The sequence below is a fragment of the Schistocerca americana genome, chromosome 2 (assembly GCF_021461395.2).
Source record: "Schistocerca americana isolate TAMUIC-IGC-003095 chromosome 2, iqSchAmer2.1, whole genome shotgun sequence".
Taxonomy (NCBI): domain Eukaryota; kingdom Metazoa; phylum Arthropoda; class Insecta; order Orthoptera; family Acrididae; genus Schistocerca; species Schistocerca americana.
Window position 1 is genome coordinate 315,264,954 of NC_060120.1, and position 72,089 is coordinate 315,337,042.

The 72,089-nt window shown below is 46.3% G+C and overlaps 1 protein-coding gene across 1 annotated transcript; it reads right to left on the minus strand.

The window, feature by feature from the left end:
- Positions 1 to 3,196: 3,196 nt before the first annotated feature.
- LOC124593986 (extensin-like) lies at positions 3,197 to 52,034 on the minus strand. The gene is made up of 5 exons (XM_047132337.1): positions 51,873 to 52,034; positions 43,729 to 43,989; positions 15,614 to 15,960; positions 10,355 to 10,459; positions 3,197 to 7,836 (listed from the first exon to the last, which is right to left on the minus strand). The coding sequence occupies exons 1-5, from the start codon at positions 52,032 to 52,034 to the stop codon at positions 7,110 to 7,112; spliced, it is 1,602 nt and encodes a 533-aa protein (XP_046988293.1). The 3' UTR covers positions 3,197 to 7,109.
- Between the last annotated feature and the right edge of the window lie 20,055 nt (positions 52,035 to 72,089).

The window sequence follows — 72,089 nt, forward strand, 5'->3', positions numbered from 1 at the left end:
GAATCGAACCCGGGAACCCGGGCGTGGGAAGCGAGAATGCTACCGCACAACCACGAGATGCGGGCTGTCTTTCAGTGTTAGCCCACTTATCGCCGAGTTCACTTGTGTGCAATGACTGTTAAGTGAGACGTTTTTTGATGCCATCTTGGGGCCAGAAAAGCAAATTTGATTTCAAACTGCAAAACCACGCTGTTAGTCGAGACCAGTAACAAACTCGCCAATGTTATTATAGGCAGCCAATCATCGCAGCCGGGAATATTGCCAGCTGCATCGCAGTGCGGCACGCAACATCTAGACAAACAGGTGGCCACCAAATACGGCTCCTGTATGTGTCTCCATCCCTCTATTAATATGGCAAACCAGAATGGTGCTTGGTTCAACAACTGTTCAAATAACCCACGTTAACCAGGTTTTTGATGTCATAAAAAATTTTACTGAGCAGCCTTGTCCGTATTTCTGACCTCCGCAATAATTGCAGAAGTATTCAAGTCACAGAACAACACTTATGTTCTCTCCAGATTCCAATTACGATTCTTCTTCAGTTTTATTTGCAAAACTGTTGGTACCTACAGCAACTAATTTGCTGAGTTGTAATTGGATTATGTGAATTGAATCATCACGCTCGCGATTAAGAGTAACAGTCCACAGTCCTAATTAATTCCTCCGCTCCAGGTACAGTTTACTGGGGACAGGCGAGTCGGAAGCACACATGCGTGCCTCCTACCAGACAAGCGATGCTATACCCTACTAAGCTTTGGAAAATGAATCCTTATGTTGCATATTTATTATTACTGTCATTTTTTCTAATATTCCTTTTTGTTGAGATTTCATAATTCAGTGTTTTACTATCCAGTTTTGATTCCTTAAAAGTTCAGGACCCTTTAATCGTGTATGCTAGGGATTTCCTTAAAAGTTCAGGACCCTTTAATCGTGTATGCTTGGGCCTAGACACATAAGTTAATTTTTTTCCTTATTTTAAATAGTTTGCTTCAGAGCTTGTCACAGTTTAAACGAGAGCACTACTTATAACGTACCCCAGAACTTCGCAGCCCTCAGTAACATCAGACTGTCGAAATTGAGATTATTATGGTGCATCGCCTTTCGTAAGTAGGATATAGTTTTCGAGTCGTAGATGATGAGTATATTCACAATCTGTTTCATTGTCAGTTTTCTTTCTTCATCAATTTAGTTACGTTTTACAACTGGCTCTAATTAGATTTCTTTCAAGCGCCCCCCCCTCCCCCCCCCCCCCCCCCCCACACACACACACACCCTTCCCTCTGCCAAAATTTGTTAAAAGCACTAGCTTGTAAGTGTTTACCGCAAGTATTTTCTTAGTCTCAGGAACATTAAACGACTTTTTTGTCCATTAGTCCCAATTTTGCAGTGCCCTGTAAATCCTTTGTAGGAGAGAATGCATTCAAGTTCTTGAGTCAACACTATAGTGGGTTTGCGTTAACGAACAGCAGTGTGGCGTTACGTCATTACATATTCTTATCTAGATCATTTTATTTTAATTACTTGTATAGTTGATTGATAATATCTTTTCGATGTCTAAATATTCAGTAGCACTATTGAAAGTACTAACGTAAACACATGTCAGGGACCATTAAAATCTATTTGTGAATAACTAATGCAAATTAGTCCTCTCAACATGAAGGTTAATTTGAACACTGTAATGCAGTCCTTAACTAGGCGTGTTGCTACTGAAGTTAGGATGCCGTTTTCTTCCCCTGACGTAGGAACTGATGTAACCATCGAGTTATACGGAGACCTACTTTCAACGCGCACTAGAAATCGCGAAGCACATTCACATTTTTCACATTAATAAATCATTGTGACAGATGATAGAAGTGTAAAAAATCCTTGGAATGACTGGAGATTAAACCACGAACCTTTGTAGTGCGACATCCACTTTCCCATGAAACTACACGGACTCATTTTATTTACTGTATAATGTGTGTGTGTGTGTGTGTGGTTCTTTTGTAGTTGGTACAGACTTCACAACATTACCTATTTTTCATTTATGCATCGTCTAATATTATACTTTCGTTTTTTTCCTTAAATATTTCTCCTTTGGGCCTGATACTTCTATATAAAGACTTCAGATGTTTTAATATCAGTTCACGAAGAAGTCACAAGTATAGGTACAAAAATTTTCAACAGCTTCAAACGATGTGAAGTATCTTGTTTGTTATTTTCAACACTCACCTTTTGCTGTGATGCTTCTTCCGCAACTGACCACATAGCTTTTATGTTATCTAGTTAAGTAAAGAACTTCTGTTGTCTCGGTGTAACGTATGGCGTCAATGTGCTTGATGCGTTATGCAGTGATTCTTAGTAGTGTTTATGGTGAAATTATAGAACAGGATTGTGGCTCTCTTTTCATTTAAGATGCAGCTTCGATTTCAATCCAGTTGATACTCTCATATCTTTAACTATCCATATGGGTTGCTTATTAGTACTGATTTATGCTTGCTGTTTGTTAATGGGAAACGAGTATCATAGAAAGTGATAAAGCTCTATAGAAACTGTCATTCATGTCTCTGTATTGAAGTCCTCCTTCCAAGTGTACCTTTTGAGAATGTCTGTAAACGTCTATATTGTAAATTGGCTTATACCTCTAAATCCTTTGTCTTTTACCTCGTAATTTGGTTCACTCTCGGTTCCTTTCGGTGAAATATAGCACATATTTTAAGAATAGATTACAGAACTGTTCTACTATCCTCTTAGACTAATTGAGAATATTTTCTAATTTGATATGCATTAAGTTTTTATCATTTTGATTATTGTACCACTTTTATATTGTTTCACAAATTAAAAGCATCCTGTTGTACTGTGTTTCAATGAGATGTACACCTCAGTTCTTTTCACATCCCAAAACCCTTCTCTGAAGATCTAAGAGACATGGTACCTACAACGTAATCAATTGCAAATGGTAAATGATGTTTATATTAATTTCATGTTACATCACTATGATCATCCCACAATTTTTCTCTCTATAGTGTAATGCGTAAATTACAATTAGTGTCTGGAAGCTGTGAATATGTTGCTGAGACTCCTGTTCACCTTTCCAATAAGATTTGTTGAGCATTCCAAGCAGTAGAGTGGCCCTTGCCTCCGACAGATTGAAGGAGCAGTATGTAGGAAATACAGGGAAGTGAGTGAAGGTTATACTTCTAAAATTAATGCAAGGTTTGTCATTTCAAGAAGGCAGCTTTATTATTGTCTGTAGTTGGCCCGGCCAAAGACCAGGACGGCAGTACACAAAAACAGTACATAGCACCCATGCCTCCCTAACAGCATAACACGTTAACACACCGATACCAAGTGAGCCATCAGTCAACGCAACAGAACAGTGCAGCAATGACACGTCCAATTCTATGGAACTACCACACACTACAACTCATATCACAGAGCTCTAAAGTGTAGATCAATGTAATAAAATTCAGGATACACAGTAACTAAATTTAGAAAGGTGTTACAGTACCGCATTGCACAGTACACTCTACTGCGTACAGAAAAAGGGAGGCGACTGAAAGATTAGCAACATAGTTTAGTCTGCACCCTGCTGTACTGCAATAGTCATTCTACAGCGTTGTGCAACAGTACTAATCCCTAATACAGCATTGCACAACGATCTGGAGCAGCACCAACGAGTGATGTACAACAGATACTGGAGTGTGAAATACATTATGACACAGGACCATGGTTTCTACATTATACAGAGGGCACAGTACTCCAGGACAACCAACTGTAGGGGCAGGAGCAAATGTAAAAAGGACATCATTATTTCTCGTGAGAATTTTTCACGAATGCCTGAAAGGAAATAGCGTTTCCGGAGTAAATTACCTCGAAAGAAACCTCCGAGTTGGAATGATAGGATTGGCACGGAAATTGACTTCTGAACATGCTTCCGCTCATTATTATATTTCTATAATGAAAAACAAATTATACAATGTCTCGGACTGCCAGCCGAACCGCAACTTCAAAATAGCACAAACTCATTCCTTTTCCATCGAAATCAAGGGTGGCTTGTTTTTTCCCCGGTGTTACGATCTTCTGAACTATTCCGCTGACTGTTCGAGACGACTTCAACTTTCTGATAAAGCCTTTGCGTATCGAAAATAGCTGTCTTTTCTTTCTCTAAAAAAAAGTTGGAAATATTCTTATAATCTTAAAATTTGGCACAAATATTAGTTATAAAAAGTAATAATTTTGGCACATTTTGTAAGCGGTTGAATACTGGTATCCTTGGACTACTTAGTACACAGACTCAAATAATTTCTTTCTGATGGCGCTTTCCTGTCCGACGAATCTCATTCATCTGTGAGGAAGTACACCTTTCGCTACAGTCCTACGGAGCCGCACTGAAGCCCATCCACAAGGCACTATCACAATAAAACAACATTTAGTGAGCAATACATTGCTTACAGCGATTAGTTTAGTACACATATTTTCTCGTTTTTCCTTAAATTACGTACTATTAGTGTTTTGTTATAGTTTTAGTAGATTCTAGAAACTATTAAAATTATATACAGACTCACACAACTTATCTACAAATTGCATCTTCTCAGGTACTTTTAACAATATAGCTTTCCGACTGACGTCGTTTCGACTCCATTTCATTAACGTACGTACGTCCAGCGTGGAGCTACACCAAGGAATAGTGAACACACAGCGGAGAACATTCTGTGCGTAACAGAAAATATTAGCAGTGACACTGAACTAAGATTCTATGACACCAAACTTACGGAACAACACCAACGCTACAACTTATTGATTTACAGGATAGATCTGAAGTCTATTAACACAATACACAGCTAGGAATGGATGGTAGGATATTGTCCTTGTTTGTCACAGCAGTTGCACAAACACATAAAACACATTCAGAGAGACACTCTTACACAGTAATTTCAGTCGATGAGAGGGACGACTTCTTCACATCAGACTTCCTTCACTGATCAGGAAAGTTCTAAACCAGGATCGTTAGGTACGACCTCACTGCAACAAAGTGCGGCGTATTCTTGTAGACAGACAGAAAAAAGTTCGTGACGTCCTGTACACGAATTAAGAAAAAAAAAAGCCCTGAATAGTTAGGATATCAGAAGCCTGCAGGCAATAACGGTAGTTTTCTTCAGTTGCTGTAGGACCAACAGTCTTCGCCAATATTCAGCTATTTACAGACTGCAGTAAGAGGTACGTTGCCATCGCTCAAGAAATATTCTACTGAAACCATTAAAACTTGCGATTCCTCTCCACGTTATCGAAATATATTGTAGCTTCTCCCGTAGCAGTTAACGCTGGTGAAAATTTGCTTAGCCCTTTAAATAAGTCTAACCTTATTTTTCAGCTTACGAGAAGCAGTCTTGCACCAAATTTATAAAACAGTTGTCACCGCTTTTTCTGTCTTTCATTTGATTTCACAGAAGACGAAAATCCACATTTTTGGTAATGTTCACAACTGTATTACATTCAGTTATTCCAAATGGGACAACATTCTGCTACAAGCGTTTACCAGATCCAACTCTTCCAACCCTGTATAATGGCCCTCAGATCTATTGTTACGCAAGGGTTCTGCGTCGTAAGTCTTTCGACAATTAATGGTAAAGTCTTTTAATTTTCTTGTAATATGACGGTATTCTCAGATCTACGTGTTTCACACATTTCTACTGTTGCAGACCACTTCGTGTGATTCACTATCTGGCATCTTTTCTCTTAAGATATGTAACGCTGCATATGTTGTATCTATGGAGACGTATGTTATTATTTGGAATGAAATCTGTAACGTGTGAATATTGCTCTCTCTTCAACGCAAATATCCCTTTTTTTATTTCCAAATAACTTTATAAAGTATTAGTCTTCACCGGCAAGTTGGTTGTAAGATAGGACGACGCCGTCTCAGGCAGTCAGAATGCCAGAAGAATAACTGCACGAGTTGATCAGTGCTGATCTTGTGGACTGACCCAAGTCTTCATATGCGTAATTCAGTATTCACGTCGTTTGCGATCAAACTATCAGAAAATGTATCCATATTCTTAGCTGCTTCCGACTGTCTTCATTTGAGGACACCTGTCCGTTACGAAGTTAAATATATAGTATTTTCTTGCGAGACGTGAACTTGTCACTAAGGTCATCAACAGTAAAGCTGACGTCACCAGTGGACTACTGTTGCACAGCCTGTCGTAATGAGAATATGCAGAGTAACTGAGTTGTAGAGAGCAGAGACTGCGCTGTTGGGGTTCCAACAGGCTCTAATCAATTCTGTAAACAAGCTGCGTCGTCATAAACTTCCATATCTAGTATCACCGTATGGGGAAAAATTGAGGTGTTGGCTCGTAGAATTATGACTAGAAGAAGGTGTGAAGTCTTCATCAGAAAATTACGAATACACCTGGTGCATCCCATTACTAGATGATGAACGACGAAGACGGTTTCTTACAAGCTATACATACATGAAATTCAGTCATAAACTTTGATGTGGGCTAATCAGATGTTGTCTGGGAGGCTGCAGAAAAGTTTCTTGTGCGATGGCGTCTGTTGTGGCAATTGACATGTCATGACCATCTTGATAGACCCTGGTCCTCTCCTTTCTGTACTGTTGTCGCTATTATTCATATGTCGACTGCTGCCAAGCTTGTCACATATTTCTATGTGGAGCTAATGTACTGTACGCTGAGCACTGTCATCGTAGCTGCAGGTCAGTAATTAGACGTCTCTTCTTGAGGCATGTACTGGTATCGCAGTATTATTGCCAAATGGTCCTACAGCATTTGTGAAAGCACTTCTCGTGATGCGACTGTTACCACAAGGTGTTCCCTTAAGTACTAGATTGACGACGATTGCTACCTGGCGAACCAGCTTCTCTGGCGAATTCACAGCCCAGAAGAGATGGTTCGACTCTTTTTGTTAAGGAACGATTCTGCAGCAGGTGTCAAGGAAGATATTGCTGGGTGGGAGTTGCCGTCTAGGAACTGGTACTCTCGAGTCTCGTGTTGACATCCCAGTTTTGAGAGGCCCGGCGGCTAGGGCCTACGCTCGCCGGAGGAGTGCGCCGCAGCAGCGTCGTGACTAGAGGTGGGGGGCGGGGGCGGCGGGGGCGGCCGGCGTCAGTCGTCCTTCTTGCGGCGCAGACGGCCCTCGGTCTGGATGGTGCGCGACACCTGGTCCACACACTCGGCCAGGCTGGGCTGGCTGCCGTCGCGGCTGTAGTCGTAGCCGGCGACGCGCGCCAGCGTCATGATGTAGGCGGACGCGATGCGCAGCACCGACAGCTTGCTCAGCTTCTGCGCGTGCGCGTACGACGGCACGGCTCGCCGCAGCGTGTCGAACGCCGCGCTGATGGTGTGCACGCGCGTGCGCTCGCGGGCGTTCGCCTCGATGCGCCGCTCGCGCGTCATGTTCTTGTAGTTGCGCGGTGCCTGCTGCTGCTGCTGCTGCTGCTGTGAGGACTGGGGCGCAGGGTCGAGCGTGGGTGGCGGCGGTGGCACGTCTCGCGGGGGCGGCGCCGAGTCGCGCGGCGGCTCCGCCTGGTGGCGCAGCACCAGCGACAGCGGCTCGCTCTGCAACGGGTCCGGCGCCCGACCGGCGGCGGCAGACGGGCCGGGACTGGGCGGCGCGAACCGCGGCTGCGGGGGCGGCGGGGCAGCGCCCAGCGGCGGCAGCGGCAGTGGCGGCGCCGGCCGCAGCTCCAGCGCCGTGTACGGGTGGGTGGGCGGCACTCTCAGCAGCAGCTGCGGGGGCGGCGCCAGCGTGGGCGGCGGCGGCAAAGGCGGCGGTGAATGCCTCAGCGACGGGCCGTCCGTGCCGTCGGGAGGTGTCAGCGTGTGAGGTAGCCTGTGGCACATCAAGTCGGTTCTTACTCTCCTGGAAAGGCAGCACTAATTACTGTATACGAAACTGCTACAGTATTAAAGCACTTGTCACATACCCTCAAATAAAACAAATTTGTATATTTTTAATACAGAATCAGATGAGCATTTCGCAGTGCCCCAGTTTCGACCAGACAGTGATCATTTCCAAAATAAAGGCACATATTGCGAGTCTTTCAGGTTGTATTACACTACTAGCCATTAAAATTGCTACACCAAGAAGAAATGCAGATGATAAACGGATATTCACTGGACAAATATATTATACTACAACTGACGTGTGATTACATTTCACCCAATTTGGGTGCATAGATCCTGAGAAATCAGTACCCAGAACAACCACCTCTCGCCGTCATAACGGCCTTGATACTCCTGGGCATTGAGTCAAACAGAGCTTGGATGGCGTGTACAGGTACAGCTGCCCATGCAGCTTCAACACGATACCACTGTTCATAAAAAGTAGTGACTGGCGTACTGTGACGAGCCAGTTGCTCGGCCACCATTGACCAGACGTTTTAAATTGGTGAGAGATCTGGAGAATGTGCTGGCCAGGGCAGCAGTTGAACATTTTCTGTATCCAGAAAGGCCCGTATAGGACCTGCTACATGCGGTCGTGCGTTATCGTGCTGAAATGTAGGGTTTCGCAGGCACCGAATGAAGGGTAGAGCCACGGGTCGTAACACATCTGAAGTGTAACGTCCACTGTTCAAAGTGCCGTCAATGCGAACAAGAGGTGACCGAGACGTGTAACCAGTGGCACCCCATACCATCATGCCGGGTGATACGCCAGTACGGCGATGACGAATACGCGCTTCCAATGTGCGTTCATCGAGATGTCACCAAACACGGATGCGACCATCATGATGCTGTAAACAGAACCTGGATTCATCCGAAAAAATGACGTTTTCCCATTCGTGCACCCAGGTTCGTCGTTGAGTACACCATCGAAGGCGCTCCTGTCTGTAATGCAGTGTCAAGGGCAACCGAAGCCATGGTCTCTGAGGTGATAGTCCATGCTGCTGCAAACGTAGTCGAACTTTTCGTGCAGACGGTTGTTGTCTTGCAAACGTCCTCCATCTGTTGACTCAGGTATCGAGACGTGGCTGCACGATACGTTACAGCCATGAGGATAAGATGCCTGTCATCTCGACTGCTAGTGATACGAGGCCGTTGGGATCCAGCACGGCGTTCCGTATTACCCTCCTGAACCCACCGATTCCATATTCTGCTAACAGTCACTGGATCTCGACCAACGCGAGCAGCAGTGCCGCGATACGATAAACCGCAATCGCGATAGGCTACAATCCGACCTTTATCAAAGTCGGAAACGTGATGGTACGCATTTCTCCTCCTTACATGAGGCATCACAACGAAGTTTCACCAGGCAACGCCGGTCAACTGCTGCCTGTGTATGAGAAATCGGTTGGAAACTTTCCTCATGTCAGCACGTTGTAGGTGTTGCCACCGGCACCAACCTTGTGTGAATGCTCTGAAGAGCTAATCATTTGCTTACCACAGCATCTTCTTCCTGTCGGTTAAATTTCGCGTCTGTAGCACGTCATCTTCGTGGTGTAGCAATTTTAATGGGCAAGAGTGTACAATTAATAAAATGTTCCGTGCTATTATGCAGTGGTCGAATGGATTTCACATTTATGACCAACGTTTCCTCACTGTCTACGGATGACTTTTTCTAGGGGTATCGTAGCTTCTTTGAGGGTCCGACTGACACCCTGGCTCGCTGCTGACTACAGCGAAATTCCGTTTACGCACGCTTCCGCGCTGCGGCGTGACGTCACATGTTTATAGTATCAGACCGCAGTTGGCTGTTGTCGAGTTCCTTCGTCCGCTGTCGCTATCGCTCTGTGGTGGAAGACTGGAATACATCCTCTGCAGCACTAGGATCCAAATATTCAGTTTCACGTTCTCCTCCTTCCTGATGAAACTTCTAGGGTGTTTTACAGTCTCTGTTGCCTCTCTGTATAGAATTTCATGGTATCCACATTTGGCTGCCAGTACTTGAGACCTGCGGAATATGTTTTGCATCGAGGAGATCGCCGCATTCATTTTGATAGGATCCAAGCACTGGTACCATGAAAGGCCAAGCGTTCTTCAATCCATGCGTTTCAGCTCTCTTGTTTGTTTCGGGCCTGTCCTTGGTTGCTCTTGTGAAGAATTACTCATGCTTACTGATTTGCTAAATTTCCCTTTCCTACTTCAAGGGCTGAATAGAACTATTTATTATCTTGCACGTTATGTTATCTTGAAAGTTTCTTTAATGATTAAAGATCGTGCACATTGTGGTCTTCGTAATAGCGATTTCCAAGTAGCTGAAAACTATTTGAAAACCAGTAAGGACTCTGTGGCAATTCTCTAACACAGAGTTCAAAGAGATTGTTTCTTTTTAAAATTCTCCATCCTATTAGAGAAACTGTGATTTTAAATTTCGTCTCTGTGGTAAGTATATAAACATATTTAAAGATTACCTGAGCAGGATGGGCGGCGCCGTGGGCGGCGTGCTCTGATGGCGGGAGTCGGCGTCCTGCAAGGAAGCGAGGGCGGCCGGCGGAGGCGACTGTGCGGCCCCCAGCCTGTGGTCACAAAAGGAGGCACGGTTGTTTAGGGAGGAGTCTGGAGAGGGGCTCCAGACTAGTGAAGTGACAGTGAAGCGGAAGCAGTTTACTTAGCACCAAAACAAACGTAAGTGTTCGGAATAAAGTTCCTGAATTTACTGCCCTCCAGGAAGCGTGTGGCGCGCAAATTATTCTCGGGACTGAGACCTGGCTGAACCCTGAGATAGGAAGTTCTGAAATATTTAGTGAGGGTTGGAACGTGTATCGGAAAGACAGATTAGACACCGTAGGAGGTGGTGTCTTCATTGCAGTTGACAAAAATATTGTGACTACTGAGGTCGAAGTAGAGTGTGATTGTGAAGTTATATGGACGCGTGTAACAGGGCTAGGAGAAATAAAGTTAATTGTTGGGTGTTATTACCGGCCACCAGGTTCCACCGTGACAGTTCTAGAATCATTCAAAGGGAGTCTACACTCTGTATCGCAGAAGTACCCGGATCATGCTATATTAGTCGGAGGCGACTTCAACCTACCTAGCATAGATTGGGATATCTGTGGATTCATTACAGGTGGTACAGACAAGCCGTCGTGTGAATTACTTTTGAACACATTATCCGAAAACTGTCTTGAGCAGCTAAATCGACAGCCAACGCGTAATGGAAATATTTTGCATCAGTGATCTTCGCATGAATGGAGTTGTGCAAGAAACAGAAGCCAGTATTGAGAGTATTTTTAATTAATTTTGTTAATCTCGTGTAAAAAACTCAAAAGATATGAGAAGGGTTTTTGTTGACTACAGTTCTTGTAGTTGAAACGTTGCTGCTGTATTTCTATACCTGTATTATTACGTATAAAACGTAGTGTCCCAGTAGTAATGGTACTTGAAAGGAAATTTTCTTATTGGCACTTAGAACCAGTTAGTACTGCGGTATGGCACCTAAAAAATTCTTAATAAATTATTTTTTTCTACTTTGTCTCCCACTCCCACCTTTCAGTTATGGTTGAATATTTCAGTTATGGTTGAATATATATACGAGGTGCGGCTAGAAAAAAACCGGACTGATGCTGGAAAACACATTTATTTACAATTATTTACAATTTCATGTTATCTCCTTCAATGTACTCTCCTCCTCGGTCTCTACACCGCTCCATACGAATTTTCCACTGTTCATAGCAATGCTGCAGATCATTTTCGGTAAGTCCATACATTACTTCCGTCGCTTTTTCTTTTACTGCTTCAACAGTCTCAAATCTAGTTCCTTTCAAAGCTGACTTGACTTTAGGGAAAAGAAAAAAGTCACAGGGGGCCAAATCAGGTGAGTAGGGCGGATGATCTAAGATGGGAATGTTGTGTTTTGCCAAAAACGTCTTCACTGACAACGCACTGTGAGCTGGGGCATTGTCTTGGTGAAGGATCCATGACTTTTTTCTCCACAAATCGTTCCGTTTTCTCCGTACTCGCTCACGTAGGGTAGCCAGGACGCTAATGTAGTAATGCTGATTCACTGTTTGTCCCTCTGGTACCCAATCAATGTGCACAATCCCTTTGATATCAAGAAAAACAATCATCATTGCCTTGAATTTCGATTTTGACATTCGTGCTTTTTTTTGTCGTGGAGAACCAGGAGTTTTGCCCGCATCTCGTGGTCGTGCGGTAGCGTTCTCGCTTCCCACGCCCGGGTTCCCGGTTTCGATTCCCGGCGGGGTCAGGGATTTTCTCTGCCTCGTGATGGCTGGGTGTTGTGTGCTGTCCTTAGGTTAGTTAGGTTTAAGTAGTTCTAAGTTCTAGGGGACTTATGACCACAGCAGTTGAGTCCCATAGTGCTCAGAGCCATTTGAACCAGGAGTTTTCCAATGCATCGATTGACGTTTAGTTTCGGGATCGTAAGTAAAAAACCACGATTCATCACAAGTAATAACATTTTGTAAGAAGGTGGGATCACTTTCAATGTTTTCCAGGATGTCAGAACAAATCATTCTTCGGCGTTCCTTCTGTTCAATTGTGAAACACTTTGGAACCATTTTTGAACACACTTTGTTCATGTTGAAACTTTCATGAAGAATCTGCATAACACTTTCCTTGTCAACTCCTGTTAACTCAGACACTGCTCTGATTGTTAAACGGCGATCTTGTCGAACAAGTTTACCGATTTTTTCAATGTTTGCATCAGTTTTTGCTGACAATGGTCTGCCAGTGCGAGTGTCATCACTGGTGTCTTCGCGGCCATCTTTAATCGTTTAAACCACTCAAACACTTGTGTTCGCGATAAACAATCATCGCCGTAGACTTGTTGTAGCATTACAAACGTTTCACTTGCAGATTTTCCTAGTTTGAAACAAAATTTGATGTTAACACGCTGTTCTTTCTGTACACTCAACATTTTCCGACGCACAGACAAAACGTCAACTACTTAAAACAGACGCCACGGGCAGACTGAGTGCAGGAGGCAGATGAAACTCGAGCAGTAGGCGGAGCGAGAGTCACGTGACAGGCCACACGACTTTCAGACTTATTGCATTCGTTTTATTGTTTCACCAGTACTGGTCCGGTTTTTTTCTAGCCACACCTCGTATATATTCAACCATAACTGAAAGGTGGGAATGTTAAACGTTATATCCAGGGGAAATAGGCGATCGGTCAATTACGATCTTTAATGAATTCCAGAGATAAGCGAAGATCGGGTCGACGTAATAAGAGATGGGTAGATGAGATCACAAAAGACGCGTAAAATGGTTGAATGTGGCTAAAAACCGTATTGCAAGCATAATTCTTTATGTAGCATTACATTTCAAATGGCTGAGGATAATAATGATGCCTAAATGTCGAACTAGGCAGAGATCGATCCAGACCTATATCGAGCGCAGACTATTGAAACAAACAGCCAGTACGAGGTGGCAACCCAAAGGCCCGAAATTAGAATTTTGCACGCAAATGGTCACAAATTCACTGCATTACCGCGAGGTGTCTCCCCTCACATACGTCTTGAGTCAATGTAGCAAGTGGCTGCGACCTGAATGGTTTGTTAGTTGTTAATTAGCATCTTTACATTATTCGTTACGTTTCTCTGAATTTACGGGTTTGTGATGGTTGACCTCAAACAGCTGCGCGTGTGTGTAAAGTTTTGGAATACCATAGCAGAAACACACTAAAGAATGAAGCAAGCTTTCGGGGCTAATGCTATAGTTCAGATGCAGTTACGCGACTAGTGTGAGCGTTCCAAAAACGGACGATCATCGGCTGATGATGACTGTCTTTCCGGTCGATCATCAACTGGCATCTCACCAGAAAAGTTCTGAAAGTCAGGGATCTGATTGTTTGGTTGACTTGGGGGAGGGAATCAAAGAGGGAGGTAATCGGTCCCATCGGATTAGGGAAGGATGGGAAGGGAAGTCGACCGTCCCCTTTCAAAGGAAACAGCCCGGCATTTGCCTGAAGCGATTTAGGGAAATCACGGAGAACTTAATCGGATGGCCAGACGCGGGTCTGAACCGTACTCCCGACTTCGAGTCCAGTGTACTAACCACTGCGCCACCTCGCTCGGGAGGGATCTAGGGATCTCATTCTGTGCGTACAAAGGTGGACCACGCAAGGTTTCTACTACACCTAGGGAATAAGTTACGGTGCTTGTGGATGTATTCTATCTGAGATGCTGAATACGATATGTAATGCTGGATAGTTTGTTCAATGACTGCTTCAGGATGGTCATAAACAGTACAGCGTTGACGTCAGCAGGGAACTTTTCTATGCAGTATGACGCAAAAATCCATTAACATTCGAAAATTCAATACTTCACCGAATAATGTAGGTAGAAAGGTAGAAATAGACACACTTGAAATGACGTGAGGTTTTATTGAAAGAAAAAAAGTGCACAAAATGACTACCAGAAGATGCTTCATATGATACAAAAGCAATAATTAGCATAACAAATGATTTTTAGCGAAGACGGTGTTCTTCATAACAAATGCTCAACATGTCGGGCGCCATTCATCAACAATGTCTGTACTCGAGGGAGAATGTTGTGAATAGCACTGTACAGTATCAGGAAGTATGGTGGAAAATTGCCGTTGGACATCGTCTATTAGCATCCGTAATGCAACCGTATTATCGCGGTGGAGTTACGACTTCAGGTAACCCCACGACCAATAACCTCAAGGACTGAGGTCTGGAGACCTGAGAGGCCAAGCGTAACGAACATGGCAGCTCAGCTTGCGATCCTCACCAAACAATGTGAGAGAGTAGAGATCTTTCACTTTGAGCAATATGGAGTAGAGCGCCATCCTGCATAAAAGTCGTACCTTCCAACGGGTGTTTATCAGTCAGGCTAGAGATGATCTGACTCCCTCTTTCAGTAAAGTTCATTTTAAACACGATCCTCATGCGGTGTCACTGAAGTGTTGCTGTCGAGCACCATCTGTTGGACAGTTTTTGCATTCGTTTTTGGTTTCAATAAACCCCCACGTTATTTCAGGCATGTGTGTCAATTTTTACCTCTCTACCTACATTATGCCGTGTATTAGTGCATTTTCAAATGTTAACGAACTTTTGGGTCACCCTGTATATTGGTGGGATTGTTTTTGGAGTTTGTGCCTCCTGATCAGAAGGTCAGCAAAATGTTCCGTTGCAATGTTCTACGACTTTTGAGGGAGAACGTCCCCATAAGTTGCGAAAGAACGACTGGGTACTCCACCGTGACAATGCACACCGCTTATGGCCTACTTTATTCAGCAATTTTTGACTAAAGACGACACAACAGCCGTTCGCTAACAGCTGTACTGACCAGACTTAGTTTCTCTTTTTCAAGATGAAAATCGTGTTGATGGGAGCACAGATTTGATACATCTGAGGAGTAAGTGGAAGCGCATAAGGTACTAAACACTATAACAAATACAGACTCCAAGATGCATTTAAAAAATGGCACAAGGACAGGGATCGGGGTTTTCATTCCCGACGGGACTGGTTTGAAGATGATGGTGCAGAATAACGTCTACACAAGACATGAAAATGTTAATATATTTCTGGATCATCTGGATATCACCTAGTATACAGGTATAGAACAACTACAATTGGCAAAGCGTTTTAACTTAACAGTGCCTGTTTAGACGATTCTCCTACTTGGCATGTGATTCGGTGTGTTCCGTCGGAGACTTGTACCATTAAGGAAACACATTTACCTGGAGCAGTGGGCGGGCGAGTCAGGCTTGGCGGGGGGCGGCGGCGGCGTGGGCGACGCGCTGGACGTGGGTGGCGTGAGGTCGCAGCGCGGTGGCGGCGACGACAGGCGGCTTTCGCCGGAGGTGGGGGGTGGCGACGGCGGCAGCCGGTCGTGCTCGTGGGCGGCGGGGGCGGCGGAGGCTGCGGCGGCGGGCTCGGAGGCGTGGTGCGGCGTGGCGCGCCAGGGCCGGAAGTGGCGGGCGCGCTTGCCGGCGGGCGACGCGTCGCCCTCGCGGGCTGCGCAGCTCTTGCGACGCCGCCCCGCTCCGGGGGCCAGCGCCGGGGGCGACGCCGACGCCGCAGACATCTGCCGGCACAACACCACAGCGTCACACGTCTCTACGCACCGACCAACTGCTTATAACTATCACTCACGCACCGTTCCTCTCGATGTGTCACACACAGCTGTAATGGCAGCTAAACTTACATACAAGGCAGCACGGCGAGGTTTACTACTTTGGATGTGTGCCTACCACCCATTTGAAGTCTCTGTTTCGATTTAAATACAGTTTGATCTTTATTCCTTATTAATCCAAATGCTCAATAGCCTGAGAATGGTCCACATTGCATAATTCATAACGGCCAAAATTTTTGAATAGTTCACTCTTTATTCGACAAGCATTTCTCAGCCCTGTCATTTCGAACTGGCACTCGCATTCCTCACCACAACTCCATCTGACTGAAGTGATTAAATGGGGTAATTCAGCTTCCCCTACCGATAGGTTTTATGCAAGACGCAACGCCTTCGAAAACCACACGCGAGAATTTCATATTCTCTCACTTACAATGCCCGAACTATTAGTTCTACAGAAATAAACGAACAGGTCCTTTTTGTAGCAAATTTGTGTAACTGAAATTTGGCACTGGGATACGCTTTCGCTGGAAGCCACGGTTTTCGAGAAATTCAAACAGGTTTGAAGGTGACATCTGTACGTTTGCGAAAACTACGGCCCCTAGTGAAAATGTGTCCCAATACAAAATTTAACTACATTAAATTCTGACAAAAAAATTCTGTTCATTTTCATCTACAGGACTAAGTGGCTGCACGTACCAGGCGAAAGAACATGAAAATCTCGTGCGTGCTATTTGAAGGTGTTGCGGGTTGCATAAAACGTATGGGTAGGGACAGCTGAATCACGTAAGCGTCGCTGAATGGGAGACCACGCAGTGTCAACCCACAGTTAATTAATTTGTCAGCTTACCAGAGAACTTGGTATGCCAGATATTGTGCAATGTCAACGTATGTAACATGGTGTTGACTTCTAGAATGAAGACGTTGTCAAGAGGGACGTGCGCAGATGTCACTGCAAAAAATGAAATTTATATGGATAATTTACGTGAATCTGCACATCACTGCTAATGTGTTAACCTGAGACACAACACGCCACGTTGCATATCATAAGTGGGGTACACGGGTAGCTCAATCGGCAGATATAACTTGTAGTTGTGGGACTTTGATGTGTCCATCGCGCCTGCCAGTAAGAACATTCCAAGGGAATACGGTTTATGATACTCAAGTGTGGAGGAGTTTACTGACGAACCTGTCAGAATGGCGATGCGCGTGGAGCGCTGGGCAGAGTAAGGAAATCGATGCAGCATGTGTTGAAACGAGTGGAGTGCATTTCGAACAAGAACAGAGTGTAAATGTAAAAAAGGGTGAAAGTAGCACGCTTCCACAATCCACGATATATCAGGCACACGTAGAGGAGTGATGCCAAAATTTATCCGACACCTAGTACAGTGACCGTTACTCTGACAGTCACTGTAGTTTCCCCCTCACAAGCAAAGAGCGCGGCGAACAACGATAAGCCCATTTATCAGCTTATTTACTGCACTGAATTTTCGGACAGGGCAGGATATCGTTGCAACCGCTAAATGTGATTCTTTGTAAAGTCGTCATCGGTTCGCACATTGCCTTGGAATTTGATCCAATAATGCCCTAAACTGACGGCCCGACTACTCTGTACAGATTTCTTAATATTGACCTTGCCCATGCGGTCACCAGAAGTGGAAGGGTTCTTTTTGCGATCTAGACAAAATAAAGATTTATCAGCTTATCTTTGGGTTGCGTTATTTCTGCTTTCTACGGACATGTCAGTCATTACTGGGGATATATGAGAGCGAACGAAAAGACGATATTACGTTTATTCTGAGTCGCATCAGCATTTCAGAACAAGGAAATTTCAGAAATTTAGACGAGGGTATAGCTTACTTAAAAGGTAATGTCGATGAGCAATTATAAAGAGAAGCTGTTTCTCTCTTCGTAATAACGTGTGTGAAGAAGGTAGTAAAGCAATAAACGCCTGGATACTGGTCACGTTGGCCAATTGTTGTAATCTGTTTCGATGGGATGTCTGGCTTCTGAGCACACACCATCAGAAACGCCACGGGCGTGTTATTAATTGGGCAGCAGTCTTATATAAGAAAGGAGACAAATCACCGCTCTCGGACAGGGCCATGTAAGGCAACATGGCCCTCGCTTCTGGAGGCATCGTTAATCGCGCGCCATGAATCAATGCTTACTCTGTAGCATCATATATTCGTTTTTGTTTGTATGTGGCGGTGCGTCCACCATTTCCCTTAGGGTACAATGCAAGAATAATGACTACCTGTCTGTCTCAGAATGTGTGCACATTTCTCTGCTCAATTGTTAGGGACGGTGCAGAAAAGCGTAGCAATGTTTTTCAAAATTTCTGAGGTTTGTTGAACGTCATGTGACACTTTTCTCAACACGTTTCCTGCCTTCTACTTGAAATTGCTATTAACGAACATTATAGGATTAAACCAAAACTGAAATGATAATTAAATCAAGACCCTAAGCTGCCGACAGGTGATGATATATATCAACAGGGACAGTTGAAAATGTGTGCCCCGACCGGGACTCGGATCCGGGACCTCCTGCTTACCCGACAGACGCTCTATCCATCTGAACCACCGAGGCCGCGAGTAATGATTGTAATGGGCAGGAGCACTACGAATGTAGTGTGTGGACATTAAGTTCGGAATGTGGGTCTACCGGGTACGTCCAAGGGATAAGTCCCTGCAGTCGCACCATCATCTGTGCCCTCGGTGGTTCAGATGTTAAAAACATGCCTCGAACGGTAGTAGCTGTGAAGAACACAGCAATATTTGATTATGCTAATCGTAAAGTCCAGCTTAACACTGATAGGTCTGCGAAATATTCTCCTTTTTTTTAGTTAAAATTCCAAATGCGCACTCCACATATCTCCGGGCACGACTTATACGGTAGTTAAAGATCTGTTTCTTGGAGGAAGGGAAAATTACGGTGCATGGTCTCAAGACAAAACTAGACAAATTAGGTTAGGTGGTATAGAAAGACTCATCGCATAGTCTCTGCTCTGATGGGTGATTGTTAACTCATCAAAGCGACGCGAACACTCGCATCAGTATCCGTGAACTATCCAGTGGGTGAGTCCAAAACCAGCCGCTGTATTTCTTAACGTACTCATAAATTTAATAAGCAAACACTGCCGGCTTTCTTCTATCTACGTCCGTACCCGTTGACCTCTAGTCTAGTGCTGATGCACGACTATTGCTGAGATGCCGCCATGTGGGCACTGAAACGATTTCTGACGCGCGGCTGTTATTCGCCCATGTGCATCGAGCCTACAGGTTCTGTAACCCCACTGTAAGCTGCTGCTTTGTATCGAGGGCTACGAGCAACAATAAGCGACCCTCTCATACTGCACATTCAGACGTACTGACAGCGGTTTCTACCGTCGGCGATATCAGGCATATTTACACGCTGCTATGATTTTCACAGGGTATCTCAAACGTTTTGGGTGAAACAACCGATTATATTGAGATAGACAACCACTTGTCGAAAATGCATTTTTATTATGTTATGGACATACACAGCGTATGCCGCATAACAACTTAGCTCGTAGTAACTGTTCGAAGTGACAATCGCCAGTCTGAATGCACGCAGGGCAACGCCGCATGAAGTTCCGCCGCACGCTCCCTCAAAGATCCCTGATGTCTGCTGTACCAGGAGACAGGCTGGTTGGTCCCTAGCAAGCAAGTTTTCATCCATTTCTACGCGAATTTCATACACCAACGTCTTGAGTGAACCCCAGAGGAAAAAATCCAGAGGTGTGAGTTACGGCGATCCCGCTGGCCGTGGGACAGTACCTTCCCTTCCAAACCAGCGCTGAGGGTACGTGTGGTCCAGATGCTCGCGCACGTTAACATCGAAGTGGGCTGCTGCACTGTAGTGTTGAAACCACAACCTTTCACGGACGACAAGGGGTATTGTCTCCAACAACTGTGGCCCACATTTCGCAGGGACACCTAGTAACGGGGACCAGTCAAACGGGGAAGTAGTGAATGAGGTCCTATTAGGTGATCTCGGACAATGCCCGCTCATACATTGACAGAGAATCGTTGCTGGCGCCCGCCGATGAGGGTGGCATGGGGACTTTCTTACTCCATACATGGCTGTTGCGGTTGTTGAAAGCATCATTACGGGTGAAGGTGGCCTCATCTTCAAGCTACAGTGTTATGCGATGTACACTGTGTACGTCCATAATACAATACGAGGTGCATTCAAGTTATAAGGCCTCCGAGTTTTTTTCTCCTGACTGGAAAGAGATAGAAACATGCGCATTCTTTTAAAATGAGGCCGCGTTCATTGTCAATACGTCCCAGAGATGGCAGCACCGTACGGCAGATGGAATTTTACCACCAACGGCGAGAATGAGAACTGTTTTAAATACTTAAAATGGCGACGTTTTCCTTACTTGAACAGCGTGCAATCATTCGTTTTCTGAATTTGCGTGGTGTGAAACCAATTGAAATTCATCGACAGTTGAAGGAGACATGTGGTGATGGAGTTATGGATGTGTCGGAAGTGCGTTCGTGGGTGTGACAGTTTAATGAAGGCAGAACATCATGTAACAACAAACCGAAACAACCTCGGGCTCGCACAAGCCGGTCTGACGACATGATCGAGAAAGTGGAGAGAATTGTTTTGGGGGATCGCCGAATGACTGTTGAACAGATCGCCTCCAGAGTTGGCATTTCTGTGGGTTCTGTGCACACAATCCTGCATGACGACCTGAAAATGCGAAAAGTGTCATTCACGTGGGTGCCAGGAATGCTGACGGACGACCACATGGCTACCCGTGTGGCATGTTGCCAAGCAATGTTGACGCGCAATCACAGCATGAATGCGACTTTCTTTTCGTCGGTTGTGACAATGGATGAGACGTGGATGCCATTTTTCAATCCAGAAACAAAGCGCCAGTCAACTCAATGGAAGCACACAGATCCACCGCCACCAAAAAAATTTCGGGAAACTGCCAGTGCTGAAAAAATGATGGTGTCATGTTCTGGGACAGCGAGGGCGTAATCCTTACCCATTGCGTTCCAAAGGACACTACGGTAACAGGTGCATCCTACGAAAATGTTTTGAAGAACAAATTCCTTCCTGCACTGCAACAGAAACGTTCGGGAAGGGTTGCGCGTGTGCTGTTTCACCGAGACAACGCACCCGCACATCGAGCTAACGTTACGCAACAGTTTCTTCGTGATAACAACTTTGAAGTGATTCCTCATGCTCCCTACTCACCTGACCTGGCTCCTAGTGACTTTTGGCTTTTTCCAACAATGAAAGACACTCTCCGTGGCCGCACATTCACCAGCCGTGCTGCTATTGCCTCAGCGATTTTCCAGTGGTCAAAACAGACTCGTAAAGAAGCCTTCGCCGCTGCCATGGAATCATGGCGTCAGCCTTGTGAAAAATGTGTACGTCTGCAGGGCGATTACGTCGAGAAGTAACGCCAGTTTCATCGATTTCGGGTGAGTAGTTAATTAGAAAAAAAACGGAGGCCTTAGAACTTGAATGCACCTCGTAGACATGCATTTCCGACCGTTGGCTCCCTATCTGAGTGGAATCTGTTGCGGACCCACTATCATCTGTTTCAATTTGATCTAAAAGATTTTAGACGCTCTATTTAAGAGCGACTCTCGGTGGCACAGTGGTAAACTGCCACATGTACTGGTCTGAAGGTCTTGAGTTTGATCCCCCGCCAGTCAAAGGATTGTTTTATCCGTCATTTGTTACCTCTTTCGTCTCTGCTAATCTTAATGCCGAACTGCATCGTGGTTCGGTGTCCACGTTAAACAGCAGGTCGTCTATAAATGGCTAAGTCAGTAGTAAGGACAGCAGGGCCTTATCCCAAGTGGGATCATGTCTAGTAAAGCACTGTGCCGTTCAAACCAAAGAGTTAAAAATGTTGTACCCTTTGACAACAGACACAACTAGACCGTCGTATTATGTACCAAAAGGCAGAGACAGAATATTAAACGAATTCGTGGATTTAGATTTAAGCAAGGAAAATGGCAAACTTTGATTTATTCTGTACTCTGGTCTTCGAAAGAGATTGCTTGCAAAAGACTTGCACGGTCTGCATTGAAATATTGTTCAAACGTGCGTGAGCCAGGTCTGTTTCGGGACATTGATCGTTTACAGAGGGTAACAGAAATGGCAGACAGTTGGAGAGAACACTTCCAAAATTTAACTATAACGTATTTAGAAGATTCTAAACGCTGGTTTCGTGGAGACAATATGTAAACCGTCCACCCGAAGAGTTCCTGGACTGATTTTACTCCTGCGTAAAAGCTACATCAACGCAATAACTACAGTGGAGGCTCGACCTATAAACTATCAACAATAGATGAGCGTTCGACCAGTCAGTTATGTGCAGGCAGTGTTCAGCAGCAGATATGCGTCCGGGGTGTGTCAACGTTGTCGTGTTCCAAACGGCAACAGAGCAACGAAATGAACATCTGTAAATTAGATGTTAAAGATATTCTCCTTAATATTGTGAAGAAGAGAACAGTGTGTGCAAAGTTTGTTCCACACAACTTCACCAACAAAACAAAAACAGCGACGAGTTGGCCCTTGCCACGACTTGAATGAAACGCATGACGCAGATAATTCTTTTCTGAAAAGAAAGGAAGGTGACGAGACTTGTGTTATCAGAATACTAAAAAACTAAAGACAAAGAGCAAAATGGATCTGTAATGGTTCACCAGGACCGAAGAAGGTGCGGAATGCGATGTACGAGTTGAACAACTTCCAAGAGAGGGACGTTTTCGACAGTTTCACATGGGTGCATGGACATTCTTTGCGTTGTACTGAAGTGAGAAGAGACTATGTAGAACACATGAAGCATTAAAACCAGGGTCTTAACTTTTATCTATTCTTTATTAATCCAGTCTCGAAACTGGCGGACTATATTCTCCAACCCACGTACATATGTGTCGCATAGATACCGTGAAGATAGAATTCGACCAGTAACAGCCTACACAAACATGTATTAGCAGTGATTCTTCACATGCTCTGTCTCTGAAAGGCCGGCCGAAGTGGCCGTGCGGTTAAAGGCGCTGCAGTCTGGAACCGCAAGACCGCTACGGTCGCAGGTTCGTATCCTGCCTCGGGCATGGATGTTTGTGATGTCCTTAGGTTAGTTAGGTTTAACTAGTTCTAAGTTCTAGGGGACTAATGACCTCAGCAGTTGAGTCCCATAGTGCTCAGAGCCATTTGACCCATTTTGTCTCTGAAAGGAATTGGAAAAAACTTAAAAACAAAGCAAGTAGTTTCAGCTACGCACTTTATAATGATTCTTGGAATACATATATAGTAATTAAATGAATGTAATTGAAACACTCTTTCATCTTTAAACAGGGTGCTGTAAGAGATACAGTCATCGGGTCCTTGAGAGCAAACAGAAGTTGCCCAACTGGTTGCGACGGAAGGTGTGCGAGAGAGAAAGAGGGGGGAAGTAAGGCGAGATGGAGGTAATGTACAGTGCAAGGAGTCATCCGAGCTACTTGCGACATCCAATATTTCAAAGGCACAAATATTGGAGGAGTCTGGCTTAAAGTTACGAGCCAGGGACAAAATTTTGCGATCTGACATCACTTTTAACGAAGTTACACGCACAGCGCTCTGCCGTTCACCTCAGGGACTTGGGTCGGGAAGCAGCGATCGTGTGATCATACCGACATCTCCCAGAAAGCCTGCCTGCAGCCGTTAACCGTGTACGCTTCCGTAAAAGGCATCCCTCATATGCCGGGAGCGCCGCTGGCCTCATCAGCAAACAGCGCATAAATACTGGGTAATCAGCCACCTGCGCTGCCGCCTCTCCGCTGTGACGAGGCAGGTACACGTCCGTAGCTGAGACCTTCATCATCGCGATCGTCGTTATGCTTCCTAGCTAGAAATCACTAAAGCGGTCGGTTCTCACGGTATGCCCACCACGACCCTATTAAGAAATCAAGGTAAAAAGTGTCCAGCATCTAAGAGAACGCCACAAGCTGTGAGCAGCCCCTCCCAGTGTTTATGCGACCCACTCTTGTCCTGCGAAAGTCAGAAAATACTGTGTAGGTACTGGTAATTTCAAGATTACGGGTTCCCATATAAGGGAAACATCTAGTTTCAAGTCACAGTCCAGCACACAGTTTCATCTGTCGGGAAATTTCATTACGCCATAAACTTGGCTCCAGAGTGAAAGACGCGTTCTTTTATATTCACCTGTTTATGTGTAGTGTACGTCGCAAAGTGTGCTTCAGTTTCCGTCCCGTCATCATTTTCGTGCACTTTTATTACACCTGCCTTTAGTTTTCTTCTATATGTCTTGCGTTGAGAAGACAGTTTTCTATTTCACGTCCAAGTGCAGAGGTTACTGCCCAGTCTAGTTACTTCATACATTGCGAAATATCCAAATTTCTAAACAACGAGCACAGTGATACTGTTACAGAAGCCTAGCATACTGTTCTAGATATAAACCTAAGGTTACGTTGTTCCGCGGCAGCTTTTAGTTTGCTTATTTTATGTAAAAATTTGTTGATCTTTCACATAACCACAAGCTGTAGGACGTGTTACTCATCTGAACTGAAGCTAGTAAAAACAGAACGTAACAGATTGTGTGTGACTAGTTAAGGCCATGTAGTGGACTGTAATTACGAACAGAACTTGGATCGCTGTCATTCGCGGGCAACGCGCTACCAATTAAGCAATATTCGCACGTCTCACAGACAGCTTCAGAGTTTCTACTCGTCACAGGCTCCTCCACTTTCCATCCAGAAATGGTAGCGTACTATCCTACTTCTGCACCTGTACTTTGCGAGTCACTCAAGTGGGTGGCTTGAAGTTTAAAGTTTGCTCCGCGAGTTGCGCTAATTTTCCGCAATCTTTCCTCGCGTACCTGCCAGTTAACACTTCTGAAGATTTCTGTTACAATTACTTGTCAGTAAAGCAAGCCTGCGATCGTTCGAACCGCCCTTCTAAACGCTCAATGTCGCCTGCTGGTCCGACCTGGCATTGGTCACGTACACTTGAGCGGTATTCAAGCACGATCCATATGATTTTTTGTGCGTAAACTCTTTTGTAGGTAAACTGCAATTTTCCAATATCCTGGTAAGGAACCTTGATATGCCATTTACATTGCCTACAACGTTTCGGTCTACCAATACTACGATTCGGTAGTAAATGGTAGGATTATCGGTAGCATTGCTAGCATTGGTAGGGAAAGAAATAAATGAATGTGTAAGAGAGGAACTCTGAGCCGACGACTTCCTCTTGTGTTTTTGTTTGTTCGGTCGTTTAGAACTTAACATCAGTTAGTGTTAGTCCATTGCGTATTTTATCTCATTACGGAATACAAATTGCATTTTATAAGTAATAAAAATTAGTTGAACGCGTAACTTCTGCGCTTTTATGTAACCTTTGACGCAAGTACAGTTTATATGCAAAACATTATATATATATATATATATATATATATATATATATATATATATATATATATATATATAATTATTGCAGTTTTTTGTACTCAATAGGGGGTGCTTCATCATGACCAAAGGCAAAAAAAAAAGACAAGAAAGCTCTTTATGAGTAACAATACGTGTCTTATATACATTCGACGAAGTAATGAAGTGATGTTTGATATACACTCCTGGAAATGGAAAAAAGAACACATTGACACCGGTGTGTCAGACCCACCATACTTGCTCCGGACACTGCGAGAGGGCTGTACAAGCAATGATCACACGCACGGCACAGCGGACACACCAGGAACCGCGGTGTTGGCCGTCGAATGGCGCTAGCTGCGCAGCATTTGTGCACCGCCGCCGTCAGTGTCAGCCAGTTTGCCGTGGCATACGGAGCTCCATCGCAGTCTTTAACACTGGTAGCATGCCGCGACAGCGTGGACGTGAACCGTATGTGCAGTTGAAGGACTTTGAGCGAGGGCGTATAGTGGGCATGCGGGTGGCCGGGTGGACGTACCGCCGAATTGCTCAACACGTGGGGCGTGAGGTCTCCACAGTACATCGATGTTGTCGCCAGTGGTCGGCAGAAGGGGCACGTGCCCGTCGACCTGGGACCGGACCGCAGCGACGCACGGATGCACGCCAAGACCGTAGGATCCTACGCAGTGCCGTAGGGGACCGCACCGCCACTTTCCAGCAAATTAGGGACACTGTTGCTCCTGGGGTATCGGCGAGGACCATTCGCAACCGTCTCCATGAAGCTGGGCTACGGTCCCGCACACCGTTAGGCCGTCTTCCGCTCACGCCCCAACATCGTGCAGCCCGCCTCCAGTGGTGTCGCGACAGGCGTGAATGGAGGGACGAATGGAGACGTGTCGTCTTCAGCGATGAGAGTCGCTTCTGCCTTGGTGCCAATGATGGTCGTATGCGTGTTTGGCGCCGTGCAGGTGAGCGCCACAATCAGGACTGCATACGACCGAGGCACACAGGGCCAACACCCGGCATCATGGTGTGGGGAGCGATCTCCTACACTGGCCGTACACCACTGGTGATCGTCGAGGGGACACTGAATAGTGCACGGTACATCCAAACCGTCATCGAACCCATCGTTCTACCATTCCTAGACCGGCAAGGGAACTTGCTGTTCCAACAGGACAATGCACGTCCGCATGTATCCCGTGCCACCCAACTTGCTCTAGAAAGTGTAAGTCAACTACCCTGGCCAGCAAGATCTCCGGATGTGTCCCCCATTGAGCATGTTTGGGACTGGATGAAGCGTCGTCTCACGCGGTCTGCACGTCCAGCACGAACGCTGGTCCAACTGAGGCGCCAGGTGGAAATGGCATGGCAAGCCGTTCCACAGGACTACATCCAGCATCTCTACGATCGTCTCCATGGGAGAATAGCAGCCTGCATTGCTGCGAAAGGTGGATATACACTGTACTAGTGCCGACATTGTGCATGCTCTGTTGCCTGTGTCTATGTGCCTGTGGTTCTGTCAGTGTGATCATGTGATGTATCTGACCTCAGGGATGTGTCAATAAAGTTTCCCCTTCCTGGGACAATGAATTCACGGTGTTCTTATTTCAATTTCCAGGAGTGTATTTTTGTTCTGTGTTTCTATATTTCGCCTGCTTTAAGCAAATTACGTTTTTTGGCGCTACATGACAAATCTCTATTGTTTTCTTTATTTTTACTACAGCATCTCTCCGTTACAAATCAACAATTTTCGAATAAAACTAAATTAAACACTGATATTTTCACTTTTGTTTTTAAGTAACAGAGACAGGAGGATAACTATGTAGAACAAAAAAGTTCCGTATGGTACGTGGCCTTTTACATAGCCTCACTCATTTGCTAGACGGTTCACGGTTTCCGACTTCTAGGGGAATCTCGTAAGGCAATGATCGCGTACACAAAGCATTCGTTATGAGGTAACGCCCGATAGGTATGCTACACATCTAAGATACAGATACTGCGAATACGACCTCAAATGACCGAAGCTACTAAGAAAACTACCATCATCTGTGCTTACTTATAATGATCTACGGAGTCCGCCCCGATAGCTGAGTGGTCAGCGTGACGAACTGCCGTCCTACGGGCCCGGGTTCGATTCCCGGCTGGGTCGGGGCTTTTCTCCGCTCAGGGACTGGATGTTGTGTTGTCTTCATCATCATTTCATCCCCATCCGGCGCGCAGGTCGCCAAATGTGGTGTCGAATGTAATAGACGTGCACCAAGGCAGCTGGACCTGCCCCGTAACGGGCCTTCCGCCCAACGACGCCAAACGCTCATTTCCATTTCCATAGTCTACGGTGGCCAACCGTAGTTTTAAAACTCTACCCACAACATAGTCTATCTGGTCTTTCCACTGCTACTCCCAAATATTTTTACTTCTCGCTTCCCGACCTCGGACACAATTTTTACTTTTCGAATACAACTATGGGAGCAAATGCTGTACTTAGAACAAAATATTTCTCAAAGTGTAACGGGGTCAGTAAAGTGCTTGTCGCACGCCACCAAGTTCGGACACATTCGTACTTCCTTTCGGAAGCATTACTGAGTACGCAACAGCTGTAAAAACTGTAGATGACTGCATCTGTAATAAAATGCAGGAACGTATGTCAAGTGTGACCTGAAAAATTTAGTGAAAATTTCCGAACGTCACCCACTGCGAATTCGAAAAATAACGACTGCGCTAGGACATTTCTTTTGGATATGACGGACACACAGGGAAATTCTTGCCACGTAACATCCGATACCTCTTACTGTGGTAAGTTTAAAGTTACAGATTAAGAAACGGTGTATTCCATCAATACAGTGATTAACACACTCCAAAATTCTTCCTTCGCATTTTTGCTAAGTCTGAGTTTTCCAGCTCTGCGTGTGATTCCTTGTGTACGACGTTAAATAAATCTTGTCTCGTTAGCAAATAACTCGTTTCCAGCTCAGAGTCTGGTAACAAGTTTCGCATTACTTCGAGTACTCCACTAGCAAGAAATTTATCGGCAATACGAACAGAGCTGGCAGCGGCAGACGTTGTCCAGGCAAGTCTGCCGCGTCGTTTCGTAAATCGTAGCTGTTCGGTTGTTCTCGGAATCGTTCGGCCCGTGTGTCGCTACCATCGGGTGTGATAGAGACGCGACCGCTGGTGGCCCGCGGCAGTCCCGTTCTGCTTACTGTCGCTGAGTCACGACGATCCACGGACAAGAAGCAGGAGCACGGGGGCCGGTGGTGGGGAGGGTGCGTTAGTGGATTGGTGGAGAGGGAGAGTAGCAGAGGTGGGGGGGGGGGGGGAGGGAGCGGAGAGCCAGAGGCGCCGGCGCCGCGCTTGCGTAACGCCCTGTCTACCGCGCAGCGCAGCAGCTGGCGCGCTCGGCGGGGCTAATCGCTGCCGCCTACGTATGTCCCCTTCAGCTTTCCGGTTGCGTCCTAACATGTCCAGGCTCAGCTTCTCTAAGGCTCCTCTCCGAACCAAAACCCAGTAATAGTTCCAGAATGAATTTTCACTCTGTAGTGGAGTGCGCACTGATAACATCTAGCAAATTAATTGTGCTCCGGGCCGGGTTTCGAAACCGGGACCTGCGCCTTTCGTGGCCAAATGCTCTGCAAAATGAGCTACGGAGGCACTCACCCACCCGCCCTAACAGCTGGACTTCCTCCCAGAGTGCGAAGTCTGGAAAGCGATGAAGCACGTCTTCCTCCGACGCGGTGCACTGCGCTGATGCGCTGTTCTCTCCCTACTAAGCCGTCCCCCCCCCCCTCCCCCCACGTGCGCGCGCGCACGCACACACACACACACACACACACACACACAGCTGTTCAGCGAGGTGATACGACACTCACTCTCCGCGTTAAAGGGTTGGATACAATAGCGTCCACTGTGTAGCTGGCAGCAGAAGACAACCGAAACACAGGCTACTGCCAGACGCGGAACATCCGGCACGTAGTAGGAACCGCCGCAGCAACAGCGCCCAGAGCGACGGCGTCCAACAGGGAACAGATTGGTCGCCTCCCATCCACATGCAGTCACCCCGCAATACCAGCTGTCCCATCGGTATCCAGCCACAACGGAAACTCGTTACGGAGGAAAAGTGCGGTTTCGATAAAGAAGACGTCACAGAGTTCAACTTAGTGTGTTTTAAGGGCAATTTTTTTTCCCTGTCGGGGTTTGGTGTAGCGACTACAGTTCGCAGGTCACCCCACATTTATCCGTTGACGATGTCGCAAACGGAAAACACAGCACAGACCGCTCTCCCCAGCAGGCAGTAGGCCGCAACCCGACGCAGCGCGAGCATTCCTGTTTGTGTGTGTGTGTGTGTGTGTGTGTGTGTGTGTGTGTGTTTGTGTGTGTGTGTGTGTGTGTCATGTTTTCAGACATGCGTTACCTGGATACTGGATGATGGATAAACAAATGTACGTGCACTGCTCAGTCACGTTAATGTGACCACCTGTTGAAAGCCTGTATAAACAAACACCTTCGCAATGCGGACCAGTGCAAGACGTGCAGGCAGAGCATCAGCACGGTTATGGAAGGTACCGACAGAGATGTGGATCCATGCTGACTCCATTCCCGTGGCGCTACAGTCTGGAACCGCGCGACCGCTGCGGTCGCAGGTTCGAATCCTGCCTCGGGCATGGATGTGTGCGATGTCCTTAGGTTAGCTAGGTTTAAGCAGTTCTCAGTTCTGGGGGCTGATGACCTCAGAAGTTAAGTCCCATAATGCTCAGAGCAATTGCCGTGGCCAACTGCTGTAGGTTTCTCGTTAGATGTTCTATGGCGCGAAGAGTTCGATCGAGGTGGTCCCGCAGATTCTCCATTCGGTTTAAATCCGGGGCTGGTGCCAGGGGAGTCGGTAAAGTCATATTAGTACTCCTTGAACCACGCACGTGCACTACGAGCTGTGTGTCACGTTACATTGTCCTGCTGGTAAATGCCATCGCGCTGACGGAAAACAACCTTTATGTAGGGATGGTGCACGTGGTCCCCAAGGATAGATGCAAACTTCTCTTGACCATTGTGCCTTAGAGAACGCCGAGATAACTCCAGGAAACATTCCGCACACTATTACGCTCCCTTCTTCGGCAGAGTGTTTGCGTATCATCTATGGTCCGTTGTGCACCACAATTGCCTCGGCGCCGGTTTTGGATAGCGACATTTTCCATGCACGGTATACTTTAACCACGGCGACACGCCAACAATTTACAAACTTAGACATTTTGGCTATATTTGACCCCAAAACTTCTGGTCATGCCCTTTCGGGTATGAGATACATTGGTATGTTTCCGCATTACGACAACGACTGCATTATTATGCGCCCCCCCACCCTTACACGCTTTATGTAAGCTCCATAGCTAGCACTGTCACCTGTCGGCTGTGGGTGGTTATTCCACGTTGACGTCGAACATAGGCGGTGATCACATTAACGTGGCCGAGCAGTGTAATTTAGTACGTGCTTTGCAGTGTTAATTACAAAGAGAATCTCTTAGTTGTACCTGGTTGGAAGTAAGAGAGGAGGCCTTAATCTTGCTAGATGAAGTGCATCGAGTGGCCAGAAGTCATAGGAAGCCAACGGGACACGACTCGATCGTCGGTTGGTGAAGCCTAAGCGGTGTTTTTGTCTTGGTACAGTCCTGGTAGAAACGAGCACCACATTCAAATTGATGGCGACCTCTCACGCCTGTTCGACACTACAGAGAGGCAACTTCCCGGCTGTTCGTCAAACACCTGTTGTCGTCCTTCGGAGCTTCTTACGCTGTTGGAAATGTTTCAGCGATACTGTAGATTCGCCCCAGACACGGTTGACCTCAGAAACCCAAAATCTTGAGTAATCTCCGAGATGCTGTAACGCATGCTTCTTGGACCAATTACCACAGCAGGATAACTCGCGACGAGCTGCCATGTTCACTATAAATCTGTCTATAAGAAATTTTCGTGTCAAGGCTTGCGCTATACCCTGCATCTAGTGACAACATTCGAGTGTCATCGATATGATGGTCAACTGTGGTCCTGAAAAGGACCAAGATGATGTTTCTGGCGTGAAAGAATCAGCCGCCAGAGAAACCTGACGCTCAGGGTACGCCCGATTGCAAGTCTTATCTTGGTCGGAAATCATTGCAATCTTCGTGGGGCTTCATAACAGAAGATACGTCCTGTGATTGTGGACAAGAGCAAACCACAAGCCACATGCTCCAGTGCCTTTTGTGCCCTACATCCTGCAGGAAGATTGATCTCCTGTAAGCCACTCCAAGTGGCTTGGAGGTTGCGAAGTACTGGGCACATGTAATATAAATACAATTTGTGTATATATATGTACATATTTATTGATGTGTATGGCTACTGTAAATTTATATGTTTCTGATTCGAGAATAATAAAAAAATCGAGTGTCACACGCGGCACACCTTCAAACGGGACGATCCATCCTCTGATTTTTGGTCTCTAAGTGCATACATAAAAGCAATATTCTCTGAGCTCAGACGAACGCGACGATAGAAGGAAGATTTTAACGTACCGCCGACATCGAGCTAAATCAAAATGATGAGCTAGCTCAGTTGGGCGCAGATAGGGAACAAATGGGCTTTTGGCGTGAACCACTTTACTGCATCCATCGGAAGTGATACAGGCAAGCCTAAACCAAGATTGGTGGACCAGGATTCGAATCTGACTGTACCTCCACACTGGCGCGGTACGTTCAAGACAGACACGCCACGCTATGGACAATACGCCGCTGCGCTTGAACGCGTTGTCGCTGTACCCCTTGTGGATATATTAGGTTTGGGCTAGCAGTCATACAACTCTACCTCCAAAAACGGTCACAAACAGTCTCGACCGCAAAAACATTAATTTCGATGGTAAGCCGTTTGGGTCAGATTTTGACCATCCTCAGACCCTGATGCCATGATAGTAGGCGGTGGCAGTAAATGGAGCAGAGTTTATAACTCCACGAACGTCAGTTGACATTCGTGGAGTTGAACAACCGCCACCACCTACCATCGTGGTATCAGGGTAAAAAACTGACCGAAAGCAGTTACCATTGAAATAAATATTTTTACGGTTGACTCCGATTAGGTCAACTGACAGACCACATTTCCAACCGGCATGCCAAGTCACTGGGCTTACAGCCACATATTTTGTAGATCAGTCTCGTTAGCTGGGCGGTAAGGAAGTTCAGTACACAAAGCCTCTAACTTGACGTATAGCTGATCCTGCCGTTAGAAACTCGAACCACACTGAGATTTAATATCTTCTATTGAGGCGTCGCCATCACAATCTCTTTCAGAGTCATTCGAGTGAAGTGTCTCATCAAAACATTTATTCTGGCGAATACCACCATTTCAGCAGAATAAATTATTCCAGGGCCTATTAAACAACATGGTCCAGAAAGAAAGAAGTCGTCAATATTGTTTCATTATCGTTGTGTATCGAGTGCCCAATATAGATATGATGATTCAACACAGCTGTAAATGATGGGTGTACCGTGGATATTGGGCACATATCACACAAATAGTTCGCGTTGTCTGACCAACATACTACTGGTCACATCTGCGCGGAGTACTGCAGCAACCTGCGTTATCTAGCATGAGATAATCCTTGACAGAACCACGAAAAGCTTCCGTGTTAAGTGGGAGTCGAAAGATAGCCGAGATATGTACCCACGAAATATCAATGGGAATGGTGGAGTGCGTAACACTGCACCATCTAAACCTAAAGGGCCATTTATGTGATAAGTACGTGTAGGGTGTACTGTTGTATTTGAGTTGTTAATGGCAATGATAAAGAGAAGAGATAGGACGAACTCTTGAGTCGGCACGTCGCCTTCATAGTACGACCAGAAAGTCCCGAAACTGACTTTATTCCTGTCTCACAAGCGACGTCAGCGCAGTGATTATGGTATTAGCTTGAACTATCAACTGTAAACAATAGGTGTGCAACCGATCAGACAGTTGAGAGGAGGCACTGTCAAGCAGTGGACGCGCGGCCGTAGGTTGTCAACGTTGTATTCTTCAGAATGTTATGAAGAAGAGAAAAGCATGAGCAAAGTTTGTTCCGCACACCTTGACTCTCGAACGAAAACGACGCGTGGACGCCTGCCGCGACTTAATTGGATGCAAAACGCAGGTAATTATTTTCTGAGAAATTTGTTAATAATACGAAACTACCACAAAACGATAAAGTGCAGAGTGGCTCTCTGATGGTTCGCCAAGACCGAAGAATGTGCGAATGTGTAGTGCATGTTGCACAACATCCGAACGAAGGACGTTTCTGAAAGTTTCTCATGATTGTATGAACGTCCTGTGCTTTGTACTCGAGTGGGGGACACTAGTAGAAAACCTGAAGCGTTAAAACCACTGTATTAAGTTTTCTCTATTTTTTTATTAACCAGCCTCGAAAATTTTTGAAGTACATCGAAAAAGTTCAGAGAAGGGCAGCTCGATTTGTATTATCGCGAAATAGGAGAAAGAGAGCCAAGGATATTATACACGAATTGGGGCGACAGTCATTAAAACAAGGGCGTTTTTTGCTGTGGCAGTATCTTCTTATGTTTCACTCAGCAACTTTCTCCGCAGAGTGTGAAAACATCTAGTTCGCGTCCACCTACAAAGGCAGAAATGACCATCACAATAAAATAAGAGAAATCAGAGTTTTAAGCGCAACGTTTTTGCCGCGTTGCTCGAGATTGGAACGGTAGAGAAGTAGCTTAAAGGCGATTCGAAGAAACCCCCTGCCAGGCACTTAATTGTGAATGTCAGAGTAATCATGTAGATGTAGACGGGGGTACTCTCGAAACTCATCATAGTTGCCCACTTTGTTGAACATTTCCATCCGCATGGCATCATGCTGGATAAATTTTGAGTGTAACCCAGGATTTTCGGTTAGAGTTAGATGATCAAGACCGAGTGAGGCCCTGTGGTAAGACATCGGATTTGTATCCGAAAGACCTGCGTTCTCAAGAACGGCTGTCCTAATTCTCGTATGGTCATTCAGACGTAGGTTCTCCGTGATTTCCCTAAATCGGGTAAGGCGCAAGCCGCGATAGTTCCTTTAAAAGAGTACGGCAGATTTCTTCACCCATTCTAGCGAACAGAGAGACTGCGCTGCGTCTATAGTGATCTCGTTGTAGACGGAACTTTAAAAACTAGTCTCTCTTCGTGATGATCAGGAAAGCCAGCTCGAGTCGAGCATGCTAGTGTGGGTTAGTAACATCTGTTGTTTTTGTGGGGAGGAGGGTAGGGTTATGAGGGCAATTTCCGGTCCACTTCGAGGTAATAACATATGGACAGTAGCTCGGATGGTATTGCAAATGTAGGTAAGCGCACGTGACAATGGTAAAGGAACTGTTCAAAAATGGCCCTGAGCACTATGGGACTCAACTGCTGAGGTCATTAGTCCCCTAGAACTTAGAACTAGTTAAACCTAACTAACCTAAGGACATCACAAACATCCATGCCCGAGGCAGGATTCGAACCTGCGACCGTAGCGGTCTTGCGGTTCCAGACTGCAGCGCAAAAGGAACTGTCCTACCATTTAGGAGAAGTGATCAGTTTTTCCACAGTAAATTTGTGGCCATCTTGCTTCTTCTCATCGTGAATAGAAAGGAAGAAAGGTAGAGGCAACAAAGAAGGATTCGACATTCCGTCAAGAACGAGATAATTAGAAACTGTAGCGAACAAATCTCCGAACTGAATAAGTGGTCAATTTCTACTCGTCACTGCGCCCATTGGGTGTCGAGTCCCAAAATAAAAGCGTGGAAAAGGAATTCAAAGAGGAGAGATGCTTACCATTCTTCGAGATCGAAGAGCTCGGACCCGCTACAAGCCTCGCTGAACGCCGTCGGAAAATTTCGCAACAGCCCGGGTTTGGATTGTCGGGTATTCCGATCGCAGCCACTCGACGCCTCGGTGCCATCTATTATTGTCGCACGGTGCGGCTGGCTCAGTACCGATTGGCACGAAGTCTGGAGCGATCGGCAGCGCGACAAGGTGATGGCACGGCGGTGCGCGCCAGAAATAAAAGGCAGCGAGGCGAGCTGGGCGAGGCGATACGGCAGGGCAAATATAAACAGCGGCGGCGTGTCGGCGCCACCTGCCGCCAGACACGCACATCTGGACGCCGGCTGCGCGCCCGCTTATCGCCGATAACGCCGATCGACTCACCGCGCCACACGGCCACAGCGCAGGGAGCACCGCTCGGCCTTTAAAATGAGCGAGAAGTTACAATTTGACGTTTCATCAACTTCAGAATGACAATGAAACTGTGTGCCTTTCGTGGGCATGTGCCCTACCGTCTAAGCTATCCAAGCACGAGTCACGAAATGTCGTCACAGCTTTGCTTCTGTCAGTACCTCATCTCCTACCTTCCAAACCTCACAAAAGCTCGTGCGAAACTTCCGGCACTAGCACTCCTGAGCGAAGTTTGGAAGGTAGGATGTGAGAACGTTTCATATCAGCAGACATACCGCTGCATAGTGAAAATTTCAGTCTAAATCACGAAAGAAGTTACAGTTCACTGTAACCTCAATGAGTTTGGACGGCGTGTGTGTGGTTCAAAATGGTTCAAATGGCTCTGAGCACTATGCGACTTAAGTTCTGAGGTCATCAGTCGCCTAGAACTTAGAACTAATTAAATCTAACTAACCTAAGTACATCACACACATCCATGCCCGAGGCAGGATTCGAACCTGCGACCGTAGCGGTCGCTCGGCTCCAGACTGTAGCGCCAAGAACCGCACGGCACTCCGGCCGGCTGCGTGTGTGTGAAAATTTAATTGTGGAAGAATGATGCCAAAAAGTCCGTAAGTCCTCGCTAAATCGTTGTCAGCTGTTGTGACTTGGCAAGACAGCCAAGTCACAATGAGAGGAAGCCGAAAGGCACGCGTTAAGCTCACGCAGATTGGCGTGAGGTCTGGAACAGTTAAAGGAATTAATAGTAGCAAATAAAGTACGTAGTTGATGTAATACTTAACTTTAATCCACAATTGTAGAACATCTCTCTTGACGGTACATGCTATAACCACAATATAAAATAATATCAAATGCTATGGCGCCTTGCTAGGTCGTAAGAATGACGTAGCTGAAGGCTATGCTAACTATCGTCTCGGCAAATGAGAGCGTATTTGTCAGTGTAGCTTAGCTAGCAAAGTCGGCTGTACAACTGGGGCGAGTGCTAGTAAGTCTCTCTAGACCTGCCGTGTGGCGACACTCGGTCTGCAATCACTGACAGTGGCGACACGCGGGTCCGGCGTATACTAATGGACCGCGGCCGATTTAAAGGCTACCACCTAGCAAGTGTGGTGTCTGGCGGTGACACCACATCAGCCTAGCGACAAATAGACCGTACAGGAATCTATCATGCAGCCAGGTTCTAATGGCGTGTAACCAGGTGACATTTATAGTTTTCACTCAGGCCCACGGGAAATACGAGCCCCACAACAAACTTGTGACGTCACATTAGTCGCCTTGCCCGATATACAGTACATCCCTACGTCTGGGGCCACATGGAAAATTTGAATGTCAATGAACATGTACCCAAGAAAGTACTTAACTTTCTCACATGTTGTGGAAAGCGTGAGTCTATTTAAACGCGCAGCTATGAAGTATTACAGTGGTCATTAACAGTAAGTCGCTCCACGGTGGACACAGCCGCTGCAACTCAGAGACCTGTGTTGTCACGTGCTGTTGCGTACGCCGCAATCCCATATATCTCGTTGATCCAATTTTCACTCGACGAACGTTATCTCCGTGGAGCTTCTGGCCGCTGCTTACAAGGGCATCGTGGCCTGTAGGTGGCAGGACCAGGTGATCCACCGGGAGCGCCGCCTATTGTGAGCTGCCGTTCCCTACAGCCTCTGACTTGACGACTTCGGTATCTTCCACGGCGGAATCGATGTCGTTATCTGAGCGAGATACAAGATTTTGCTATGAAATTCCTGTAGTAAGGCATCGGTGGATGGCAGTGTGAAACAATATCGGCTTAGAACACTGGTCTTCAGGTTGTTAATGTTGCTTTCCGAACCGGAAGTGCTATTTCTTACTCACAAGGGAACCTCCCCATCGCACCCCCCTCAGATTTAGTTATAAGTTGGCACAGTGGATAGGCCTTGAAAAACTGAACACAGATCAATCGAGAAAACAGGAAGAAGTTGTGTGGAACTATTAAAAAAATAAGCAAAATATACAAACCGAGTAGTCCATGTGCAAGATAAGCAACATCAAGGATAGATTGAACTCAGGAGCGCCGTGGTCCCGTGGTTAGCGTGAGCAGCTGCGGAATGAGAAGTCCTAGGTTCAAGTCCCCCTTCGAGCGAAAAGTTTAATTTTTTATTTTCAGACAATTATCAAAGTTCAGACACTCACACATAATCAACTTCCCTCTCCAAAATTACAGGACATTTTCAGATTTGCTTGGACATAGGCAGGATTTGACGGTCTACACACGGAAAAATTTGAAACATATGTTTTGACAGAGCACAGTGGAAAGTGAGCGACTGCGAAACTGTTGGATTCATTTGTTGCAGTTTATGTGACACACTCTTATGTTTTCATCACTTTTTTGGGAGTAATTATCACATCCACAAGAAAACCTAAATCGGGCAAAGTAGAAGAATGTTTTTACCTATTCGCCAAGTGTACAAGTTAGATGGGTCGACAACATATTCCTGTCATGTAACGCACATGCCGTCACCAGTGTCGTATAGAATATATCAGACGTCTTTTCCTGTGGAGGAATCGGTTGACCTATGACCTTGCGATGAAATGTTTTCGGTTCCCATCGGAGAGGCACGGCCTTTCGTCTACTAATCGCACGGTTTTGCGGTGCGGTCGCAAAACACAGACACTAAACTTATTACAGTGAACAGAGACGTCAATGAACGAATGGACTGATCACAACTTTGCCAAAATAAAGAAAAATTTTTCGCTGGAGGGGAGACTTGAACCAAGGACCTCTCGATCCGCAGTTGATCACGCTAACCACGGGACCACGGCGCTCCTGAGCCGAGGTTATCCTTGATGTTGCCTATCTTCGCATGGACTAATCAGTTTGTATATTTTGCTTATTTTTTCATGGTTCCACACAACTTCTTCCTGTTTTCTCGATTGATCTGTGTTCAGTTTTTCAAGGCCTATCCACTGTGCCAACTTATAACTAAATCTGAGGGGGGTGCGATGGGGAGGTTCCCTTGTCAGTAACTCATCATCTGCCTTCAGGAGTTCGAATGGACCCCTTTCAGTCTTCTCCCCAATGACAAATTCTTCACACAAGTGTCTGAATTATTCTGATGTCTTGCTTCCATTATCAGGCACATTAGAATTGCCACTCTCTGACTATTGCACACGATTAGCAACTCTACCTGAGCAATCTGGACGAGTATGGGTAAGCGTGCAGGGAAAATGTGCAGGTAGCTATGAGCGCGCCGGTTCGCGTGCCGGCGAGGCATGCTCTGAGACGGCGGTATCGCTGGTGCCATTGAGAATTTGCGCAGGGCGCGTTATCTGGCGTGGCGTGACGCAAGCGGCGGCCGTGAGCAGATAGGCAGCCGACTCGCCGCCAGATGTGCGGCGGGCCACACACAAACAGCGCAGCACGCGCTTACTTCAGCTGCTGGCCGCTCTCTGCAAGGAAGCACTTTGCGGGTCTCGAGCCGGTGTTGAGGCTGGGGAGCAGTACCTCATATCGTCCCTTGCTGTTCGTAAACGGAGCGTTAACTTCGTTCAGATCTCTTTGTAAAGGAAGTAAGGACTACTTGCGGCAATGCAGTTTGGTTTTCCCGAAGGTAGGTTCAGCCGCCAAATCGGAAGCGGTCCCTTTCTCTGCCCTGTTCAAATGGTTCAAATGGCTCTGAGCACTATGGGACTTAACTTCTGAGGTCATCAGTCCCCTAGAACTTAGAACAACTTAAACCTAACTAACCTAAGGACATCACACACACCCATGCCTGAGGCAGGATTCGAACCTGCGACCGTAGCGGTCGCGCGGTTCCAAACTGTAGCGCCTAGAACCGCTCGGCTACCCCGGCCGGCTCTCTGTGGTGTGTGAGAGTTGTGTTGTAAGTACTGGGTGATTATAATTGAAGTGCAGCTACTCACAGAGTTCGAATGTGGGCTATAATTATCGTATGGCAGCGAAATTCGTTGGATATTGTAATATGCTTGTCCAGAACCGATTTACTCTGGAAAAAAAAAATTAGGTCCAATTTTCACCACCAGGTGCAAAAGTGGCTCTGTGAATGCAAGGAAGACGTATACAAATGTTTGCATATGTAATGGATTAGAAACGAAAGGTATAACGTTGATTTTATTATTAACCCCTACTTACACAGTTCGTTCAACATGAGCACCGGAGTCGTCGACGAGATGCTATATAGTGCTAGATTTGCACCTGGTGGCCAAAATTGGAACCAATATGTTTCCCGGAGTAACTCGGTTCTGCATTAACGCATTAGCGTATCTATCAAGCTTCGCTGCTATACAATAATTATACCCCACACAGGGCCTCCATGGGTAGCAGCACTTTAATTATAACCACCCGGCGTATCTGATGAATGTGGGTGACTAATGGGTATGTATGTAGTGCAGAGTCTTGTTTGCGCCTTACGATGATGAGAGAAGGAAGAGGACGAATACCACGGCCGGCACACCAAGGGCAGAGCTTAAGCGGTCGGCACACGGGCCGTGCATACGAACGTTAACACACCGAGTTTCTGAAGTCATAGAGTGGAAAAAGAGCATTTGGAAGTCGTTCCGGACGTGGAGAGTAATATCTAACATGTAAGATATTCTGAATGTGCGTTTGAACGTAGACCAATGGGATGGAAGAACGCCACCAACATAACGCCGTCTCTTTGCAGATCAAAGATACGCGAAACCATATTGGCTTTCAGCTGAAGCCCAAACGTATATATGCCGTTACTAAGCACCAGCAAGTCGAAGATCTCTCGAAAACCCTTCGTTAATTGAACAATTTGTTTTAATAAAATGACAGGAAACGTCATATTGGTGATTAAAGAATTATTGCTATTTCTTTATTACGAAAATATGCCGTTTCATGTCAACGGCACATTGAGATCCATCAAAAACGCATTGTTCTTGGTATACTTTGTTATAATTAAATGTCTGTTAATGACATACCTGGATTAATGTTTTCAGTAGATGGTATTATGCAAAGTATGGTCGGTGTAGCGTAATCAGTAGAAACGCAAAATTGTAAGGTAAGAGGTAACTTGTTGCTGGTTTGCGTCTCACTGAGTCCAGATATTTATTTACTAACCTTCGTGTTTTCTAATACGTTCTGATAGCTTCTTACTAGTTTAATAGAAGTATATTCCATAATATTCGATGCTACGCAAATATAAGCGCTCTCTGTCTCTCTCTCTGTCTCTGAAGAGTGAGCCTGTTCGATTGGCTTAACCTACAAGACAGCTTGCACCACTTGTAGTAAGATATTTTCAACCGTCTCGTTTTAACATGACTAGCATATGGGCAAGGGCGGAAATGTGCGTTTTAATAGAGACCAGGTAGGAAGTTTAAGCTCGTTCATTTTGTAAACATTGTGATTTTCTAGCTGACGACTGCCGCTGGAGCGCGCTGCGTTCGCACATTCGAGGTACATCCAGAAAGTAAGTTTCCCGATCTTGTTTCCTTTAAGGCAGACGTATTTAACAGGGAAAATGGCGCATGCGCAACATATCTATGACGTGACAACAAATGCAGGCCGGAGTGGTCCAGCGTGGTGCCAATATCGCGGCAGCAGTGCTCCGAAACGGCGTCTTTTAATCGTTCTCCCGCCGCCTGCGAGGTTCGGTCAGCGACAAGGTTTCTTAATGCGTCCATCAAAATTCATCGTCAGCTCTGTGATATCTACAGGCAGAAAATTATGAGCAAACAGATGGGGCGTCGCTGGTGTATGCTTTTTTCCCGGCAGTCGTCAAAGTGTCCATGATGAAGGGCGCAATGGGCGACCGTTCCTCATCGGTGATCACCTGGTTGAGCTGGTGCGGCAGCGCACTCTGGAGAACCGTCCCTTCATGATTACGGAGCTTGGCAGCCATTTCCCGCAGACATCCCGATCCTTGTTGCATGAAATTGTCACTAAGCACGTCCTGTTCAAGAAATTGCGTGCCGGGTGGGTGCCAAAAAACCTGACACCCGAGCACCAAACGAAACGCTTTGGAGCGGCACTAACATTTCCGCAGTGGTATCATGATGACGGCAACGAATTCCTCGGCAGGATCGTCACAGGCGATGAGACGTGGGTTTCTCATTTGACCCCGGAAACCGAGCAGTAGTCAATGCATTGGCGTCACAGTCGATCTCCGGTCAACACGAAATTCAGACAGACTGTGTCGATGCAGAAAGTGATGTGCATGGTGTTCTGGGACGGGAAGAGCATTCTGCTCATTGACTTCCTGCCCAGAAGGTGAAAGGGTGAACGCCGATTGTTACTGTGAATCAATGTGGAAACTGCGATGTACCATTCAGAACAAGAGGCGTGGAGTACTTACTGCAGTTGTTTTGCTGGTCCATGACAGTGCTTGTCGGCATACGGCTCGGCGCACAGCGACTGTTTTGCCAAGTCCGGCTGGGAACTGTTTGATCATCCAGCATACTGTCCTGATCTTGCTCCCAGCGATTTTGTCTTTCCTTGCACATCAAGAAACTCCTGTTCTCCCGCCAGCGCTTTTGACAACGACGAAGAGCTGAAGACGACTATCAAAAAATGGTTCAAAATGGCTCTGAGCACTATGGGACTTAACATCTGAGGTCATCAGTCCCCTAGAACTAGTTAAACCTAACTAACCTAAGGACATCACACACATCCATGCTCAAGGCAGGATTCGAACCTGCGACCGTAGTAGCAGCGTGGTTACAGACTGAAGCGCCTAGAACCGCTCGGTACGAACATTCCACAAATTGCTATTTGTACAGCAGAATCTTCAAAATGCAGCGCTCTGAAAAATTTGAGACTATCAATTTATGCCCTCTTAATATAAGTGAGCCCGCATCTCGTGGCCGTGCGGTAGCGTTCTCGCTTCCCACGCCCTGGTTCCCGGGTTCGATTCCCGGCGGGGTCAGGGATTTTCTCTGCCTCGTGATGGCTGGGTGTTGTGTGATGTCCTTAGGTTAGTTAGGTTTAAGTAGTTCTAAGTTCTAGGGGACTGATGACCATGGATGTTAAGTCCCATAGTGCTCAGAGCCTTAATATAAGTGACAACTACACCCTGAACATCACTTATCAAAGTGGTTCGTGCTCCATGAATAACGATAAATTCTAACGTAAAATCCTTGCTAGTTCTAGACAAAGGTAAACGAAATAAACCAACACAACCACGTGCAGCTATATTGGCACACATCACATGTGATTCGTCAGATTTCTTGCTTATTCTGAATAGTCAGTGCGGTCTGATATTAGCCCACACACGCGCGATCTACCGACACACAGCGCAGTATGGCAACGGACTGCTACAATAGGCCGCTCGTGTGTGCGGTCCTTTATGTCTTTAGGCATGGAGCATTCGAATTGGTCAAGGATGCGGAGAAAATCGGCTCTACCAATGCATTTAATGACGAAATGAAGAACATTAAACTTGGACAAAAATGACTAGTAGCACTGACAGAAGATGTCGAAAAACTTCAATGTAGGTGAAATCTTTGTGCGGGGCCGATGTTCGTTCTCGACCAAAGGCATCAGACGTTCGCCGGCCACACTCTTGTCGGCTTAGCCATCTGTGTACGCTACACGGACAGATTCAAAGGTACAACCTGTCAGAAGTTGCTCCAGACATCTTTCGAACTGCACAATATGCCCTCCGACCACCTTGTTGACTACAGTCGTTGAAAGGCATGAGGGAGGAAGGGGGGGGGGGGGGGGAGTCGCAGTGATGATATTATGTTAAGAGTGGAGTCTGCTAGGACAAGGAATGAAACATTTCATCTCACAAACATTCCTGAGGATGTAATTCGTCGAAATCAGTGATACTTACTTTATTCCACGGACGCTAGTAGCACTGACAGAAGATGTCGAAAAACTTCAATGTAGGTGTTTCTTGTGTTATGACGAAATAGGTGAGAATTTCACGATTATGGATAGCGACATGCGATGGTAAACGTTAAACCAAAGACCTTTTTTTATTGTTGCGAAATTAATTTCAATCGGTTTCTCCTGTTCGCCTAAAGTGAAGTGGGGAATCAGTGGAAAAACTGCAGCAGGGATGCCCGGAAGGGGATTGGAGCGGCGATGCTCCCGAGTACACGTCTATTGTGGGAGTAAGGACAGAGCCTTGAGGGACGCCAGGTGCGCCGCAGCCAGTGCAGTAGGTGGACGAGGACGAGCTGGCGGCAACTCGCTCGCGCGCACCCCCGCGCTGGCGCCAGTAAAGGCGGCGGCGCCGTGAGTCAGCTCCAGGCGGGCTCTGGTTACGTGGGCAGATTTAGCCGCGCGCTGCGGCGCCTGGCCGACAGCCAGCGCTGCCAGGTGTTCCGCGCCGCACCTGCACACACTGCCGCCGCTGCTACTGGCGCCAAGCCGCGCACAGCGGGACTGCGCCACGCCAGCCGCAGTCAACCCGAGTTGCGCACGGCACGCGCCGGACCGTAGCTCTTATTCGAGCTTTCCCTCCGTGCAGAAACTTTCGAGAATGGCACGTGCTGTACACGTAAAAGAACTCAGTGCAGGGAGGGTAGCAAATCTGTACAGTCCCTGCCTACTGTCGTCAGGAGTGTCCCCTGTGTTGCGGGTTTCACACACGCAGCTTAGTAAACATACGTGGAAGGAAGGATAGCATTTACTGCCACTTAACAGAAGAATGGAAAAACTGGTAGAAGGTGACCTTGGGGGAAGATCAGTTTGGATTCCGGAGAAATGTAGGAAGACGCGAGGCAATACTGACCCCACGACTTACCTTAGAAGACAGGTTATGGAAAGACAAACCTACCTTTACGCAGAGGTGACAAAAGTCATGGGATAACGACATATGCCGCGTGGGATTAGCCGAGCGGTCTCAGGCGCTGCAGTCACGGACTGTGCGGCTGCTCCCGGCGGAGGTTCGAGTCCTCCCTCGGGCATGGGTGTGTGTGTGTTTGTCCTTAGGATAATTTAGATTAAGTAGTGTGTAAGCTTAGAGACTGATGACCTTAGCAGTTAAGTCCCATAAGATTTCACACACATTTGAACATTTTTTGATAACGACATGCACATATACAGATGGCGGTGGTAGCGAATACACAAAGTGTAAAAGAGCATCGGCGTTGCTATCATTTATACTCAGGTGATTCATATGAAAATGTTTCCGACGTGACTATGGCCGCACGGTGGGAACTAGCAAACTTTGAACGCGGAATGGTAGTTGGAGCTAGACGCATGGGAAATTCCGTTTCGGAAATCCTTATAGAATTCGATATCCCGAGACACACAGTGTCAAGAGTGTGAGGAGTATATCACATTTCAGGCAAGGCAGTAGCCGACGGAGTTCACTTAACGCCCGTGGGTAGCGGCGTTTGCGTAGAATTGTCAGTGCTAACAGACAAACAATACTGAATGAAATAACCGCAGAAATCAATGTGGGACGTACGACGAACGCATCCGTTACGACAGTGCGGTGAAATGTGGCGTTAATGGGCTATGGCAGCAGACGACCGACTCGAATGTCTTTGCTAACAGCGCGACATCGCTTACAGCGCATATCCTGGGCTCGTGACCATATCGGGCCTGGTCACATGACTCCCGATTTCAAAGGTGATGGTAGGGCTCGAGTGTGGCGTAGACCCCACGAAGCTATGGCCCCAGACCGTCAACAAGGCATTGTGCAAGCTGCTGGTGGCCCCATAATGGAACGGGTTGTGTTTACATGCAATGCACTGGGTTCCCTGGATGTTCGGCTATTTGGAGAGCTTTTGCAGCCATTCATGGCCTTCATGTTCCGAAACAACGATGGATATTTTAAAGATGGCAATGCGCCATGTCACCAGGCCACAACTGTTGGCGATTTGTTTGAAGAACATTCTCAACAATTCGAGCAAATGATTCGGCAATTTTAGTTCCTGCACAATATCCTGCACCGGCAATACTTTCGCAGTTGTGGGGGCTTCCAACGACTTGTTGAGTTCACGCTTTTAGCAGGTATCCCATGACATCTGTCACCTCAGTGTTTTTATACCGTAAAAGAATTCAACACATGGAATGCCAGACATGTACGAGATCGTACAGTTTCTTGCTTCTTCTGAGGACTGCTCATTGTGAGACTGGTTGCAAATGTGCGAATGAGTAAACAGACAAAGTAAAATCAGTGTATCTATTGGCGCGGAACTTCTCTGCATCATAAAATTCTGAGTCAAGATGAAGTGAAACTGGAATAAATTTCTACCGCACAGTACGGTAACGATACGCTGGTAAGCGCAAGGGAGTATTAACTGCATTAACTATTTCGTGAATGACTATGAAAACTGCGTGATCACGTTTGTGCAACTACTGTATCGAACGTGCTGAATTCTTAGTCTATGCGAATCGTCGAGGAACAGTGCTTTACACTACAAAGGGGATGAATAGCAGTGTTAGTAGCAATGCAACAATCATTCACGACGATCCACTCTTCCGCAAATTATCTCTATGCCTCCATTACGGGACCGCAGCCAGCGTATTTGTATGAGGACGGGACAAGCATCCCCTGTGAACAATTTCTGTGTTCACTTCGAGTTGAAGGTGATGTTTTGCAGCAAACTGCTGTCACGCCTCATGAAATTGCTTCGAAATAGTATTCACGGGCGCCATATAGCGTCCCTCTCACACGAAACCAAAGTTAAATTAAAAGAAGGACCATATTGAAAGGGTACAGTACCACCCGACATTGAAAATAGGTACAACATACTTCATTATTTTTGTCAGAACAACACATTTTTTCTAATAATAACTCAGTTTCAATTAATACAGCGAAGCCGGATACCAGTGTGGGAAAGAATGACAATTTATTTATTTAATTGATCACATGTGCACTCCCTCAAAATAAATCCCTACATCGAGTTTGGTGAGATCTGTGAAATGAATGAATGTATGGTCGTCTGCTAACCACAGATAGTGAATGTGAATATATGATCATCTTTGACACGATCCTACGGCCACCTTTGGTGGGACCAAAGAGATGAAATTTACCTGAGCTTTGAGCACCTGAAATGTGGCTGACCAATACTGTAGCAAGGTGCTCCCCCACTTCAGCAGAGCCCGGCGGGGTCAGGGATTTTCTCTGCCTCGTGATGGCTGGGTGTTGTGTGCTGTCCTTAGGTTAGTTAGGTTTAAGTAGTTCTAAGTTCTAGGGGACTGATGACCATAGATGTTAAGTCCCATAGTGCTCAGAGCCATTTGAACCAACTTCAGCAGAGGTGCGAGAGGACCTGAAGAACGGCCATGTTTCAGCACTCTGCCACTGGATCTTGTGCTGTTAAGACCTGTCTTAGGTGTGCTCCGTAAAGACAAAAGAGTGGAGACATGGTATGCATGTGGAATATTTAAGAGTAGTTTGCAATAATAATTTCTCTATTTCAGGAACTTTTGTGGGGAGAATTAAATGTCAGGCAGGTAATATTAATGGGATCGTAGTAATCTTCGGAAGTGACCAACGGTCACAATGAAACCACGTGTAGCAACAAGTTGAAATACTTCCGTGTGCTTAAGTTAAGCTGAATTACTAGCGTGTGTACTATAAGTTGAAATATTTAAGAAATGGCGTGTGCAGGACTTGAAATTAGAGACGAGTACTTCCATGTGGTGAGTACTGTGTGAGTCTCAATCTGTGTATGAGACAAAGGATAAAGAGAAGTACTCGTCCATGGTATCAGTTGAGGACTCGCATGTGTGATGAATATGTTCTTAATATTACTTTGCGTGATATGTTTCCGTGTGACGCTTGATTCATACTCTGAGAGAGAAGCAAGATGAGTCAGCCGTCTATCCAGCAACGCCACTTGGCTTTGCATTGCACAGGAAGACGTGCATATATCTCCAGAGTTCATAGTAGGAAAGTAGAATTACGAAGTGTGGCAGTGTCGTGTGAAACTGGGATAAATATTAATTGAAGTGGGAAAGCTGAAAGTGATAATGTTGTGACTATTCCCTGTGTTGTATTTCATGTTGTAGTGTGGTGTACGTCATGTAATTTAAGTATGTGTGGTTTGCATGGGAGAGTAGCAAGGTAGTTTCAGAGGTAGTGGGTTATGCGTGTTCCTTTTGTACCGCTCGGTCTGGAGGAAAGTTTCGTGATGAAGGTTGTGAGAGTCGAAGTGTGAGATATAGAAAAAGATCCACCATCCTATCCAGAAAGTGCACTGTAGCGTTAAATAATTACGAGACCATGAGATAGAGAATCACCAATGTAAAGCCATACCCACTGGGCGGAATTTCGCATGTGTTATTGTTGTAGGTTATAGAATTTGTGTGTTTAGGTTATAGAATTTATCGGAATAAATAAGATAGTGAAAAGAAAAAGATTGGTGGCATTTTCCTTCGAATTGTATGTTGTCATGATATCCAGAATTTATAATGTGTGCGCCACTCATATTCAGTTCGATGGCCACGTGTTGATAAAAGCCGTTAAATAAAAAAAATAAAAATAAAATGTGGCATTGTCAGTGCGTAGTGAACAGTCAGAGTTCTGTAAATTACTGATAGTCAGATGTGCGTTTCCGTTGCGTATTATTCATATAGCAGGATAATTTGTAACTTAATTGTGAGTACGAGGGTTCATGTTACTCGATAAATAAGAATGAATCCACTTGCTTGGCAGACCACTCATCTTGCAAGCCTGACTGCTTGATGCCACAGTATGAGCAAGGCATGTGGGTGCCTCTCAATATATTTACAATGCTTTGCGAGTAGTATTCTTAAAAGTGTTGTACATGGATCTCTTAAACAAAAGTGCACGATCGGTACGAAATATGTTATAGTTTATTCATTTCATATAAGGTACTGGTCTCAAGCGGTAGTGAGAAATCGTATTTCCGGAAGAACGAGCGGGATATCTACAAAACATTTCTGGAACTCGATTTCTTTTGGAAGGTGTGCCATCCATAGTTCGAAAATTTGCATTCTTTCAACATTTCAAAGCACACGATTTTAGAGAAGTCTGAGTTACATTTCTGGCTACAACTGGCTGGACCCTTTTCAGCTTGTTTACCACGCACAGAACACTTCTTCTAGCTTCGTTTAAAGACCGTAGTTAACGAATTCCAGTCGACAGTGATAGGAACCCAGTTGCTAGCACCGCCGCGACCATTTTAAGGTTTGTTACTTCGTTCCGATGCGAGAATGTGAGTAACAGTCGATAGATCGTCTGGCACGCAGTAGTGGTTCTAGTTAAGGTGGTCGATGGTATTTAGGTCAGAACTTTGAGCAGACCATTACAGCAAACCCGCCAGATTTTCTTCCTGTCATTGTGCAATGGTTGTGTTGCGTTAGTAGGAGGACAATCCTTTTTTAACGAAAAGGTCTGACAGCAAATAATTGGCGCCGTATGAGAAGCATGATGTTGAATGTTTTCATAAACATAATCTATTATTTTGCCCCCAACCAGTCACGAGACCTAGGAATACCCATCCGCTCACCAATCCACCTCCACTAAGTCTCGGCTCGTATTCAAACATATCCCGCCATGAATGCTACTGATGTAAGGTGACTTACCATAAAAAAAAATGACAAAATGAAAAACTTTATTCTAGTACACAGAGCAATGAAACGCTATCTGAACACTATCAAGCGAAGTTGTCCTTTCATGATTAGCTGCTCATGGGTCGAAACACGGCCGTGGGACCAAAGTTTTATTACCTTCCTATCAGTCGTTGTCTTGTCGACATAGACATCTAATACGGAACGTAAGTCCTGTTTGACAGCGTTCAAGATATAGGAAGTTCGCTATATGCGGATAAAATGTTCTTGGCCTTCCTGTCGCATCAAGTGGTTAAAATCACATGAGCTTTCTCTTGTTGCTCCTTGGCCATTATCAAGCGGAATGAGAATGGTCCAGAAATACTTGATCGAAAGCTAGTGGCATATTAACCATTTGACGCGGGTGGAAGCCCGAAAATATTTTACTCAGTGTTACCGCGGCGATACTCCAAATACTTACATTACTATACAGGGTGTTTGAAAGTCTTTGTATCAAGGGGTGATATATCGAGTGTTGGGGAATTTCTTTTATCGGAGACAAATATTTCACCGAGGCTTCCTGGCAACAGTAAGCGTCCTTTAGTGTTCGGTGGCCGTGGGACGACGAGGTTTCACCGAACCAGCAGGGTTTACTAATGATGCGTGCTGTGTACTACCCGCAGCAGTAAATTTATAAAGTGATTTTCAACAAGAAAACCTTAAGAATGAATGTCTCTACGATAAGGAAGAGATTTTGGAAGCGAATCAAGTGCTTTAATTTTACTGGGCCTATCCCCTTTTATACGGAGCTGATGACAGGAGTACAGGCAACACACAAGGCATACTTACGCCGCAGAGTGCCTACGACCCGCCGCAGCTGAAAGACATAAGCAATACAGGACACCTAGAGTCATTGGGAATCGTCAGCGAGCATTTTGTCTCTAACAAGGGTTTTTCCCCATGGCGTGACCTATCACCCCTAGACGTTTGGTGGAAAGGCTTTGGAACACCCTATACGCGAAGACTGCTTTCGTGTGCGGCAGTCGCTACAAGATGATATCTCAGAGTTGCCATGCAGTTTATTGAGCTTAGTGCTTCATCGATAATAATGTACGATAAATAATGCGACAGATTTTTTTCGGCCAATTTCGATTGGAAAATGCAGAATTTGTTGTGGAACATCGTGGAATGTTCCCGTTTCAGCACCTATAATTTCATGAAGTTACGATAGGTGGCGGCGCTATACCCAGCGTTCAGAATCGCGCCTGTAACGGACTTGCGTTCCAAGCAGGAAGCTGTCACTGAGTTTCTTTTTGGGGAGAACCAGAGCATCACAGATATTCGTAGGCGCTTGCAGAATGTCTACGGAGACCTGGCAGTGAACAAAAGCACGGTTAGTCGTTGGACGAGGCGCCTGTCATCATCGTAAAAAGGTCGCGCAAACCTGTCCAATCTCCCGCCTGCCGGCCGGCCGCACACAGCTGAGACTCTTGCAGTGTTGGAACGTGCGGACACTCTCATTAGAGGTGATCGACAGATCAAAGTCAAACATTTCGCTGTTCAACTGGACATATCTGCTGGTAGCGCTGACGTACTCGTTCACCAGTTGGGATACTCAAAGATGTGTGCCCGCTTGGTTCCTCACCACGTAACAGAAAACCATAAAGAGCAATCAAGGAGCATCTGTACGGAACTGCTTAAGTGGTACGAGGCTGATCCTGATAATTTTTTGTCGAGCATCGTCACAGGCGAGGAAAGATGGATTCATCACTTCGAAACGGAAACAAAACGGCAATCCATGGAATGGCGTCACGCCAACTTTCCTCTGGAGAAAAACTTCGAAGATGCATCCTCAGCCAGTACAGACAAGCCTATAGTCTTCTGGGACGCTGAAGGGGTTATTCTGTTTGATGTCCTCCCTCATGGTGCAACGATCAACTCCTCCGTGACAACGCAAGGCCTCACACAGGTCTCCGCACTCGAGAGGAGCTCACAAAACTTCATTGGACTGTTGTTCAAATGGTTCAAATGGCTCTGAGCACTATGGGACTCAACTGCTGAGGTCATTAGTCCCCTAGAACTTAGAACTAGTTAAACCTAACTAACCTAAGGACATCACAAACATCCATGCCCGAGGCAGGATTCGAACCTGCGACCGTAGTGGCCTTGCGGTTCCAGACAGCAGCGCCTTTAACCGCACGGCCACTTCGGCCGGCGGACTGTTGTTCCTCGTCTACCCTGCAGCCCGGATCTCACACATTCCTACTTCCATCTGTTAGTCACAGTGAAGGATCTCCGCGGCAAGCAGTACGTAGACGATGAGGAAGTGATTGATGCAACTAGGCGTTGGTTCCGACGTCGAGCAATAGAATGATACCATGCGGGCATACAGGCCCTCCCAGGAAAGTGACGTAAGGCGGTCGCATTGGACGGAGTTTATATTGAAAAATAAGATTTTGTAGCCAAAAGATTGGGGAATAATGTGGGATACTTGAATCCAAAATAAAATCAACATGCTTTCAGAAAAAAATGTGCTACATTAGTTTGTGAACGCCCCTCATATTTGATACATACCACCACCATCAAATCCACAACCATCACCACCACTACTGTCATCCACTGCTGCGTGAAGAACTTTTTCCTCTCATTACGGTCTCCACTTAATACCCATGTTCTTCCTGCGTGTCTTCTTGTGTCATCCACGTACGTTCCATTACGCCAACATGACTTTTCCTAACTCGTGGAATCCAGCACTCGGACAATTCGCCTGGCTAGACGCCCTTCCTCCCACAAACCCCCCAACTAGCAGACGCAACGGAGAGCGGAGGGGTCGATTTGGAGGCCACAGCTGAAGATGTTGATCCCTGCCACGCCTGCCTCTGACCAGCTATCGGCGAGCCGCCGCACTGGTTCGCTAATAATGGCGGGCCGCCCCACTCCTCTCCTCTTTTTGTCATTACTCTTACAAATATGCGCCGGCGCCGCCTCAAACATAAACAGCGGCTATTTTTAGGGTCGCTACAGGATGTCCGCGGCAGGCGGCCGATGGCTCTTATCGGCCGCGGCCAGAGGCCAACACCGGGCCAGCTACGAGACCTCACCACGCCGGAACCAGCTGGTCTACGTCGGGCTCTTGAACAGAGCTGCACTGCTGTTGTTTACGTGGTTTTTTTCCGGCAAATGTGACATAAATGCTTGTATTTTCGATCAGCTTAGCAAGTGTGTGACCTGTTCGTTTGCAGTCACATCTGATAACGGTACGCCCGCATCTCGTGGTCGTGCGGTAGCGTTCTCGCTTCCCACGCCCGGGTTCCCGGGTTCGATTCCCGGCGGGGTCAGGGATTTTCTCTGCCTCGTGATGGCTGGGTGTTGTGTGCTGTCCTTAGGTTAGTTAGGTTTAAGTAGTTCTAAGTTCTAGGGGACTGATGACCATAGCTGTTAAGTCCCATAGTGCTCAGAGCCATTTGAACCATTTTGATAACGGTACAGAGTATTAGACTTCTAAACTGTGGCAACAAGGATAATGTGTCAAGCAGATGAACCTTTACAGAATCTCAGTGTTCTGCCTTGATTTACCAGACTTGGTATAGGACCCTCGGATATCCTGCATTTCCAGTACAAACAGCAACAGTTACATGTGATCTGTAGTAACAAAGAGATAGGAATGAATAGGTGAGAGTGGAGGACACGTGATGCACTAAATTGCATTTGCCACATTCAGCTGTTAATTCCGTTTTTGTCACTCTAGTTGCAGCCCATTTTCATTCCTTGTGTATCACCGCATCTGGAAGTCTACGTTCTCGGAGTGGAAACAGAAATGAAGTAAATGAACACTCGCTACATGTGAGCTACGTCGTACAATACCAAGTAATGTAGTTAAACTATTATGCGAGAGGAAAGAATGAAACTGACACAATAAGACAAGTTAGTGCGAGTGACGTATAAGTATTGAAATATCTGGAAGAACATTAACTCATTCAAGGCTGTAATGTACAAAAGGCTGAAATTAACAAAAAACTAAGAAAAAATGAGTACGGCTTGATAATTGCAAGTAACTTAAAAATTCAAACTTCTCTACTAAACGACAAATTTATTCAGATGACATGCAAAACGAACACTTGCAAATCTGATGGCAACAACTGAAATATGGATTCGCATTTTGCAAATACGCATTGACGTCCGCTGTTTGCGACACGTGAAAATTTGTGCCGGATCGGGACTCGAAACCGGATTTCCCGATTATTATAAGCGGTCGTGCTAATCACTTCGCCTATCTCAGCACCACTCAAAGATCCATCCGCCGGGCGGGATTGCCGAGCGGTTCTAGGTGCTTCAGTCTGGAACCGCGCGACCACTGCCGTCGCAGGTTCGAATTCTGCCTCAGGCACGGATGTGCGTGATGTCCTTAGGTTAGTTAGGTTTAAGTAGTTCTAAGTTCTAGGGGACTGATGACCTCATAAGTTAAGTCCCATAGTGCTCAAAACCATTTTCCAAGATCGCTCCAAACTTCCACGGAGACCACAACGATTACGCTCGCATATTTCGTGATTACCGCACAGGGAGATACAAATATTTAATCATTTTTAGCCCGTCGAGGCATGGATACATAATTTATCTTTGCAATGTTTGTGTTTATTCATTATCTATACCTACTTATCACAATGTCCAGACGTGCTCAACTGCTTCAGTCTCGAATAGTACGTGGGAAAAATTTACAACTAGATGATATTATTTGTGATAAACAATTTTTTCTGCTGTCAGGTAGGATTATCTTTTATTTATTTTTTGCATGGCGCTTTTGGGGAAATAATTCGCACTCTCAAGCACGTTTCTCGATTATTATGGATTTTATGCGTGATATGTGAGCTGTGTTGCCGTTACTGTAATATATAAACACAGGCAATTTTGTAATTAATGCCAAGATTTCCGATGTTGTCCGTCAGCCGGCCGCTGTGGCCGAGCGGTTTTAGACGCTTCAGTCTGGAACCACGTGACCGCTACGTTCGCTGGTTCGAATCCTGCCTCAGGCATGGATGTGTGATGTCCTTAGGTTAGTTAGGTTTAAGTAGTTCTGAGTTCTAGCAGACTGATGACCTCGGATGTTAAGTCCCATAGCGCTCAGAGCCATTTGAACCTTTTTTTTTTTTTTAATATCCGTTAAGTATGCCATACGGCGCAGCATTACTCCAGAAGAGGACAGACGGAGAGGATAGGATTGTGGCACCTTCGAAGTGTCCTGGCAATAAAACGCAGTCTGGTGACCGAGTACATATTATAGATACGATGCTGTGTTTCCACGGTTAAACTCTCGCTGAATGGTTCAAATGGCTCTGAGCACTATGGGACTCAACTGCTGTGGTCATCAGTCCCCTAGAACTTAGAACTACTTAAACCTAACTAACCTAAGGACATCACACACATCCATGCCCGAGGCAGGATTCGAACCTGCGACCGTAGCAGTCGCACGGTCATAAACATTGTATGCCAAATTTGGGGCTGCTCCCTGTCTTCCAATTATAATATTTATAATTGTAGTACCGTCACGTTTCTCAAAATGCCAGTTTTCGACAAGGCAGCGGTAAACCTTCGTCGTATCGTTATACTTTACTGTACTATACTTAACATTAATTAAAGAAATTCAATTTAGACAAAAAAAGGGGATGGACATAGGCGTTGCCCTCTTCGAAGTTTCCACCATGGCAATAAACAAGTGATGTTACTCACAAAAACCTTCAATTTCGATTACTAAGATTCGACTCCAATGTCTTAACTATTACAGGACTTTGCTGGGTCCTGAAATGCGATGAGAAGGTGATTGAAGGACGCTGAGAAACTGCTGCGCGGGATTAGCCGAGCGGTCTTAGACGTTATAGTCTGGAACCGCGTGACCGCTACGGTCGCACGTTCGAATGCTGCCTCGGGCATGGATGTGTGTGATGTCCTTAGGTTAGTTAGGTTTAAGTAGTTCTAAGTTCTAGGGGACTGATGACCTCAGATGGTAAGTCCCATACTGCTCAGAGCCATTTGAACCATTTCTAACACAGCTGGCCACGCCACTCGAGTAGGCATGGTTCTACATCCCTGCACGTCTCGCAGCGGTCCGCCCTGCGAAAGGAGGGTATTCAGGGTTTTCAGAGGTGGTCGCAGTAACGTGACTAGATAGTATATTACAAACACCTACGTATCGCTCTCATAGTGACAGCAAGGTCAAAGTTAGGCACACTACAACGTGCGCCGGGGCATATAAGCAATAACTCTTGCTGTGCTCTGTACGTGAAAGGAGCGGGAAGAAGACTCAACGCCTGGCACGCACTTGACAGCGGTTTGCACAGTGTGTGTGAAGACGCAGGACAGGGGACGGGCGTGTGCTGGAGGCGGCCCGGAGGAGAAAGCCGCGCTGTGCCTTGCTGCAGTGTAAGGCGACTCTGGCCATGTGGCGGCGCGGCGGTAGTTTTTGCGGCCGCGCCTTCTGGCGACAGGTGCGGCGATAGCGCGACACGGCCGCAGCCGCAGCGCAGCGCAGCAGCCGGTCCCGCCCACGCCCGCGACCTCGGCCGGCCCGGCGCATCTGGCCGCCACAGCCTGCCTCGCCAGCGCTGGCAAAGTCGCCTGCCTCCAACTCTCTCTCTCTCTCTCTCTCTCTCTCTCTCTCTCTCTCCCTATCTCACTCCCACTTTTTTTTCCAACTGAGCGGCACTGGCAAATTTTAACTTCTGTATCAGCCTCCGAAATCTACGTAATGGTTCATATGGGTAAGTGTACGCGCTTGTGCAGGACACTGTAAAATGCAAGACTGAGCATATTTGGTATTGCGCTTTACATCAAATTTCCCCCACTAAAAGGGACGAATACGTCATACAAGAATTAAAAATTTAAAACTTTGTAGACTGTTACGTGAATTTCGCAAAAATTGCGGAATATCGCTAGCTTGCTGCCACGATAGGTCGACACACAGTTCTCTGGTCACCTTTACGTGTATATCGTCGAATATACACTAAGATCTTCTGTAGAGCAAGTTATCGACACCCTGCTCTTCTCCCTAAATTTCAAAGAAAAATAATTAAATCTAGAGAAAGATATCGAAGAGGATTTCCACTCATGCATTTACCTTACGACCAAACCTCCAATTAACAATGGTCGAGACTGACCGGCAAGAAAAAATTTTAATTTGTTTCTGGAAAAATATGCCCCAGCCAAAAATAAGAAGACTTATTGTCTGTTGCTGCTCGTGTATGTAACAAGAGTAAGGCCTAAGGATGCTCCAGTATGAACAGAACACTGAAAATCAAATCTGTATTACTGCGAAATATTTTTATTCTTTAACTCTGTGCACGGTGTGCTGAATATTTGTAACAGGGTAAAATTTCATACGGACACTGAACTCAATCTACAACGCGGGCCTTTAGAGGGCTGCAATGCTGTCTGTTGTAGGAGAGAAGATGCGTGTTTATCGGGCATCCACTCCTAGGTCATCAGACAGCTCTGATTGAACGACGATGCAACAGAAATTCAGCCATGTTATTCTAATCAAAGGATACATAAGAATTCGGCTTAGTTCATTCAGGGAAAGCATGGAAAACATAATCTTCATGGCCGAACGGAAGTTTAAACCCACGTTCTCCCGAAAATGTGCCAGCTGTCTTAGCCACTGTGGCATCCCGATTGATGTTGTTGTCCGTTGAGTCCTCTGAGCACCCCACATGAGTCAGCTGAAACGTTCAATTTGTTACTAATTCCTCACAAGACGGGGTAACAGTCGAATGCAAAGACCTAGAGAAGAACTGTGCCGGAGCATGAGAACAGTATCAGAAGGAATCAAACTGAAAAGAGTATGATTTGCCGGACATGTGACTAGGACTAACACCGATAGAGTGACGAAAAGAGTGTAGGGTACAATAGGCAGAACAAGTCGAAAGACAGCAACCAGGTGGAACGTTGAAGTTGCGAAGGATTGGTTGGAATTGGGAATCAAGTTCGAAGGGAAAGGAAATTGGATGAGCCAGTACACGTCGACCTATATGCCAGAGATTGTTGGCAGAAGGATAGAGCGTCGCCAGTACAGCAGACGAGAGAAGAGTATACTGATGGTCTCTGCAGAAGAGAGGAAGAGATGAAGAAAAAGAATGAAGAGGTTTCGAGAGAAGAAAAAGAAAATGCAACCCATGAATAGGCTACCCGCGGTCCTACAGACGCCGTAACGGAAGCAGCGTCAGCAGAAGAAGAAGCTTCTCGCTAGGTATTTGCTCAACTCCAAATCGAAATGAAAAAACGAAATTATCCTGTCGTATTACTGGCCGCAAAAAGACTGAACAACTTGACGTTTGCGGATGATATGGTCCTATTTCCAAATGACATAGAAGAACTTCAAGTATTAGTTAACGAACTTGCATTAGTGTGCTCTGAAGTTGGACTAAAAATAAACATTGAGAAAACAAAAATAATGATCAATGAATGGACACCTCAGGGAAGTACATCAGTTGGAAGTACACAACTCCAAAGAGTCACAGAATATAGCTATCTGGGTCAACTGATAAACATGAAAGGAGATTTAAAATCAGAAATATTACGACGAATTAATTGGGCTGGCAAGCTTATAGGAGGCACGCTTCAATTTTGAAATCTAAGATGTCGGTTGAGTTGAAGAAATCTATTTTTGACCAATGTATATGGCCAGTAATAATTTATGGGACATTAAATGAGTTCATTGTTAGGAAGCTAATAGTTGCCCAAAGAGGAATGGAAAGATCAATCTCGGGTTATACAAAAAAAGACAGTAAGAGAGCAGTTGAAATAAGACGAACAACGAAGGTTACCGACATAATGGAAAGAGTGAATACATTGAAATGGCAGTGGGCTGGTCATTTTGCTCGAACAAAAGATGGTAGATGGCCTAAACAAGTCCTAGACTGGAGCCCAGTTTATCAAAAAACACCTGGAGGAAGACCACCAGACAGATGGGACAGAGATATAAGGAAGACAGTGGGATTCAATTGGCAACGGGAAGCTCAGGATGGGAAGAAATGGAAGATATTACTGGGATGCTTTGTTACACGCCGACTAAAAAGAGGTCACATCATTAAGTGATAGAACTGGCTGATGATGATGATTACTGGCAGGGAGTTGGGGTGGCTCGTCCACCTGGTACAACGTCTTCTACCTGACGCCACTTCAGCAACTTGCTCGTCGATGAAGATGAAATGAAACGATGAAGACAGCACAAATATACATTCTTCTAGCCGGTCGAGAATCTAGCCTAGGACTCCGCGATCTAGAGGCAAAGCCACTAGACCACCGACTGCGGACATTCCACATCTCCATACACATATGCATTATACTGCAATTAACACTCACGTTTTTGACAGAGAATGCAAGACTCCACTTTAAAACTCTAATCTGTACTGTTCCGCTCTCGAATAGTTCGAGGGAAAAATTTACATCTAAATATCCCGGTAAGAGCTCTGATTTCTCCTACTTTATCGCTGTGTATGTATGTAAAATATTTTGGCATTCGAAGGAGAAAGCATTTCATCGAAATTTCGTCAAAGATCTCGTCACAATGAAAAATGCCTTTTTCTCAATATCTGCCATACGGAGCAACTGTGTCACCTACTTCGTGATAACACAAAACAAGCCACCTTTCTTTGAATTTTCTCGATGTCTTCTTTCATTTCAGTGCGACTAGCATCCGCGGGAGAAAAGGTGGAGCAGAGAGACTGACGAACAGCAACCTCATGAATGTTAGTGAGATATAGTGTGATTGTCTCAGCAGACACCTCATTGAGTACAGTTGGGGCCGCCCGGGGAGGCCGAGCGTTTCTAGGCGCTACAGTCTGGAACCGCCCGACCACTACGGTCGCAGGTTCGAATCGCGCCTCGGGCATGGATGTGTATAATGTCCTTAGGTTAGTTAGGTTTAAGTAGTTCTAAGTTCTAGGGGACTGGCGACCTCAGAAGTTACGTCCCATAGTGCTCAGAGCCATTTGAACCATTTGAACCAAGTACAGTTGTCCCTTTGCATCCGTCAGTGATGCGTGCACAGATGGCTAAGTCGGTAAGAGAGTGGCCGGCGAAAGTCTGATGTCCTGGGTCGAGAACGAGCATCCGCCCCATAATACACGGATTTCACTTGTCGGGAGTGCTGATTTTTTGTCACAGTTTGACGTGTTTTATTTCGTCATTAAATGTATTGGTAGGGCACAGTTGCTGGCAGGTACCGTGTGAATGAAGGTGGATGGCTGTAGCAGGCTGCAGCAGGTGCAGTGGGTCGCCGCCGGGAATGGAAGGCGGTCCACGGCGCCGCGCCGAGTCGGCTGGCGCCGTTCACACGCGCCACTTGCTCGGCCGCGGGGAGGGGAGGGGGACAGCCGGTTCCCACAGACCGCAAACATCTCTGCCTGTGCACGCTGCAAGGCAGCGCCACCACCTGGCCGCGCCTCGCGTGCCCACAGCGGCGGAGCGACTAGGCTCGTGGGGAGTCTGTTCATCCTTCATCGCGCCCGCTATTGTTGGAGATACCGCACCGCTGACCCTCTGCTCGACGTGGAAGAAGAATTTGCTCATGCGACAGAAAGCGTTTACCAGCCAAGTACTCTAGAAGGAGACATTCATGTACAATGAAGAGCCAAAGAAACTGGTACACCTGCCTAATATCGTGTAGGTCCACCGCGAGCACGCAGAAGCGCCGCAACACGACGTGGCATCGACTCGACTAATGTCTGAACTAGTTCTGGAGGGAATTGACACCATGAATACTGCAGGGCTGTCTATAAATCCATTACAGTACGAATGCTAGAGATCTCTTCTGAACAGAACGTTGCGAGACATCCCAGATAGGCTCAGTAATGTTCATGTCTGGGGAGTTTGGTGGCCAGCGGAAGTGTTTAAACTCAGAAAAGTGTTGCTGGAGCCACACGGTAGCATTTCTGGATGTCTGGAGTGTCGCATTGTCCTGCTAGAATTGCCCAAGTCCGTCGGAATGCACAATGGACATGAATGGATGCAGGTGATCAGACAGGATGCTGACGTATCATCTCTCACAACCGTATCTAGACGTATGACGGGTCCCATATCACTCCAACTGCACACGCCCCACACCATTACAGAACCTCCACCAGCTTGAATACTCCCCTGCTGACATGCAGGGACCATGGATTCATGAGGTTCTCTCCATACCCGTACACGTCCATCCGCTCGCCACAATTTGAAACCAGACTCCTACAATCACGCAACACCAGAATAAATGTAGCCATCCACGCTTTTACCCCCGAAACAGAGTTAAACTATTCGCAATACCAAGGTGAATAATTAACGCCCTTTAGACTTAAAGTAGTAAAGGAGTTTTGCTATTTGGGGAGCAAAATAACTGATGATGGCCGGAGTAGAGAGGATATAAAATGTAGACTGGCAATGGCAAGAAAAGCGTTTCTGAAGAAGAGAAATTTGTTAACATCGAGTATAGATTTAAATGACAGGAAGTCGTTTCTGAAAGTATTTGTGTGGAGTGTAGCCATGTATGGAAGTGAAACGTGGACAATAAATACGAGTAGTTCGGACAAGAAGAGAATAGAAGCTTTCGAAATGTGGTGCTACAGAAGAATGTTGAAGATTAGGTGGGTAGATCACGTAACTAATGAGGAGGTATAGAATAGGGTTGGGGAGAAGAGAAGTTTATGGCACTACTTGACTATAAGAAGGGATCGGTTGGTAGGACATGTCCTGAGGCAACAAGGGATCACAAATTTAGCATTGGAGGGCAGTGTGGAGGGTAAAAATCGTAGAGGGAGACCAAGAGATGAATACACTAAGCAGATTCAGAAGGATGTAGGTTGCAGTAGGTACTGGGAGATGAGGGAGCTTGCACAGGATAGATTAGCATGGAGAGCTGCATCAAACCAGTCTCAGGACTGAAGACAACAACAACAACATAATTAAAGTGCAGCTATGCGTGAAGGTCCAGTGTGGGCTGTATTACCGCATGTCATCGATACTTGGTAGATATTCTGATTCGCTAACCGGAACTGATTTACAAAATTAGTTTCGATTTAGCGCACCAGGTGTAAATGTGGAGTTGTACAGCATGTCATGAGCGTCTCCAGCGCTCATGTTGAACAAATTGTGTAAGCAGTGGTGAATAACAAAATCAGCATTATGCCTTTCTCACTTGTTTCACCTTTTCTGCCCACGTCCCGTTCCTAATCCATTACATATTGAAATACGTCCATGCGTTTTTGTTGCGTTCACAGCGCAATTTGCATCTGTTGACCAAAATTGGAACTATTTTTTTCCCAGTGAAAATCAGTTCTACAATAGCGCATCAGAATATCTACCAAGTATAGATGCCATACGATAATGCAGCCTACATTGAACTGGTGGCCAAAATTGGAACTCATTTTGTTCCTGCATTAATCAGTTCTGCATGACTACATCAGAATATGTACGAAGTATCCTTGCTGTACAGTAATTACAGTCCATACTGGACTTGTGGGACCAGCTGTACTTTAATTATAAACACCCAGTATTTCGCTGCAAACCGTGTTGAAAAACACCGGCCCTAATGGGGAAATCACTCGACCTTGAGCCGGTCTCTTATACCCAGACCGCTATTAATTTAGAAGAATTAAGGAAAGCCGTTCCTAGGAAAACCATTTCTGACGTAAACAAAAGCCACTGGAGGAGCACCCAGAGGAGGAAAGGTTGAAATGGCTCTGAGCACTATGGGACTTAACTTCTGAGGTCATCAGTCCCGCCGGTCGGTGTGGCCGTGCGGTTCTAGGCGCTTCACTCTGGAACCGCGTGACGCTACGGTCGCAGGTTCGAATCCTGCCTCGGGCATGGATGTGTGTGATGTCCTTGGGTTAGTTAAGTTTAAGTAGTTCTAAGTTCTAGGGGACTGATGACCACAGCTGTTAAGTTCCACAGTGCTCAGAGCCATTTGAACCATTTCATCAGTCCCCTAGAACTTAGAACTACTTTAATCTAACTAACCTAAGGACACCACACACATCCATGACCGAGGCAGTATTCGAACCTGCGGACTGTAGCGCCTAGAACCGCTCGGCCACACCGGCCGGCCGGAGGCAAGGTAACGGTACGTTCCACACAGTGACGTTGTCCTTCTGTTGTTGGTTACCAGTGTTGAGACTAGAATGAGATTTTCACTCTGTAGCGGAGTGTGCATTGCTGTGAAACTTCCTGGCAGATTAAAACTGGGTGCCGGTCCGGTACTCGAACTCAGGACCTTTTCCGTTCGCGGGCAAGTGCCCTACCGACTGAGCTACCTAAGCACGACTCACGACCGTCCTCACAACTTCAGTTCTGTCAGTACTTTGTCTCCTACTTTACGAAGTTCACAGAAGCTCTTCTGCCAACCTAGCAGAACTACGCTGCAGACTGAAAATATCATTCTGGAAACATCCCCCAGGCTGTGGCTGAGCCATGTCTCCGCAATGTACTTTCTTCCAGAAGTGCTAGTTCTGCTAGGTTCGCAGAAGAACTTTTGCGATGTTAGGAAGGTAGGAGACGAGGTAGTGGCAGAAGTGAAGCTGTGAGGAGTGGTCATGAGTCGTGCTTGGGTAGAGAACTTTAGAGCGAAAGGCAAAGGTCCCGAGTTCGAGTGACAGCCCGGCACACAGTTTTAATCTCTGCCAGGAAGTTTCAGTCTTGAGACTGGTCTCATGCAGCTCTCCACGCCAGTCTATAGTTGTCAACTCTTTCTATAAGATTAAAAGTCTGCGAGTCGCTGAAGTGTGTACAGTAATGGGAGGAGACGGCCCTGCGAGGCAGTAGGGGTCGAGCGAGTGGCAGTGAGCCGTGGCCGCCGGCGTCGTTAGCGGCCGTGGGCGTGCGGAGGTCAGAGCGGCGCGGCGCGGCGCGGCGCGGCGTTCACACAGAGACGGCGGAGCCACGTGTGTGGGGCCAGATGCCCGGCCGGCGCCGGCTGGCTCCTTCCGCGTGGGCCCGCCCCGTCCCGCCAGATGTGCCCTGGCGCCAGGGGCCGCGTTGCCAAGTCGCGGCGGCCGCCGCCGTCGCCGCTCCACTCGTGGGCGGCCGCCGGACCTGCCAGCTCCCCGTCCTCGTCACCTGTCCCGTCTGCCAGCCGCGCACCTGTTCGTCCCGCGGCAACTCTACCAGAAACCCATCCCACCTCGCTATTCATTCTGATCGTTAATCGTCGGCTTGTAACTAGTGTGCCCTAGTGACCCAAATCATAATTACTACCTCACAAAACCATCATAACTACCCACTTTTCGTCCGTCACTAAACCAGCGGAAAAATACATCTATCGGAGCACAAAAAGGCGAATATTTTCCTGTTTATTAAAACTCTGTGACTAAAATGTGGCCGGCCGGTGTGACCGAGCGGTTCTAGGCACTTCAGTCTGGAACCGCGCGACCGCTGCGGTCTCAGGTTCGATTCCTGCCTCGGGCATAGATGTGTGTGATGTCCTTAGGTTAGTTAGGCTTAAGTAGTTCGAAGTTCTAGGGGACTGATGACCTCAGATGTTAAGTCTCATAGTGCTCAGAGCCATTTGAACCATTTGCACTAAAAAGTGGGGTACCAGCTGCCTCATTCTGCCTTCCTCAGCACCTATAAAACTTTCCCAAAAATTTTGCCGTGCGCTCTTTTTAACAGGCAACTCACATCTCGTTCTCAAAAGCTCCGCTAACTGTAACTCACTCGCACCCATTAGTCCATCCTCGTAAGCCACTCACACTCATTCAGTCGCACTTCCCCGTCCTCACTCACTGATTCAGCCCACCTCATTGTCATTATCTTTATGTGTCTCTCTATCACTGTCCCCTGTCTCACACCCATAGTCTCCTTCGTTCTGTCCTACTAATACTGTCTCTTCTCACTGCCATTGTCTCCCTCTTGTTCTCTCTCACTGCTACCGTCTCTGTCATTCCTTCCCACAGCTACTGGTGGGTGTCCTCGCGTCAAGGGCTTCACTGCTTTTTCACACCCACGCTTTTGATAGATAGGTGGTTCTTACACCACAGTGATCCTTTCCAGACAGTAAGTGATATGTACATCAAGTCTGGATGAAATCGCTCTAGTGGTGTATGGGGAGAAGTGGGGCATACTTACATACATACGTACATTCATTTTTTAATTTCTATGGATATCGTGGAACCCAGTGATATGAAGCGAAAATATGAACATACCAAACAAATTTAATTACGCGGTAAACCTCACGTGAGGGGAAGAGGGAGGTCCAAATTTAAAAAAAGCACCCTCACTGAATTAATGGACGTATTGTAATGCTCCTTTTTCGTGAGTGACTTTCTTAATCTGATCAGTCGTGGTGAGTACACGTCACGTAACAGCGTGTAAATGAGAGACAGGCCCCTTCGCAAGTGGGTCACTGACGTCAAAGATAGACTGGCTGCGCCGCGTGTAGAGTTCTATAATTCTCGGTATGCTGAAGACTGCTGGAGAAACAGGGGCTGTTCCGTCGTCTGCTACCATCGCAGGTCAATCTGTTCTCGCCGCGCCTACACACAGTAATTGATTCTACGTCTTCCTATCCGTTATTTTTATTGCTTCCTTTGTAATCATGACACATGGAAAAATTTGCATGACGAGGTGATATTTTTGCTACGAATGGTACCACGTAAGAGCGACCGAATATCTGAAAGCAAAAGGTAGACGAAAAACGTTTTGTAATGAAAACTGTTTCAATAGCGTCAAAGTAAGTTCTATTGAACTAGAAAAATATAGTTTTTGGATGTTATTTGTCACAGAGGAAAAGTAAAACGACTCTGCGCGCTGCTTTCTTAACATTGTTTGACGTGTTTGTATGCATGTATTTTCTCCAACAAATAATTGTCCATGTTCTGAAATGCTTAGAGGTAACTTTTCTTATTCTCACAGTTCTGAGTAGCGTGGAAAATTTACCACACCTTTGTCAAGAACAACACTCATGAATTTTGCTTTGCTGATTAATAATCCTTAATTGCATTAATAACAAATAGGAAACACTTTCCTAATGTTCTGCAAAACTATATTTGATTGGTCAAGAACCGGATTTCGGCCTCTTAGGCCATCGTTAGATGGGCAGCTAAAGGTCACAAACACAGATAAAATGGCGTCTGACTTAACTGAGGTATTACTTGTGCACAAGATAGAAAAGAAACGAAAATGAAAACATGTAAGGGTATTTATAAGCGAAAGTATTAGATTTTTATGTCACGCCCAAATTGTTACATTTAACTAAAAATGAAAAATGACGTTTTACTTGAATGCCGTTACAGATAGCGAGAGGCGAAAAATAAAGTTGAATTTAGAATTGTGGTCTAATATTTTTGCAACTAATACTTCATTTAACGAAAGAGAAATAGGAAACTTAGTACTAAGCTTGCATTTTGTGTGATAAATTTATTGATGTTCAATGTTTCCAGTAGGGTCACCTACCTGCCTTTCTTAGCAATTCGTAATGCTTTGCAATCTGCATTTTCTGTTAAAAGATGTTCGGAAATGGTTGAAAGTTGAATGTAACTATTTATGCGTGAGATAAATGTGTGATATTTCACTTTGTAAACTACATGTCTTCATTTTATTTCTTTTGTATCTTCCGTGTAAGTAATATTTGTGTAAGTCGCACCTCGCCTTATTTGCATTTCCGACGTTTGGTTGTCAACTTGAAGATGACCTAGGAAGCCGAAAGCTAGTTCGGGTTCAACTAAATATAATTTTTCGTAACTTTAGCGAAGCATTTCTTGTTTAATGTTGCTATATTCTGTCAGGGACCGGTGGGAAATTGAGCCAATGTTGTAATATCATTGCTAATTTCTTGATTCTGTCACTAGAGTATACTTTTTGTAAGATGGATGTTCCCTCAACTGAGACGTCAAACAGCACAGCAGACAATTCTCACAACACACGCCGCGTTGAACAGTGACATGGAAACGAAAACGACCATCCGTGGCAGAAGAGACTCGGTACGGGAATAACGCTTCGGGGGCGATGCAGTAGACTAACTCGCCACGAGCAATCCACGGAGACAAGAGAGTCGCTTATGAAAGGGACTGAAAACAACCGACGCCCGGTAGACAGGTAACTTATCGGGCTAGGAGTACTGATTGTTGCCTTACGTGCAAATACTATGATTTTCGAAATCACTGACTGGTCGCGCTACACTCCTTGTACTACCTTGGCCTCCTTTTCGTTACCTGCCTCCATTCTTGTTTGTCCATCGCTTTCCTTCTCCAACTCCCATTGCTTTGTGATCCTCCTCCATATCTTCAAGCCACACTCTCCTGGGTCTTCTTCTTCACTTTCTCCCTTCGGGCTTTCCTACACCATGTGAGGTGTAGTGATTAGCACACTGGACTCGCATTCGGGAGGACCACGGTTCAAACCCGCGTCCGGCCGTTCTGATTTAGGTTTACCGTACTTTCCCTAATCGCTTAAGGCAAATCCCGGGATGTTCCCTGCCGACTTCCTTCTCAATCCTTCCCTAATCCAATAGGGCCGATGACCTCGCTGTCTGGTCTCCTCATCCAAATCAACCAACCAACCAGCTTTCCTACAAACACTTCCTTAACACTTCCGAGTTTCTGTCATTCTCTGTACATCTCCAGCCCATCTTATTCTTTCTTGCTTGATTGTCACTACCCTACTGACCTGTCGAAAAAGCGCCAGTAGTTCAGCATTTGTCCTTATTCTTCAGCTTCCTTCCTCTCTCGCCGCCCCACATATCTTTCTCAGAATTTTACTTTCCCATCACAATAACTACCCTTCGTCCTTCGTTTTCATCTCTAAGTCTTCCGATCCATACATCACTATAGGTCTTAGTAGAGTCAAACATATTTAGATTTTTGTATTCCTAGTAACATTTCTAGACTTCGGTACATTTTGCAAGGAGTAACAACGTCGGCTTCCACTTGCTATTCTTCCTTGAATTTCTGCTGCTGTCCTGTTACATTATTGTCGAGCCTACGTATTTAGACTTTTCCACTCTTTGAAACTCTTTCCCATATATTTTTAGTGAAGTGTCCCCATCAAGCTTTCACATCAACATACACTTTGTTTTACCTATATTAAGTTACAGTCCTAACTTCCGCGCTGATCCTCCCAATGCTGCATAATAGTCCTTCCAGGCTCTGATATTCCTACGCCATCAGCGTATGCCACCAATCTGGACACGGAGGTTAACTATTGTTCCTCCTAGGTTTGCTGGCATTTGCCGATTTACCTTCTCTAGTGCTAAGTTAATACAACCGACGTACAGAAAACCCATAAGTGACCGAGGTAGGTTTAGTGACTGTGTTGTAACGTGTGGATTCTACGATTTCCAAATTGCGTGTCGGCCCTTGCGGAGAGCCGCGCCTGCGTGGAAGCTGTTGCAGGTGGAATGCACGGCACGCAGTGCGCCGGGCAGGGCAGGGCAGGGCTGGGCAGGTATTTGAGGAGCCGTGGCGCGGCGCAGCTCAGCGGTTGTCGTGACCGACAGCCGCAGCCACAGCCTCGCCTTTTGAGGCTCGCCGCCTCCCCCCCCCCCCCCCCCCCTCTCCCCCTCCTGGCGACCGGCTGGCGCCACGGACAGGTGTCTGCCGAGCAGCCGACACAAAAAGGCGGCCCGCAGCCAAGACCTCAGACCTCCCTCCCTCTCTCCCACCCACTCTCTCTCTCTCTCTCTCTCTCTCTCCCCCCCCCGTCCTCCTCCCCCCCCCACCCTCTTCTAGCTGCGGTTGCGCTCGGCCTCTGGGTGACCGGCAGGTGCCTGCCACTGGTTTTTGGTGCAACCAACAGGTCATTAGACGCCGATCGCAGCCTGGAATGTCAACCAGTGGCATACGTCTACAGTCTCAGTCTTAGGCATCCGCGCTCCTCAACCATTCACCCCTCAATTTGGAACCAAAACCTGTACCAATTACCCTAAAAGAGGTCCTGTGCTGTCGCATGCACCGAGCACGGACTCGTCAGCTGCACGACGTTTTCGAATTCGTCGCGCTGTACCGCTGTGAATAAGAGGAGCTACTAGATGTTTCACATTCGTTGTAATATTTGCGAGAGGATAATTTGTATGCAAAGAAATAGTTTTCTGTGGAAACCACGTTTCTGAAATAAACAGCGTTCAGCTGCAGATGAACTTTCAGAAGAATACGACCGGTGTCGTGACTTCAAATCACATCTTCAGGTGTGCATACACTAGTAAAACATTTATACGGGAAGGAGGGCGAATCAACATTCTCAAAATAAAATACTGTTTGAAACTATGACGGCCTGCTTATTGCGCGGAACAGTATTTTATTTTGAGAATGTTGGGCCCCCCTCCTTCCCGTATCAGGGCTTAAATTTACTGGCGTATGCACACCTGAAGATGTGATTTGAAATCACGAAAGCGGTCGTATTCCTATAAAAGTTCACATACAGCTGGAAGCGGTTTATTTCAGAAACATGCAAAGAAAATAAGTTCTTTGCCAATTGATGACATGTTGTCAGTATCCTGTTTGTACAGTAAACACTTTTTGTCTTTCTGTGCATCTTCGTGTTTTCGCTGCGCAGTGACTGCTCCATTAAATTTCGGGCGTGCATCCGCAAGAGTTCCTCTTTTTCTTCTAATACTTCGGCCGTATACCGTTCCGCTTATTTCAGAGTGAACCGAAAGAGCCAGTCTTTCGGCTCACTCCGAAGATGGCTGAACAGTATACGGCCAAAATATTAGAAGAAGGAGAAGAAGTATAATTTATGCAGCTGCACGACTAAATGGAGCGTTGTTTGTCTTTGCTTTGTGGCGCCCATGTGTACCTTCACTTGATGCTGAACATGTCCTGACATTGTGCAATTATGTTGGGACAGTTGAGCTTTGTGAATGGTGCCCCCGCCCATACTTTAGGTTTTTTAACATTATGAATGCGTTGACACTAAATGTCTGTCACAACAACCAAAATAATATAGACGCAAAGTAAATACTGTTAGTGTTTTCTTCCAACCTTTGTTTGTGCGCCACAGTCAGATATCACACCCAATTTCCTGATCGCTATGTTCACTCTACTTCTTTGGTATAAGTGACAAGCATTTTAGTACAAATCAAAAGGATTTAGCGAATGCAATGAAGAGTCTCTAAAGAATACACAGGTATACTGGCCAGTTTGCTAGCAGATATACCATCCTAACGAGATGTGTACTATCGTTCAGTCGGTTGTTTGTCATGCTGTATGCTGTAATTGTATAGCACATGACATTACATCGATGCTCAACCTGGGGAGTTACAAGTAAATCGAATATCGAGATTTTCCAAAGGCTCCAGAACATATGACTAACACTGAAAACACCTTGGTGGATCATAACTGGACGGACACACGTATAACTTGCCGTGAATGACGTTGGACAACAGATAAAGGAACACACTAGAAAATTAATAGAAAAAAAAACAGAAACGCTCAGATCTACTGCACTGCAATCACAGCAAACTGGAATAAAGTATACCGCGCGGGATTAGCCGAGCGGTCTCAGGCGCTGCAGTCATGGACAGTGCGGCTGGTCCCGGCGGAGGTTCGAGTCCTCCCTCAGGCATGGGTGTGTGTCTTTGTCCTTAGGATAATTTAGGTTAAGTAGTGTGTAAGCTTAGGGACTGATGACCTTAGCAGTTAAGTCCCATAAGATATCACACACATTTGAACTTTTTTTTTTTTTAAATAAAGTAAGGATTTCACTATCGATGATCAGAGATTAGGAATATCTCGAAGTAATTATAAAGGCCTAAGGGGACAAGTTTTTGTGCCCAACGTTTCCCAAAACCCTAATAAATAAAAGCCAATATTAGCAGAAACGAAGTATAAACACAGAAAGGTTCAAATGGCTCTGAGCATTATGGGACTTAACTGCTGTGGTCATCAGTCCCTAGAACTTAGAACTACTTAAACCTAGCTAACCTAAGGACATCACACACATCCATGCCCGAGGCAGGATTCGAGCCTGCGACCGTAGCGGTCACGCGGTTCCAGACTGAAGCGACTAGAACCGTACGGCCACTCCGGCCGGCAAACACAGAAAGTTCAGCCTCGAAAAGTGGTAGTCACAAACACACTCACGCTCACAAACACACTCACGCTTATTCACAAACACACACACACACACACACACACACACACACACACACACACACACACTCAATTAAATCAAAAATCGATTGTAATGCAACTCTCACGTCATCCCCTTCAACTGTGATCGATAGTGTCATAGGTGTGTGGAAATGTCGTGAACTTTGCTGTATGTATTTATAAAACACATTGATACAGAGCTATAATTAACATTGACTGCCATCCCTCGATTCTGGCCAAGGCTTTCGGCAAGATTCCCTTGGCTGTAAGGCAAATGCCAGTACTGGAAACCTCCCTTACGTGGCTTCCTCTGCATTATTCCCGACTCGCCTGGTACGTGGCTCTGAAGTCCATTCCTGTACAATGAGCCGTTACTCGAACCGCACGTTTCATCCAGAGAAAGCGAGGTAAGACGATGCGACAATCGCGACTGCCACCTGCGGATGGCACCAAACGGACGTCTCGAGACCGTCTCGTTATTAACAATAGAAACGCACTCACCGCGGTCTGCGTACTGGACGACGGAGCGGCAGAGGCTGGCAACAGGCTGGAGGCGTCGATACGTCCGGCGGAGAGGCGCAGACTGTGGGAGCCGCGGCCGAGTATATGGGTTTGTTTTTGTGGCGCGGCGCGGCGCGGCTCGCGTTCCTGGGCGGCAGCCGGCGCCAGCCCAGGCGGGCGGTGGCAGAGGCGGGCGCGCCGGCGCCAGCCGCAGCCGCAGCCGCCGCAGACACCAGCCAGCGGCCGACAGGTGCCGCCGGCCGGGCCACAAAAACACCTGGCAGGGCACACACCCCGCGGCCCAGGGACCCTCCCCAAACCGCACCGTCGACCCACCCCAGAGAGGCCGGGGTCGCTAAATTCCGGCGCACACCGATAAACAGCGATCTGACTCTAGACCAGTGGCGGCTGGTCAGAGGAGGCATGGGAACCCGGAGCTTCACTTTTATGTTGTAGTAGTATAGTAACAGTAGTAGCAATAACGACAATGAAGAGCCAAAAAAACTGGTACAGCTGCCTAATATCGTGTAGGGCCCCCGCGAGCACGTAGAAGTGCCGCAACACGACGTGGCATGGACTCGACTAATGTCTGAAGTAGTGCTGGAGGGAACTGACACCTTGAATCATGCAGGGCTGACCATAAATATCTAAGAGTACGAGGGAGTGGAAATCTCTTCTGAACCCAACGTTGCAAGGCAGACTCAGAAGTCGTGCTGGAGGGTGTAGACACCATGAACCCTGCAGGGCTCTCCAAAATCCGTGAGAGTATGAGGCGGTGGAGATCTCTTCAGAGCAGCACTTCACAAGGCACCCCAAATATGCTCAATAATGTTCGTCTCTGGGGAGTTTGGTGGGCTGCGAAAGTGTTTAAATTCAGAAAAGTGCTCCTGGAGGCATTCTGCAGCAATTATGGAAGTGTGGGGTGTCGCATTGTCATGCTGTAACTGCCCAAGTCCGTCGGAATGCACAATAGATTCAGGTGATCAGACAGGGTGATTACGTACGTGTCACCAGTCGCAGTCGTATCTACATGTATTAGGGTCACACATCACTTCAACTGCACACGCCCCACACCATCACAGAGCCTCCACCAGCCTGAACAGTGTCCTGCTGACGTGCAGGGTCCTGAGATTGTCTCCACATCCGTACATGACACAATTTGAAACGAGACTCGTCACTCGCCCGAGCAGGCAACATGTTTCCAGTCATCAACAGCTCAATGTCGGTGCTGATGGGCCCAGGGGAGGCGTAAGGCTTTGTGTCGTGCAGTCACCAATGGTACACGAGTGGGCCTTCGGCTCCGAAAGCCCATATCGATGATGTTTCGTTGAATGGTTCGCACGCTGACACTTGTTGATGGCCCAGCACAGAAATCTGCAGCAATTTGCGGAGGGGTTGCACTTCTGTCACGTTGAACAAGTCTCTTCAGTCGTCTTTGGTTCCGTTCTTGCACCATCTTTTTCT

Coding starts and splice junctions, on each gene's coding strand:
- LOC124593986 (XM_047132337.1), bottom strand. CDS start 52,034: ATGACAAAAAGAGGAGAGGAGTGGGGCGGCCCGCCATTATTAGCGAAC. Junction 10,460..15,613: donor TCGCCCGCCCACTGCTCCAG/GTAAATGTGTTT, acceptor TTGTGACCACAG/GCTGGGGGCCGCACAGTCGC. Junction 7,837..10,354: donor GCGCCGCCCATCCTGCTCAG/GTAATCTTTAAA, acceptor GATGTGCCACAG/GCTACCTCACACGCTGACAC.